We start from the raw sequence: 57,070 nt of genomic DNA on the forward strand, positions 1-57,070 counted from the left end.
TGAGTGACATATAGGGGTATAAGGCATTTCTGGAGGCAGAGTGGCACATAGGGGGTCAAAAGGCATATCATGGGGCACAGTGGCATATAGGGTTAAAAGGCATATCATGGGGCACAGTGGCATTTAGAGGGTTAAAAGGCATTTCATGGGCACAGTGGCATATAGGGGGTATAAGGCATTTCTGGGGCAGATGTGCATAACTGGGGGGGCAGGTTGGAAAATAGAAGGAAATAAAACCAAAATATTTTTCTCAATCATAGCTTTTATTAAAAAAATAGTTTACATGAATTAACATTTACTGGTAAAACTTTTTTCCTATAGGGTCGTCTTATATTCAGGCTTTTTCTTTTTTTCCTAAATTAATATTCCAATTTGGGGGGTCGTCTTATAATCAGGGTCGTCTTATAATCGAGCAAATACGGTAATAAAGGCCATGTTAAAGGGGAGGGTAAAAGAGTGTTGGGAGTACAGTGGAAGGAAAAGTGACAGCAATCTGAAGAAAGAGGAGCTGTATGTCTTATGAAAGCTGTTAAGAAAGCTGTTCAATGTAGTAATGTGACATGGGTAAAAATTATAGCAACCATATCAAGCATTTTAACCGCTGGTGAAAATACACAGGTTCTTAACAGTCATCCTGGAGGCATTAAGGGGGGGATGAAAGACAAGCACTGCTACTTCCTTATTCTCTGGAAATTTGGTGTGCTCTACATAGGTCCCAACTAGCATACAAATATGTTGCAGGCTCAGTTTCAGAGATAAAAATAGTATTCAATAATATTTGTTGCATTTTGCAGAGTGTCTACAATGTGCACAAAAGTCGGGTATGTTGAGCACAGCTCCTAGACCTCTCACTCTGTTTGAAAACATGTATCTTGGGAGGGTGGAGCCCCCCATCTGCTTTCTAAATTATATTCCCATCAACTGGCACAGATATCAGTTTCTAAACCATTCTACTTAAGCCTCTGGGAGAGAGGGGTGTGCCTTTTCGCTAGAGGATTGGGAGAAAATTCTTTTAATAACACACAAGGGCGCAATATGTAGTAGAGTCCAGGAAACTGCTTTTAAGGTCATTTCCCGTTGTTAAAGGGTTCCTGTGGACCTTAATAGATTCCTACCTCACATCTGACCCATTTGTTGGAGATGTGATTCGCAGCCGGGCTCACTGCTTCACATTTGGTGGTCCTGTCCAGTCATACGACCCTTCTGGGACCTCCATTTTACTTCATCACAATGATATGCCCTACAAAACATGTAAGAAATCAATCACTTTCCACCTAATTAATGCAGCTTTTACGATCAGTGCAAGATCCTGGAAGTCCGCTGATCCCCCATGCATGGCGGCTTGGTTCAACTGTGTTGAATTTATTTATTATATGGAAGCTCTCACATGGTCTGCCAGGGGTATGGGCCATACAAATGAGCTTAGGTGGTTCCATTGGAGGTCCTATGTCGCTAACTTAGAAAAACATCCTGACACCTCTTTCCCTTGAAAATTCCTTTTCGTGCCATCAGGTCGATGTATGCAGTTTATTTGTTTTCATTTTGAGACTGTTAGTCTATTTATTCTTTCATTTACTCTAAGGTACCTACTTACACATGTAGCTTCCTTTAGCTGCGTACGATCTTTCCACCAGCCATCTGACATATTCTGTATAACATTTGTTTGGGTACCACTGTTTACACGTTTTTATCGCTGTAATCCATCTCTGTGATGTCACACTTTTGTAAAGCCTGTACTTGTCAGCCACTAAAACATGCAGAATAACATTGTACGTTTTGTGACATTATTGATTGTATCAACTCCTCTGTACACTTTGTGAAGTTTTTTCTACTGTGACTTGTTTTTACCTTTGTACATGGGATTCTGTATTGTATTCAACAATGTGCAATAAACAGAGAATTGATTACAATGTGCACAAAATAACTGAGACCAGCCAGAAATTTGATATGGAGATCACACAAACGTCACATGTAATTGATATTTGTTTTACAGAATACACATATCAACTATTAACTGCTACCTTGAAGAACCACATGGCTATTATTAGTCATCTGAACTCTCAAGACAAGGAAAAAAACTCTCAAGGATGTTATTATTATTATTTATAATAATAATATATTTTATTTATATAGCGCCAACAATTTACGCAGCACTTAATACAATACATATATTCAAGGGGTATGACAAGACGAGAATTGATAAACACACACTTACAATCTAGAGGAAATGGGGTGACAAACATAAGGCACAGAGAAAGGGTAAGAGGTAGTGTGGTGGTTGTATCAGTGACAGGGAAGTTCTAGCAGCTAAGATGGTATGCTTCTCTGAAGAAGTGAGTTTTGAGATGTTTCTTGAATGTTGGGAGGGAGAAGTACCGTGGAAGTACCGTATTTGCTCGATTATAAGACGACCCTGATTATAAGACGACCCCCCAAAATATGAATATTAACTTAGGAAAAAAAGAAAAAGCCTGAATATAAGACGACCCTAAAGGAAAAAAGTTTTACCAGTAAATGTTAATTCATTTAAACTATTTTTTTTAATAAAAGCTATGATTGAGAAAAATATTTTTTTTGTTTTTATTTCCTTGTATTTTCCAACCTGTCCCCCAGTTACGCACATCTGCCCCCAGGCTTGCCACACCAATATGGCACTGTGGCCCATGATATGCCTTTTAACCCTCTATATGCCACTGTGCCCCATGGTATGCCTTTTGACCAACTATGTGCCACTCTGCCTCCAGAAATGCCTTATACCCCTATATCCCATTCTGGCATTTATGGGGTTAAAATGCATATTATGGGGCAGAGTGGCATATAGGGAGGTATAAGGCAATTCTGGAGGCAGAGTGCTCTATTAAATGCCCCTTAACACCACTCTGCCTCCTAAAATGCCTTATACCTCCCTATATGCCACTCTGCCCCATAATATGCCTTTTAACCCCCTAAGTGCCAGAGTGGCATATAGGGGTATAAGGCATTCCAGAAATGCCCTGTGCCCCCATTGAACACACACACACACACACACTTACCGGTGCTTCCAATTTCCTGCTGTATTGCCGGGGCAGCGGGTTGACGTCTCCTTCCGCTGCAGCCGGAAGGAGGTGGAGTTGGCAGCGGGGGTTTGTCTGCGTCCGTCGCGCATATCTTCCCCGGCTGTCAGAGATCAGAGTTCCCCGCACCGGTGCGGCACCGGTAGACATCAACCCGCTGCCCCGGCAATACAGCAGGAAGCACCGGTAAGTGTGTGTGGGGGTGTTAAATGGGGGGGAGACAGGAGGATCCAGGTCCCCTGCAGCGGTGCGGGGGATCTGGATCTTTGTCTCATAATCAGACCTCTATTTGAGGTCTGATTAGAAGACGACCCCGATTAGAAGACGAGGGGTATTTTTCAGAGCATTTGCTCTGAAAAAAACCTTGTCTTATAATCGAGCAAATACGGTAGTTTCTAAAGATATGGGGCAGCTCGAGTGAAATCTTGTAGACGGGAAAAGGAAGATGTGATAAGTGAGGAGGAGAGCCTTTGCTCATGGGAAGAACGTAAGGATTGAGTAGGAGAGTATTTGCTTATGAGGGCAGAAATGTATGGAGGAATAGTATTATGGAGGGCCTTATATGTTAGTACCAGGATTTTATATTTAATTTTAAAGGTAATAGGGAGCCAGTGGAGGATTTCACAGGGTGGGGAAGCAGAAGAGGAGCGACGTGCAAGGAAGAGAAGCCTAGCAGCAGCATTTAGGACAGACTGCAGAGGAGAGAGTCGAGACAGTGGAATGCCACTGCAAGAGTGTTGCAGTAGTCAAGACGGGAAATGATAAGTGAATGAACTAAAGTTTTTGTAGATTCTTGGGTGAGGAATGGGCGGATGCGAGGGATGTTTTTTAGGTGCAAGCGGCAGGATCTGGCGAGGGACTGAATGTGAGGGATGAAGGAGAGGTTAGAGTCAAGAATGACCCCAAGGCATTGGGCCTGGTTAGTAGGAGAGATATTCGTGTTGTTAATAGTGATAGAGAATTCAGGTAGTGGAGTGGCGATGGAGGGAGGGAAGATAATGAGTTCAGTTTTAGAAAGATTAAGTTTCAGGTAACGTTGTGACATCCATGAAGAAATAGCAGACAAGCCATTGGTAATACAGGACATGAGAGATGGAGAGAGATCAGGAGAAGACAGGTAGATTTGGGTATCATCTGCATATAGATGATACTGGAGGCCAAATGAGTTGATTAGTTTGCCAATAGATGAAGTATAAAGAAAGAACAGTAGAGGGCCAAGGACTGAACCTTGGGGGATGCCAAACGAAAGTGGAAGGGGTGATGATGTCTTGCCAGAGAAGCTGACAGAGAAGGAACGGTTAGACAGATATGAGGAGATCCAGGAGAGAGCTGTATCTCGAATGCCTGTAGAAGCAAGTGAGTCAAGAAGAACTGAGAGATCCAATAGTATTAGAATGGAGAAATGACCTTATGCTTTGACAGAGAGCAAGTCATTGGAGACTTTTGTTAGAGGTGTTTCAGTAGAGTGAAGGGGATTGAAACCAGACTGTAGAGGGCCAAGAAGGGAATTAGAGAAAAGGAAGTTAGTAAGGCGATTGTACACAATCCGTTCAAGCAACTTAGAGGTGAAAGGAAGCAGAGAGATAGGGAGGTAGTTAGTCAGACACATGGGATGTCTGACTAACTACAGGAAGGATTTTTTAGAATGGGTGTGATTATCTAAGAAAATGGATAGATGACACCGTGCAAGTTGCATGTGTTGTAGCTGAAATTAGAATAATTTAAAATGACAACAATTAGAAAGCAGCCGCAATGTTTGTCTAAAAAAATAAGCAACAGCCATTGCCATAACAGCCAGCCTAAAAGGTGAAACCAGTGTGAAGACATTTCCGGGAGTGGAACTGCAGTCGTTAGAAAGATGTTCAAAAAAAATCATACACACGCAAGTGTTCAAGGCAGGGATGATCAAGTGACTAGATTTGCAAAGTCTCCAAAGTCAGCAAATAATTAAAGTTCTTGAAATTCTGGTTCCTGACACAGGACAAAAATATTTTTTATTGTTACAGGCACCAGTAAATGTATGGTTAAAGATTCAACTATGTCAAACAAGTACTTTTTCTTTCCAAATTAAATTGCAAACTTAAGAAAGGGCTTAGTAACATAGTAAGCCATGGAACTTTTGGCTGCACAATTTTGCTTGCTTGCAATGGACCTCCTTAAGACTTGTTTTGTTGGGTTGTGGAGAATATCTGGCCTTATGCATTCCAACTAGGAGAATTTTTATCAATTAGGAATTTCTCATGCAAATGTAACTTTTGATCATGTATGGTGGTAAGGCATAATTGTTTTGTGTTTAATAATATGGACCAATAGGTCCAGAACGTGGTGAACCTTTATTTTCTGCCCAGTTAAAAAAGGAGAGGGACTGTTACAGGAACCGGTAAATGTATTGTTAAAGATTCCACTATGCCAAATAAGTACTTTTCCTTTATGTAAGTTATTTATGGCATAAGATTAGAATGTTTTTAGATTATTCTGCAAAAACAATTTAGCAGTTTAGCCTTGGCAGTAATTTTACTCTCCTTGCTTTTTTCTGACTGTTAACCATTTTTGAGGTAGTGATACAGAGGTCTAGTTATAATACTATATATATATATATGGGGAATTTTGTTTACAATGGTGGGGCAGGGCGAGAGACTGATGCTAGACTTCATAACGAGAATGACTGGTATGTTTATTTTATGCATATAAGCTTTATTTATTTAATTTGTGATTTATGTATATTTTCGTGAGTTTTAATAAACAACTTTAATTGAATTCTCAATCATTTATTATAATAGGTATCACAGCCTGCTTGTGCCATCTCTGCCCCTGAAACAGCTTGTCTGTGCCATCTCTGCCCCTTTAGCACCCTGTCTGTGTCACCTCTACCCCTGAAGCAGCCTGCCAATGCTACCTCTGCCCCTGAAGCAGCCTGCCTGTCCCACCTCTGCCCCTAAAGTAGCCTGCCTGTGCCCCTTAACAGCCTGCCTGTGTCAATGCTGCCCCTTTAGCAACCTGTCACCTATGCCCCTTTAGCAAACTGTCTGTGCCACCTTTGCCCCCTTAACAGCCTGCCAGTCCCATTTCTGCCCCTAAACACTCATTCATTCACCCATTCACTCTCCCGCACCCCCTTACCTCTCTTGCAGATTTCACTGGTCCGGGGGCCAGCAGAGCATCACAGGAGCTGCGCAGACGTCTATGCGGGCTGACGGCTGCCTAACGCGGGTCTGCAGCTTACTGCTGTGATGCCCGCACACTGTGTGAGGAAACTCCCTTTTTTTGCCCAGAGGAAGCAGGAACCTGGGTGGGAAAGGAGACTTTCCTTGCACAGTGTACGATCTCCACAGCGGTAAGCTGCGGGAGCGCGTTAGGCGGCTGTCGTGCCGCAAAGACATATGTTCCGCCTACCCCGGCCAACGGGGCACCCTGCTGACGAGTGGCACCCGTGGTATGCTAATGCATTGGAGGAAAGATGTAAGCCCATCACACTATACTGAGTGCATACTCAGTGTTCTGAATTCTTGTCCGTATCAAATGCTACAGGCTTACAAAGTATGTTAAAAATATTGTGTAATGTCAAGGTGCGGCGCCCTATTTCTCTTGCACTTTCCAGAGTACTAGGTGCAAAGTGACATTCTTGTGATGTTGAGCGCCCTGCTCAACATCACAAGAGTACTAGCTGTAAAACCAGATTCTTGTGATGTTGAGCACCCTGCTCAACATCACAAGGGTACTTGCTGCATGCACACGAATGCATCACAAGAATGTGGTTTTGCAGCTAGTTCCCTGGAAAGTGCAAGAGAAATAAGGCGCCACACCTTGACATTACACAATATTTTTAACATACTGTAGCATTTGATAAGTGGTTACAGCAACCTCAAAGATACAGACAGATGCAGTGTAATTAGTTAAGGGACAGTAGCCTATGAACTTGGATGTGATTAGAAGTAAATGTTCATCTTTGGCCCTTTAGGCCCCTAAACAATAATTTTACTGTATGCTCAAACCTGGAGATGAAACTGATGTAGAGATAATGGCATTTGTCTTCATGGTATTGACCAAAAGATTGGTATGTCTGTTCTCATAATTAGAGTTCTTATCCACACCAAGGGCAAGTGATGTTAAATGTAAACTAAAAACTGTGCAATATCAATTAGTGTCACCCTTACTTTATTTACTTTATTTACTTACTTGCATTGAACAGAGTACTTAACTTTGTTTTTACCAAAAAAAAGGTATTTGCTATTGCTCTTCATTCCACCCTAGTCCCACTACTCCCCATATGTTCTAATAATCTCCTAACATCCAGGATGAATGGAACCGTTGAAGGATGGTTTCTCTTTTCTTAATTTTTTTCAATCAAAAATATAAAACTTGCAGTATTTTGTTCCAGCAGCACCTGATTCAATGTCACGTGTGTTATTGTAGATGTTAAAAAAAATACAAGCAGGTCTTCTTATAGTTACATAGTAAATAAGGTTGAAAAAAGACCTAAGTCCATCAAGTTCAACCCTTCTACCTAACCTTCCTACTCATGATCCAAAATAAGGCAGAAATTAGGCTAGTTCAAATTCTGCCATCAGGGGGAAAAAATCCTTCTTGACTCCAAAAGGCAATCGGATTTCTCCTTGGATAAAGAAGCTCTAAAATATTAATGATGTTCTATTTATAACTCTGTATGTCATGCCTTTCTAAAATAATATCCAGATGCTTTTTTAAGGCATCTAATGTATTTGAAAACACCACCTTCCTTGGCAGTGAATTCCATACCTTAACTGTCCTTACTGTAAAGAATGCCTTCCTTTGTTGTCTATGAAATCTCCGCTCTTCCATTCTCAGAGGATGAGCTCTTGTTCTTTGTATATTTCTGTTAATGAACAGGTCACCGAAGAGCTCTTTATATTGGTCCTGCATATTTGTGTATAATGTTATCATAACCTCCCCAAACACCGTTTTTCTAGTGTATATAATTTTAACTTTTTTAGTCTCTCTTCAATTTTGTAGCCCTCCTTTTGTTATAAAATAATTTAGTTTTCCAAATGTGAAAAAGGCATTCTAGTTTTCTCCTTTTCCATTTAAACCATGTGAAATGTAGCAGCAGTGATGGTTGAATGCCTGTTTTACATATCCTTTTTTCTTCCCTTTTCTAGTGTTCTCCATTTTCCTTCATGAAATGTAGTAGCATTGATGGGTGAATGCCTCCACTTACATATCCCTTTTCATCCATATTTCCTACTTTATTTGTTTTCTTTTCTTAATCAAAAATAACGCTTGTGGTTTTAATTCCAGTGGCACATGATGAAATGTTAGATAAGGTACTGATGACTTAAGCTCCCATGCCATTTTTGTTTAATGTATCTTTAGGTTGTTGGGGCTGTGGATAGTGAGCAACTAGACAACAAATATGTTTTGGCCAAAATAGTTTTGCAACATTATTTCTTTTACCAAATAGAATACCAGGGTTTTACTAAATATGAAGCATGAGTAGCTGTAGGTCTTAATGAAATAAAAAAAAATCACCCAAATGCTGGGGCTAGTGTACATAAAATAAATTTTTAGATGGGTATTGAGGTGCACTTACCAGCAGTGCTCAACAAAAAAGTAATGTTAGTAAGACCTCCAAGGAAATTATTTTCGTTTCCAATGATGCAGATCTTTTTCTAGTTTTCTCCTTTTTATGAAATGTAGCAGCATTGATGTGTACTGGTACTGCTCAGATTTAGGGGGAAGCTAGTTCAGAAGTGACCTTGCTGCTCCCGATGATAAGAAATCCAGCCAAGAGGCCCATATGCCAGTGTATGCTTCCAAATGGTCAGAGGCCTTGAGAACCAGTTCCTGCATCACCCTGATTTCCTCCACCCTGGACACCCAAGTGCGGAGGTTAGGAACCTCACAGCACCTCCAATACACCTGGATCAAACATCTTGCAGCATTGAGTGTTTGGCGAGGAATGTGCCCAACTACTCCTTACACCTCCAGCAGGTTGGATCGCTCCCTGATGTGAGCCAGAGTCCTATACCACATTGTAAGTACTTTGTATGCATTTTCGGGTGCAGCTTGGTCAAGAGGGAGATGGCCTCCATACCCTCACATCTCCATTTCATGCTGGAGTCCCAAAGAACCCACGTAGCCGTCCTCCATCCCCGGAGTGATATCTAAGTTACCTGCTATAGAGGTCAAGGAAGGATGAAAGTGCTGCACCAACCTTCCTACTTCGCCATACCCTAACAAAGGGTTGGTGCAGATCAATTTCCCAATGGCCTGTAGCCGAAGCCTCTAGTACTCAAGGGGAATGGTGTCATGGTGTTATGCCTACGTGACCAGATGACAAATCTCAACATGAGCTGGAGAGCGAATAGGTTCCTATTAGCAGGAGTCAAACTACACGAAAAATCCAGGCGAGGAAGAATCCAGGAGCAAGGTCGGGTCACGAGGCAAAGGGGCCAAGGCAGGCTGCAAGTAACGCTGGTCAAAGTCACAAAACAAGGTCTAGTACACGAAGGGTCAAATAGAGAAACGTTTGGGTATAGGAATAAACTTCAACTGATACCTGAGCAAAGGTTTCTGGGAGAGCAGGACTTTTATTCATTTGAATTTCGTGCCAAAATTACGTCAGCGGAGGAAGCGCATTGCCATAGCAACGCCTGTACACGTCTCCTGCCCTGCCGGCGTCTGTTGGCAGAGGGGAGGAGGCGCCTCTCCGTGGCAACCTGTGGGCGCGTCCTACTCTCCACTGGACTCCGTCGGCAGCAGTGGGGGCGCATTGCCATAAAGACCCTGCTCGCTTCTGTGTCAGCGAGCAGGGGAGGAGAGGAGACGCTGCGATGCGTCTGCCCGCTGTGGGAGCCTTAGAGCAGGTGAGTACGAGGTTCATGACACATGGATTGCTCCCAGGCGATACACAGCTTGACGCATAATAATAATACTTATGGAAATTGGGCAGAGCTAGGCCTCCCTTGACCTTCAGGCTAGTTATCTGGGCATACAGGATCCTAGGACTCCAAACAAACCGAATCATCTAGGCGCGTAAAGTCCTAAACAAACCCTGGAGAACAGAAATTGGTATGGTTTGAAAGAGGTACATCACCGTTGGTAATATGTTAATTTTAACAACTTTACTTTCCCATGCCATGAATGCTGTGAGGGAGGGCCCATCGATGCATTTCAATTTTGCAATTGGTGCAGCATGGATAAATTCCTCCACCGAGGTCCATGATCAAGTTGAGCCAAAGTGTGCCAAGCCTCATACATCAAAGAGTTTGGAACATGAAGTCCCAAGCCATCCTGTCAAAGGTCTTCTCCATATCCATGGACAGGAGAAGGATCCCCTGAACAGTCACTCGGGTCATATGACAATGTTTAAGGCTCCTCCCTGCCCGGGATAACCCTGTTTGGTCCGGATGTACTACGCGTCCTAGCAACTGTTGATGCCTAGCCGCAAGGACCTTTGCAAATAGTTTTAAGAACATGCATCAAAGACTCTGAAACCCTGTCGAAGCCCTTCTCCACATCCGTGGACAGGAGAAGGATCCTCTGACCAGTCAGCTGGTTCATAAGGACAATGTTTAGGGCACCTCCCTGCCCACGATAAACCTTGTTTGGTCCAGATGTACCAGATGCCCTAACAAAAGACCTCTGCAAATAGTTTTAAGTCAGTTTTCAAAAGTGAGATGTCCAGTAATACCTCAGAGGAAGGCCACCTGGGCACGAAGTCCTTCCTGCCTTCATAGATTTAATTGCAGCCGAAACCTCCTCAGCTCCTCAGGTTGGTTGGGGAAAAGTGAAACTCTGACATGTGTCCTCAGATAGTCTCGAATCAAGTTACCTCTTGCCCCCCCCCACTGAGTCCTCCCCCGTAGGGTATACAGGGACCTCTAGTACTGACAAAAATGGTTAGAAATGTCAGCAGGAAAGCAAGAGACTGTACCGTCAGCATTTTTTTATTTACTAATGTAAAGCAACTGTTGTTTGGTCCGAAGTGTGCAAGCTATCAGTTTCCTGCATTTGTTGCCATGTTCGTGTTTTATGTTGCAATTAATCAGAGTCACTAATTCTAGATATGTGTGGTTGTTGCAAGATTCTTTGTGAGTGGCCTCAAGGGTCGCTATGTGCTGGGAGAGCTCTAAGAGCTCCTGGGAGCATTGCTTCTTCAAAAAAAGAAGCTCTGCTGATTTAAGTATCCTGAACTACACATTTATGAGCCTGAGGATCGGCCGACCTCACAGCTGAGCTTTTAGGCTGCCATCTCCTGGGTAGGCATGCTTCCCCTCTTCTTCCTTTTTTGGTATAAATTTGCAGTCTTATTCCAGTGACACATGAGGAAAAATTGGTATTGTGGATCAAAAAAGTAGGGCCTTCTTTGAAATTGATTTGTTTTCCAATAATGCAAATCTTTTTCAAGTATTTTTAATTCTTAATGTGTTTGTGCGCCCTGCCCTTGAACAAAGGGCTCCAAATGAACCTTGGAGCTCCAAGCTATCCCTGCCTTGAGGCCAGATGACTTAGATTTTCCCTTCTCACAGGTAGTCTCTTGATCTTAGCCAAGTGAATCGTTTTAGAGTATGAGAGACAAATTTCAAGTTATATCTGCTAGAAGGTCCCATCCTACATAATATGTTTTATCAGTTGTAGAGATTGGAAATATTATTCAACACTGAACATCAAAAGTTGCATTTTACATCAAGTCGGCGGTGCTCGCCAAATGTGGAACCTGAAGCGGATGCATAAAGATCTTACAAAAGGTATAACCTGCTGTTATTGGCTCATTCAAAGTATGTCACCTGACCAGAATGCCTGCAGCAGCTCTCCTAAAAGTTCCGGACTGTCATAGGTTTCAGAAGCATGTAACTCTAATTCTACAACACCTTTGGAGCAACAATGTATGCACATAAGAATGCAAATATATGCCCAAACTAATATTTATAAGAAATAAACAGTATGATCTGTACATGGAGTGTGTTTTAATTTAAGAATGCAAAACGCTAAATTACACTTGGTTTTCACTTTCTTACAGCTGCACTATATGCCCACAAAATTACATTCAATTCTAAAATGTATGAAAGACTAGAAATTAATATCAACAATACAGACTACAAAAGTGATCTCCCTTTTAGCAATACAGATCATTAGTTACTTATTCATTGTTTTAAAATATTCTAGTTCACATTCTAGGATTTATGCATTTTGGGAATATTATTCATACAGATAATTTTATGTTGAAGATTTTTATTGTTACAGTCAAAATAGTAATAATGTGTTGGATTATTGCTAATAATGTAAGATATTGTGTAAAATCTATGTTAGCTTTCATGAGATATATGGTTTGTTGCCTGTTCTTTAATTCCAATTAATCTATTATATCTAACTTGAAGTGTTACAGTGAAGAATACTCCATTGGTATGCTAACAAATTGTTTTTATATTATGTTTACATGTTTAGATATTCTTTTATAATATACTGATTTGTGGAAACGACACTGTATTTTTTACACCAGGGTATCTATTCACAAAGCATACAATATCAAGTGAACTGTAAGTAAGGCAAAAATGTCCGTTAATAAAAAATTTGACTTTGCTACTTCAACCTTAATTTTTAAATTCAATAGCTGTGCCCTGAAAAACCTCATAAATTCTCTATTTTGTGAATAAACCCACAATTTTGTGACATGTTGATTTATTCTTTTAATTACTTCCCCACCTTCCACAAATGTCTCGGCAACTTTCATTGTTGCCTTACTTTTGAATTATTCTTAATCTACATTCAAATTAAAATGTAGCAAGGTGTCTTTGTAAATTTCTACTGTTGCAAGTGACACATGGTGCAGAATCAAGTGTATCCTGTAAGTAGGATCCATATATATACTAATCTAATTCATTATGAGTTTGGAGATCTCATATGTTTGACTAGTGTAGCATTGCCGTGTTACAACCATTTTTCTTTGTATTGCATTGCATGTGTTTTATTTTTCCATTTAACACAGCAACACACATCACCCTCAGCCACTCAGATACTATATTCTGCATCACGAGGACCATGGACTCTAGGACCAGACAGTGGTGGGCAGAAGGGGTTTTGGACTAGGCAACTCCTGAGGTGGAAGTCTGGTGACCCAAATCCATCGGTAGGGTGAGAGGAAGACATATCTATAGCCTAGATATCCAGATAGGTGAAGGCACTGCCACATGTATGCCAATCTCCCCCTAGCCAAGCCATGGAGGAGATTAGCAAGGGTAAGTATGACCAAGATAGGGGTCAATAGAAATAAGCTTATTGTCACTTCAGGTTCCATGATACCCCCTTCCATGGCACCACATGAACAATGAAGCTTTCAAGTGGAACTGTCTCTATTATAGTGGTTACCATAACTAAACAATTTGTGACTAAAGGTGGCAAATTCCTGATGTTATATATCCTTCTCTACATCACGTTTAGAAGTGCCACCCAAAGCAACTGGCTGCAGCCAAAGAAGACACTTACTTAACAAACACTGAGAAATAACTTGATGGAGAAAACTAATCAGCGGCATGTGAACAGGATTTTCTGATGCCTGATGAACACTCATGAGTGGAAATCCTGTCTGTGTTTGTCCCACCTGGTGCTCTATTTAGCAGATAGCACCCCTCCTGGATGCAGCCAGGCCTTTTTCTAATATTTCCTCCACGATGTCCTTACATCTTATTTATAGAGCACTAGCAAAGTTCATAAATACATTACAAAATAAAATATAACCAAATTACCAATAATATTACAATCAATTAAAAGGTTGAAAAGGGGTGCAAATATGTAGAAAAAGAAACTACCACTATAAACCACCAATTTGTGTGATTGCATTTATCTTGATTTGTCTTTTTTTTTTTTAACCTAAACCAACATGTCACAATTTAACTGTCAGTGCAGACACAACCATGCAAAACATCATAAAGCTCTAATAGTTCTAACTCGGGCCTGCAGCTTACCGCCGTGGCGCCCGTACACTGTGCATGGTGGCACAGACAGGCTGCTTCAGAGGTAGCACAGGTGGGCTGCTTCAGGGGCAGAGGTGGCACAGGCAGGGTGTTTCAGGGGCAGAGGTGGCACAGACAGGTTGCCAAGATATTTTTGTGTGGGGGGTTCCAAATACAGGATCTGCCCTTGGAGTCAGATAGTCGAGGTACGCCCCTGCATGATACACTAATTCCCTATAGGTTCCAATAGTAACTAAAATGAAATAATTTGCTCAAAAGCTTCTGTAAACTTAAGTGGATGTTAGACTTGTTCAAATGGAGCAAAAACGATTTGGACAATTTTTGTTTTCCATTTTTGGCAAATGTCTGGCAGGAAAGCCCTGAAATGACGACTCCTAAATACCTTTTTGTCACTCCTGCAGGGATCCTATTCTTTAATGGAAACGGCCTATGGAAAATGTTTAAAAGCGTAGGGTGCAGTCACACATGCTAAATGATATCGGTCAGAGTCCAGTCCTTTCTTTTTCTTCCTTTTGAATGTTCTGATATTATGATTATGAACTATTGAAAATCCTTCTATTACCGGTATATGTGTCATTATAAAATGCATTGTAGTTTAGTCTATCATGTGTTTATCCTTTTTTCCCAACACAGGGAGTAGATGGTGCTTAGCAGGACCTCTCTACAAAACATTTAGGATTGCTTCACTACACTCCATCCTCCATACATGTTTTCTATTAAAATATAATTTTTTTTAACAGTTTCCATGTTGACCTGGTCTATAGGGACACTAACCTGCAAGGATATTTTAGTACCAAGACTCTCTATATTCAAGGCTTTTGTATTTTATTTCATTACAGCACTAGCATGAGCCGTTGGACAGATTTATCCGGAGTTGGTTTAAAGACATTTTTGTATATTTCAAGCTGCTGTGATGTCGTCTTTGCTGAAAGGAACTATTTTGTAGTTACAGGCAGCATAAAAAAATTGTGAAATGCTGAAATAGTATGCTGAATGCCACACCTTTACCACAAATAATTATTTAATGGTGTAAAATGTAATTATTATCAGGGTAAGGCTGGCACCATCTGGTCCTGGGGCAGGTAATGCTTAGTGCCCATGGCCACTTTGCCCCATTATTAACTAATGTGCACACTAACACACATGCTTATACATACTCACACTAAAACATTCTCACTCTATCTCACTGGGTTGTGAAAGGGTGTGATAGAGTAAGGTGTGGGACCTTACTCTATCACACCCTTTCACAACCCACTCCTCATCCTATCACACATTCTATCACACATTGTATCTCATACTTCGCTCTATCACACCCTTACCTTGTCTGGTGCGTTACTATCAGGGGGTCATGTAATGGCTCCCACTGCCACCATTGTGAGCAGAAGTATCTGAATCAGCCTGGGGGCAGCCTGTCCCTCTAAAATTTTTGCCAGGAATCACGTGGTACAAAAGCAGGCGCTGATAGATCATTGTCATATAAACCAAAAAGGCGTCTTCAAATTTACTATTGTTTTTTTTAGGCGATTAAGCAAATAAAAAAAGAATAAAATGACAGATATGGTTTATATGCAAAAGCAGCTTTCAGCAACAGATTTTTATATGCTCATTATTACATCAAGCAAAATGCCTTGCCGTCTTTCATGTTTCAGGTAAAGTAAATGAGGGATTTACCTAGAAGAACACAGCAGTTCGTCCATAACAAATGTCCTTCCAGGACATTATTCAAAGGTTGTTGACGGTAACCGTTTGTGCCTGCTAACAGTGCATAATAGTAACAAACAGTGAGAGGTTATCCTCAAACAGTGCCTTTAAAAGTCCAACCATTGTGTTAGCTGGTTAAGTAAAGACACCTGTGTTGCCATTGGAACATTTGTTAACACGAGCATACTTTTAATGTGTCCACTGGGTAGAAAATTGATTTAAGAAGTCAAGCATGGGTGAATCTATTATGCTCAAACGCCATTTTCAAAACCATGTTTATTAGTGTTTTTATTACTGTTAAGTAAGTTGTTCGTATTAGCAAACAGGAAGACTACAAGTTTACAACCGAACGTCTCCTTGATTCAAGATTCAATTGTCATTGTAATATTGAATGTGTTTTGTTGAGAAAAACAGTAAAGAGTGTGAAAATAGTTGAAGGGCAGAATAAACATTGCACACTATTAAAAACACATCACTTTGTAGGGTGAGATTCACAGGCACAAGCCAGCAAGAGTTATCTCCAAGCAGTTAGTTGACACATTTTGTGTACACAAAAGAGTGAATCACATAAAAAAAAGAATGGTAACATTTTCAAAGTTTAAAAAATATGGGGCAATAAAACATTTTACGATAGTGGTTTATGTGCCACAAAATGGAACATGTAAATAGTCCAATAGCGCAGACAATTATGACCATTATGAATACCAAACATACGAACATAGCGGCGGCAAAATGTATACAAAGACACACAACACAAAGAATCTTTCTGTTCGTCTTCGCCTTCGTTCACTAATCTCCCTGGTCCCTTTCTCATCTAGCCTACCTAATCTATGCAGCATCGCAGGGGTTAACGGGAGCGGAAATCTGTGGGTTCACCATCAGGAGTTAAAGGGCCACGCAAGCAACTCTATTGGTCGCCAGCAGGGGCCTCCTCTGGCATCAACCAGTGGTCTCCCCCGGCCAAGTTGAGTTACCAGGTTTTTAAAAGTCTGTACGAGCGACGCTATTGGTTGAGGGCTTGTTTGCCATCAACTAATTCAGACCTTGAACTCTTGGAGTGGAGAGACCAATGGTCTCCTCAGGCCAAGTTCCACGTCAGGAGTTCCACGTCACCCCCTATATGGTACTCTGCCATATAGGGGGTTAAAATATGCCTTATACCCGCCTATATGCCACTCTGCCTCCAGAAATGCCTTATACCCCCTATATGTCACTCTGCCTCCAGAAATGCCTTATACTCCTATATGCCACTCTGCCATATAGGGGGTTAAAAGGTATGTCATGGGACAGAGTGGCATATGGGGGCTTAAAAGGCATTTCTAGAGGCAGAGTGGCATATAGGGGGTAAAAAGGCATTTCTGCAGGCGGGGTTGCATAAGGAGGGTTGAAAGACATATCATGGGGCACTCTGCCTCCAGAAAAGCCTTATGCCCCCCATATAACACTAACCCCCCCCCGACTTACCACTGCTTCCTGATGTCTGGTGGGGGCAGCGGGTGGAGGCCGTTCGTGAAATTAAAGGAGCGGGCGTGCACGCACCGCACCGCCCTGCCCAATGGTCGTGCCTCAGCACTTCGTCCCACGTCTTAAAAGGGGTGGGGCGAAGAGCTGCGGCACGGCCATTGGGCTGTGCGGTGTGTGCACTCCAGCCCCTTTAATTTCATTAGACGCTGACAGCCGGAAGAGGCTTTCAATCCCGTTCGCAGCCGCTCAGGGGCTGTTCTGAATGCCGGCCAACATTCAAAACAGCCGAGCAGCTGCGAACAGGATTGAAAGTCTCCTTCAGCCAGCCCGGCCCTGGCCTCACCCTGTCACGGACTGGGTCCAAACAGATGACTGAAAGGACCCAGCGCGCCCAAAGATCGTATGCAGGAGTCACGATGCAGTAGTGGAGTCTGGGCAGGGCCTGGTTGCAGGGTGACCACACTCGCCCAGGTGATGATCACCTAGGGAAATGCAGCCAAACACCAGCGCCCTGATATGGCAGCGGATGTAGACCAGAATGAAGGTAAATCCTGCAGGCACCCTGGAACAGGTATGGGACATAGCACAAGACTCATGTGCGGGATGCTGCAGGCTGGGAGAGTGGAAGCTAAGCAGAGAATATGGCTGAAACATAACATAAGCAAGGGATAGGGAGACCAGGCAAGAAACATAAGAGACAGACAAACATGAATACAGGAACTAGCCTAGAACTATATGATGACAATTGGAGATTCCGTCACATCATATGGCCATAGTATGCTTAGCCCACCACTACGCCAAAGTACTCCAATGACGGTGGGTCCTAACGCTAATCCCTGCAGACAGTGGTACGAAACAAACCAAACATGTAATCCAAACACATAGCACCGAGACATACCTTAGACTGAAGACTGAGACAAACGGAACACACGGGTGGGGCACAACTTATAAAGGAAACAGAGCTGAAGCAAAGAGCTGAAGCAGAAGCAAGGAATGGAAGATCAGAACAGAGCAAAAGGAAATCCAGGAATGGATCGAAACAAAACAGGGAAACTGAAGCAAGACAGGTATGCAGCTCGGCAGCCTGGGTAGGATCATGACACACCCTTCCTCTGCCCCTGCAAAGCGGGACAGAGGAAGGGATAGACGGGACGGCGGGACAGAGATCCAAAATCGGGACTGTCCCGCCTAAATCGGGACAGTTGGGGGGCGCATGATTCATATACTCATTCACAGATACTCATGCATTCCCTCAATCACGCATTCTCGTTCATACACCATCCCCCACCCCCTTACCTGAACTGCAGATTTCCCGGTGCTGCTCACGGACTTCTGCAGGGGGCGCTGGTTCCCTCTGCGTTGCTCGCACGCTGTGCAAACAACAACTCTTCTGCCGGGCAGGGGAAGCATAAACGAGTCACAAGCAGAGGAGGGTCACGACGTAAATTCACATGACTCTGCTGGGTTCCTGCTTCCCCTGGGCAGAACAAGAGACGTTGCTCGCTTTTGCCCCACATTGAAGACAGCCCTAGCGGATGACTATTTTCGGCCGTTTTTTTATTCAGACATTTTTACGATAATCCAATTTTCGGCCGATATGTTTCGGCCACCAATATTTTGGTGTATCCCTAATGATCAGTAGGGAATATTTACAAAGAAAATCACAAAACCAGCCTAAGAAACTAAGTGTGAGCAGGTATTCCGGAGAACAGGAGCATTTCATAACAAGGGGTTATGCGTCCCTTCAAACTTTGAAGCTATACAAAGGGAATCTTACACAACATGTAGGCGTGCATGTTCTGACACATGCCTGACTATACATAATTAAAGGATACGTTAGCAGCAGAGCAAATATCAGTATGGCTTCCTGAACTGTGAGGCATAGAGGGTGCTCTGCACAACAGGGGTCTAATTTATGGCATTCTCCACAGTGGTCTAAAATACTGCATATCCCTGTGTGCTGCTAAAGAAAAAGCTAATCTGGATTACCAATGAATTTAGAATATTGTGCTGCATTGGGGCAGATATGTCAGAAGGTATTCTCAAAACACTGGTATAGGTTGTTTAATATTATATTTACGTTAACTGTAGCTTTTGTTTCTTAGTTTTGCGTCATCGCAGGACTTGATCTATCAACCCATCTTTGCCTTAAATACGGTAGGTCCCTACCTACTAGAATTTCCATGATTTTGGATCATTCTCACAGAACCCTGCTTTTGTTCCTTATTAAAGACATTTACTTGTCTTTGTTAAGTCTATTGTTTCCTCTAGGTGTGTGTAATACTACATACATAACTGCTTGGGCATATAGCTTGGTAGTCCCCCAATCCTCACACCCCTTTTACCCAAATAAAGTGTATGGCACATGGTACATATTAGTAGCTAATGATATTCACCACAGCTTCTATTAATACCCAACCAGCATTAACGGTAAACCAAACCATAACCAGCCCACCGGCTGCTGGCATTTACCAGCAGGAAGATAATTTCCCACAGACTCCAAGAGTGCCATTAGCAAGCCAAGCCCAATCAGGACAAACTTCAGGATACTTAGACAACGATGTGCTGCACAGGGGCAAATTCTTACAGCTGCGACTATAATAACAGACAAAGAACGCAGAGATAAAAGCAGTACTATAGCAAAAATTAGTTATTGTGTGCTTTACTTGCAGTTCCACATACAGCCACTAGTAACGAGTAACAGGGCCTTTAAGAAGTAATTTACTCATTGACTGTCTCATTTCTGTGTTCCCTTTCTGTGTTTTAGGCATTTTGTTTCTATTCTGTTTTAGAATAGACTGAATAACCAACAAGGGACATTTTTCTTCCAGGTTGGCTTTGGGCTGCTTTATTACCCCCTAGGCTGAATGTCGCCTGTGAGAGGGTACGCTTGTGCAAGCTTGCACACCACCATCCTATTTCTCTACTTCAACATGGTACCCTGCTGGTATTTGTGCAATTACATGGTTCCCTTCTGCCTCATGTCCCCAAAAGGCTAATCACATTCTTTGAGACAATGCCAACTTGATCCATTGTCTCTTGTGGATATCTATGTGTTTTTAGAGTCATACATATGATTACATTAACGTAAACCTCAAGTGATTTCTGCCCATAGACTGGCAGGACTGAGAGAAGTACTGGGAGTAATTATACAGATGGCATGGAACATAATGTGCCCATTATTCTGCTCTCATTAGGACAGTGGCTGATGCGAACTTGGTATTGTTAAAGAAATCAAATAATTCCAGCATCTTGCCTGTATTCTATAAAACAAATTTTTTTTGCTGAGAACAAGATATATTCCTTTTACACTTACATTGGCACAAAGAGAGAGGACTGCACCTAACCGACTGTTCTGCAAGATAAGGAGACAAATTTGACGTCATCAAAGCTTTAACTACTGACTTTGTGAATTGGGTGTTACCGTGTCCAGACTATAAGAAGCCTGTTTTATCTGAATGGAGACGCTCTTAGTTTACATGAAAGTGTACGCACGCTTCATGTCACTTACAGTAATGTTATCTGAATAAAAAACTCAGACTTGACTCTCAATTTGAACCCGCTGCTTCATATTGTATTTCCACAACAGTATAAGAGCTACAATGCACTGATTAGTCCCAGTGTTATGAAGGGCAATAGTAAATGGTCTTATATTAAATGAAAAACAATTCTATATTTAATTAAAAATCTCCATAGTTTACTGTAATGGGATATGGTGTATAAATGTGATTAAAAGAGCAGTAAATGTTAAAAAAAAAGCTCATTCGGATTATAAATACCTTTCTTATTAGATCAGAGGCTATCACAGAATGAACATTAAATACTTTATAGATTTATAGGTTTTTTTTGGCAAACAAATAAGAGTTGCCCCAGAAACCTCCTGAAAGAAAGAGATCTCTTAACCCAAATAAGTATTACCTTGCATCAGATAACCTTGGATTCTGTAACATTAATTCTAAACATTTTTTTATTTAACTTTAAATAAAGGGGAGCCTTTAGGTTTGATTACACAGTCTGTTTACCTACAGTATATGTGAATATATATATATATATATAAATATATATAATATATATGTAATATATATATATATTATATATATATATATGTCTGTGTGTGTGTGTGTGTGTGTGTTGAAATAGTTGGTGGGATGGGGCAGGCACACTATGTGTGTGTTCGTTGAAAGAGTTAAGAGAGGTATTTGGCTCCTTCTATTTGACTTGATTTTACTTATCATGAGAGAAGGAGGAGTCACACACTGGACTGTAATAGGGAGAACAGACACTCTCCAGATAGGCTAGGAGAAAACACAAGGAGTGAGAGGGAGGGGGCATGGAGAGATGGGGGCATAGAGAGAGAGGGGGGGAGAGAGGATGGCTGGGGGTTATTTTGACTGCAGGAGCAGCAAGGTAGAGGACGAGACCGATCCAGAAACACTGAGATAGACACCGACCCGGGACGTGAGACTCTTGTGTCCTACTGACCCATAGAGACTTCTGATTCCAAAGATAAAGCTACTGAGAGCAGCTGCAATGGATTATAGAGGATGCTATGGAGAGATGTCACTTGGAAGAGAACCATTGATACAGTGATGTTTTACCAGAAAAGGCCGAGATCGCAGTATAATTGAGAGCTTGTTCAGGGGCAAAGCGAGCGCATGCTATAGAAGGTACCTGGGCACCAGGATAGCTGTACAGCAAAGGCACACAGAACGAGGGGAGGGACACAGCCAAAAAGATACATAGAGAGCCGCAAGGAGGAACGCGTATCCAGTCTCAGCTATAGAGCGGCTTCCTCGGCTGTGTAAAGGGCACATAGGAGATTGATTGAGATAGAGGACCGCTTTGCTAGAGCGATCCACAGAGGGGGCTCATAGTCTGCAGGAGAGGGGAGAGCCCTGCTGCAGCAGCACCCGAAGCCTGATAAAGAGCCTTTCTTTGTTTATTCGCTGCAGCAGCTGATAGCACAGCCCGGACTGCGGCTTTACAGCGAGGGCTGTATGTGAGAGGCTTGCGGGGCACGGCGCTGACGATAGAGGGGCCCTGGCTCATTACTGCCTCTCAGGGATATGGGAACAGAGGCCGGGGGTCTCCCCAGGATGAGGCGGGGGCTGTTGGAGTGGAGCCCGGGCTGTGTTGTGTGTTAAGTGGATCTTAGGCTGTCTCACCGCCGACCCTAAAACTGCAATCACACTAAGGATCCGACGCCTGGGACTCAATCTCTGCAATGGGTGAGTAGGGGGTTCCTTATGGGGGCTAAGGGGGTGGATCTGTGGATATGAATGCAAGGGAGGGGTGGAAGATATGCTACATTCCCACCTCCACAAACACTCTACACCCACCACCGGATCGACATTAGGGTTTCTCGTAGTTCGATCATCGGAGGTTCTCAATGTCTCTTCCATCCATGATTTCATGGAAATACATCTGTCGCTCCCATTAAATGCTACATCGAAAGTGATTATAGCCCATTCTTTCATAGCCCATTCTAGCACTGGGCTGAATGATACATATATCCATGATAAAGACAATATTCCATACTAAGCATGTATGTACAGAGAGTATGATTTACTGTGTTTGTTATGTGTGTGTATCTCACCTGTGTAAATGTTTTGTCAGGTCTAGTAGTGTCTTGTAGCCTGGTCTTCTCTAATCCTAAACAGAATCACTCCTCTCTGAACACAATTATAGGTTCTGGATGTGTTCCCTGCAGCACAGTGTAATACACTGAAATATATATATATATAATCATCTGCACATTATCTTGCATATGGTCTTGTATTTGTCTATCATGCGCAATAAATTACTGCAGGAGAATTCAGCCCCTCCTTCTTATGGGCCACAGGAATCCTGATCTTGGATGACCTTGTGACACAGGTTCAATAAGGCATTATTACATTAACCCTTCCGCTGCTGAAAACTCACATCAGTTTCCGCAGCAATGAAATGGCTAGCTCATTTAAAAGGCTTTGGGTTATTACACATGTAAGTTACGGGCATCCCGTTCATCAGATTGATGTTTTTAGATCCGAGAGCCCGCAAGGCTTCCTGCAGTGAGATTTCATGTGACGTAAACGTTTAACCACAGATCCCCAATGAAACAAGGGGTTAACACAGCTGCATTTCACTACTTCAGCAATAGAGGCTTGATGGGGCCTTGTGAATGGCACATGTAACACCCGCCAGTAGCTAGATTGCAAATGGTAGGAGTAGCTTAGGTTAGTCACCAGCACCTGTTAATGTCCATTGGTGGGGTTGAGATCAGAAGTTCTAGAAACATGTTATTTAGATAAGCTCAGTGGCATGTTGGCTGCTTCTTCAGTAACGATTAAGATATTGGCAAAATTAAGACATAATGTACCTTTTAACTGGAATTTGAGGGTTTCAGAACACCCAGCCTCCTAACATGATTTGTGCATGTTTGATATGTCATTTAGGATGTGACGGGGTAAAAAGATCAGAAGGGACAGAACTACCATCTGTGGTGTTAAAAATATACCAGGACATGCACAGTCTTTATAAGAGCCGCCTTATGATTTCTATTCTAGATGTAGCGGAAACAGTCTTGCCGCTTGTTACCCAAAGCATTACAGGCCTTATAAAAGCGAAACTTTCTCATGAACCGGATGAGTGTTCTACCACTCATGGGTAACTCACACTGGTTAGACTATAAGTTGAGTGGTGCCGAAATACTGATTTTTCTTATGGAGCAAAAATACAAGTTGCATCTGTATACGACCTCACGCACATGACTTGAAATTAAGAAGTATCACTCGACTCATTTAGTAAAATGGCATACTGGAGTTAAACAGTAACTGTAATCGTGACGGGTTCTAAAGTCCCTCCGCTGATAACTGAGTAATATGAGTTCAGTCGACTCTGTCAGCGGCCTTCCACTTTACTCCATTCAGCCCCCATACTTCCTCTCTGCTTCTTTCCACCAGCAAAGTTTGTTTTTGTTTTCAGAATTTTCTCAGTCTTCTCTAACCAATGTTTTCTCTTCTCTGGCCAATTCCTACTATAAAAAATATTTTTTCTGCCTGTAAATCGTATCTCATATTCTCATAATTACCTCATCATTTGTATTTTCTGGTTTACTGTTCTGGTTTACTGTTCTCTATAACTTGTTGGTCTATATTTAGATGTCACCCAACTCCCTTTTTCAAAATTAATCACCAGGTGCTTCAGTGAAAGACAGGGGTGGTGGTAGGTTTGGGGGGTCCCAGGTAAGTCATTGTACGCAGACCATTGTACGCTTATGTAAATATTTTTTGTTTATAATAAATTATACTAAATTTACATTAATCAGTAGGTTGCTCTAGCACAGGTTTCTCCTATTAATCTTCGAGTGTAGGCTTATGGTATGGGGCCCAAAACGGTTCCTTAACTTGTTAACTAGTAGCTTAATTAGGGGTTTTTTGCCATCTTTTGGATCAAGAATAGGCACTTGATGGACTTAGGTCTTTTTTTAACCTTATGAACTATGTACTATGTAACTATATGTTCATACTCTAGCGCCACCTCTGGTGAAGAAGCAGATTGTCAGAATCATACATCAAGTGTCTAGACCAGGGTTGGGCAACATGAGATCATTCTGTTGGACTGCAACTCTGGTCACATTCATCCATCTTCTCTCCAGCTGAATATGGTTACAATTATAAAAAAAATATTTGGCCAACATAGAAAAAGACTTGAAGTAGTTTACATTTTCTGGATCTCAGAGGTCTCTCCTGAAGAAGAGACCTCTGAAGTCCTAAAGGCTTTATATAACTTTATACCTTTACGACTTTAAATGCAGCAGGGGATGAATTGTGGCATTATAGGGTTCATTTATATTTGAATAATTTATCCTAATTCCAAAGTATTTTTTTTTCCTTTCTTTTTTTAGTGTAGATCTGTTGTATGTTAATGTTATTATTTTTGTATGGACTTAGCATTCAAAAAATGAAATACCTAATTATGTGTTAAAATAAAAATAAAAAAAGTCCTAGTTTACACACCCTTTGATTTTGTAACTCACCTTTTATTTAAACAAACAGCCACTAAGGAAGTAAACACAGGTTGCGACGTGAACATCTATTGCTTCACATCGTTCATTCACTTAAAATATGCTTTGTCTTGAGGTGTTTCTACACAAATCCTGAATCCCAGACAAACACATTATGTTGTTCCACATTCGTACACACCCTGTTTAGGGACAGCCACTTACTTGCCAAATGCTGTTTATCAGACCATGAGAGATCATGTATCCTTTATTCCATTAACTCTTTCATGTAATCAGATCCCTATACACATGCTAGGCAATCTGGAACACCTATTTTTATATGCCATATTTTTCTCTGAAGCGCATCAGACTTTGCCGCACCGCTATATAAAACTAAGCTTCAGTCCAGCATTGAAACAAGGACACCTGCTCAACAGATATGTTTTTAAGGTCCTCATCTTTACATGACCATATCATTTTAAATAGTACCAAACATGTATGACCTACAAACCATTAAATGTTGCTAACACACACATTGTGTGACCCAAGGTAGATGTTACTATGCACATGTGTGACACTTTATATATAGACCTTCTCATTCTTCTGGTTAAGGGGTGCAAGATACTGCATCCTACCAGCAGAATATTGACTTGGTGGCAATTATATTTGGGACATGCTTCCTGGAACATAATCTTTAGCTATAGAGAGAAGTAGAGGTACATGATAAATACAAATAAATAATAAACAGTTGCATATACCAACTAATCACCTATACCTTTTTTTAGCACAGTATAGATAAATAAATAGGAAAACATCCTATGAACATATATTTTGCACATTCAATACAGTGTTGTATACAGTAATGGAGTGTAACATTGACTATTTCTGTTTATATTGGATGTGCGCACCTGGATTTTGCCATTTTAGGTAGTTGTTTAGGTGACATACCCTATTTTAAAACCACACGGTTCATGGCAGCACTAATGAAGTCTCTTATATGATAATGAAGTCCCTCGTTAATCAATTTCCCTGTAGACTTTCATTAGTCAGATGGCCCCTCTGGGTGAACTGAGACATCTATTGTTTACCACAAGACAGTGTGATTAAGATTTAGTGTGTTTGTCTAGTAGACCGTGCAAAAATTCATATATATATATATAACAAATCTACAACTGTCAAAACGAATTGCTTGGGTTGAGTTCTCGGACCAATGTTGTGATGAGCAAAGTGCTTACATAGCAACCAAAATGACACAGTGCATGAAAAGAATGGTTAGAAATGATGGTGATAGGAGGTGGAATTTAAGCAGGTCACGTAAGTTGGACATGTGTGAAGCTGAGAAGTGTCCGAGATGTTTCTTAAACAAAAGTGTTGGCAGCACAGCCATTTAAAACTGATTTTACATAGCCTAGTGTTTCATTCATATATACATCTGTAAACTTAAGGGTGTAGATACCTTGTGCCCGTATGATTTACATCATATCTCAGCTAGATAAGAAAAACCTACTGCTAACATTTTAAAGGGACACTAGCATATATCGGTTGATGCATATCTTCATGAATATAGCTGCTTTAACCCCTTAATGACAAAGCCTGTACATGTACAGGCTCAAAATGCATTGTTTTCAATGGGTTTAGGGACAGCCCATTGTCCTTAAGGGGTTAAACTTTGTCTCATCATTGAAACATTTATCAGCATTCATAAAACTATATATACTTTGATGTCTCATTTTTTTTATGTTTTGTTAACTTTGTTAACCCATTCATTTCTTGGTGTTATCATAGTACATTGTTAATAAACCATAAATGAGTCAAAGATCCCACCATCTGTGCAACCCACAAACAATTTTCTTATAGTGAGTCTTTCTAGGAAATGCATACCGCCACATCCATACTTCAATAACATAGCATTTGGATCTGTTTTGTATTCTGATGTATCCCTGAATACTGCGTACAAAGAAAAACGCATGGCCATTTGTTCCTTGTTATGCATTCAGTAATTACATGTTCATCACCTACTTGCATTTGCTGTATTTCATTCCCTGACATGCTTTCCATTTGTTTCACTTACTCAGGCAAAACCAATCCTAGTACTGGTTCCTGGTCATCAGTTTTCATTACCACGTTGATGAATACCGCTAGTACTACATGCACTTCTCCAGCATTTGAAAGCTGCAGAGATAGCATATGAAACTTGAAGACCCGCCATGTAAAAATAAATCTTTGAGTGAGTTTTGTTTCAAAGTGAAATGAATCTTATGTTATCTGTAGTGTTGATGGTTGGCCTTGTATGTAATAATGTGTCATCTCCTACATTACAGGTAACAGTATTATTTTTGGGGGGAGGGGGGACACTTAAGCACTTGATGTTTGGTAAATGGGGACTCTGAGCATCATCTGGGCTTAGCCAGCTGTTTTTTTCCCTGTATGGAGCCCAGGAAGTGTGTTAGAACTTCTTAATCGCACTGACAGTATGATTCCAATGACAGTACGATCCCTCGGGGATCATGGGAAGAAAGGAAGATTTGCACTAGATTCGCAGGCTGTGTCACTGGTGCTTGTCAGAGCTTGAAAGTCACAATAGCACAACAAAGACTTTCAGTGCTGGACACTGTTATCGCTCTTTATCTCAAATGCGACAGTTCCTCTTTTAATTATATATATATATATTTAGAATAGATGAGTGTTTCTGTGAAATGATAGATGCAGTAACAAGTGACCTTCATTTACAGTAATTCCAGGGACTTTTGTTGTGCCTGAAACTTTGTAGCCTATCCCCGAGTTCCACATTTCTGCGCACAATGCCTGGGTTTATTTCCCACAATGCCGCATGAACACATACTCTATTCATATGATTGTTCATGTGCACTACATTCAGTAAAAGTCTATCGGTGATGGTGACTCTCGGCATTGCCAGTTACATTTGTACTGTGATGCAATACTTCGTGTGACTTGAAAACTGAACTGAAACACTTCAAACCATTGCAGGATATCCTAAAAGAGCCTTGCCTTCCTAAAACAACTAATCATGCTGTATCCATGGTTGAGCAAGGAGTTACTATGTCCTAAATGCAGGTTTATGTTTGCTGCCCACACTTTTAACATATATACACACATCAAATCATATTCCTTATCTAGAATTTCCCATACAAGTTTCTTGCAAATTTGAGTTGTTCCACATATCTTGAAAATGTCTTTTTATTTTGGATTTTAGTTACCCGTTTTTCGGTTTTCTATTGCTGGCTAGGGCAACTTGTGCCCTGGAGTAATCCTTTTCTCATATTCCTAAATCAGACATCTCATCTTGGGGCTTTATATATATACCTTTTCTCACTCTTTTAACTAGAGGGTTAGTCATGTTCTTTGTTTAATATTATATATATATATATATATATATATATAATCTAAAGTCCACTCAGCCTGTCACCTACCATGAATTGTCTGAAAGAAACACTATTCTTTACCGCTGGTAACTCACTCCCCTTTGCTGCAGGTACCATGTTGAAGGCATGGCTTAACAGCTCAGGTCAAGCCTGATCCTAGCCATGTTATGGAAAAACCCCTGGGAGCATGTGAAACCCCCAGCAGCTGCACGACATGCTCAGCGACAGCTGTCAGGGGCAGCCACTGGGTAATAAGCACTTTTTCTTAGCTTAACTGACCCCCGTTTATTCAATTATTAACAATTATTAACAATAATTAACAATATTAACAATTATTAACAATAATTAACCCAGTAACCAGGGTCATCCCACTTGGACCAAATGTAAACACATAGTCAAGCTAGATGTATGCCCATGTATCAAAATCATTAAGTAGCATGTCTGACAATATAATTTGCAGTAAAGCAGAATAAAATACTTCTATTTTTTCTGTGTAGGAAAAATATGTGACTAATATCTTGTTGTGCAACATGAACAAACACATTATTATTTTTCTATGAATTCATAAACCGACGCTTTATGTTTATGGGGCAATATCTTGGCGTGGCTTGTAGATTCCCTAAAGATGAGTAACTCACTTGTTGTTGAGAGGTCTTATTCTAATCATCAATTGTTCAGTGGTTTCTGCGGCTAGCATTCATAACAATCAGTCCTAGAGTTCAAACCTACTAGTTTGGTGAAGTGCTTTGAGTGTTAAGGGAGTGTTACTCACTGAGCGCTCCTTAATGTGTACGCTTAATATGAGGAAGGTATGTGTATATCCCAGAAATAATGCACATGGATGTGTTCACTTATATATAATCAATAATGGTTTTATCTGTATTTAATTAGGATGCAACATGAGTTGATTGTGTATTTGTAGAAAATTGCAACAGGGAGATATTATTTCTTTATATTACCATATTTGCTCGATTAGAAGACGACCCTGATTATAAGACGACCCCTCAAATCTGAATATTAATTTAGGAAAAAAAGAAAAAGCCTGAATATAAGACGACCCTATAGGAAAAAAGTTTTACCAGTAAATGTTAATTCATCTAAACTATTTATTTTTTAATAAAAGCTATGATTGAGAAAAATATTTTGGTTTTATTTCCTTCTATTTTCCAACCTGCCCCCTAGTTATGCACATCTACCCCAGAAATGCCTTATACCCCCTATATGCCACTGTGCCCCATGATATGCTTTTTAACCCTCTAAATGCCACTGTGCCCCATGATATGCCTTTTAACCTTGTATGCCACTGTGCCCCATGATATGCCTTTTGACCCCCTATGTGCCACTCTGCCTCCAGAAATGCCTTATACCCGTATATGCCACTCTGGCATTTAGAGGGTTAAAATGCATATTATGGGGAAGAGTTTATAGGGAGGTTTAAGGCATTCAGGAGGCAGAGTGGCGTATAGAGGGTTAAAAAGGCATTTCTGGAGGCAGAGTGGCATTAAGGGGGTTAAAAGGCATTTCACAGAGCACTCTGCCTCCAGAAATGCCTTATGCCACCCTTTTAACACTCCCCCGCCCCCCCCCAAACTTACTGGTGCTTCTGACTTCCCTGTCATGTAGCCGGGGCAGTGTGTAGATCCCACGCACTTACGCTGCAGCCGGAAGGAGGCGTGGCTAGCAGCGGGGGTTGTCTGCGTCCATCGTGCAGACCTTCCCCGACTGTCAGAGATCAGAGTTCCTCACACCGGTGCGGCACCGGTGCGGGGAACTCTGATCTCTGACAGCCGGGGAAGGTCTGCACGCTGCCCCAGCTACACACCGGGGACTCAGAAGTACCGGTAAGTGGGGCGGGGGGGGGAGACAGCTGCGGGGGATCTGGATCTTAGTCGTCTCATAGTCAGACCTATTTGAGGTCTGATTATAAGACGACCCCGATTATAAGACGAGGGGTATTTTTCAGAGCATTTGCTCGGAAAAAAACCTTGTCTTATAAGCGAGCAAATACGGTATATTATTATTATTGCACCCATCATGTATGGCTAGTTACTTTATGATAGCTGTAGTTCTCTAACATTTAAAGAGTTTGATGTATATATATAAATACCTTCTCACCCTTTTGGGTGGTGTGTGTCTTCCTCAACCTCGAGTTCTCTACCAGAGGCCTTGGAGTTTGAGGGTTCCTAGCACTGTACTCTTCTGGACAGAGTCGTTCCTGAAGTCTATTGGAGCCACTCTCCAGCTTAGGAGTCACAGCCCCAAATACTCCTATGACCATTGGGACCACTTTGGCCTTCACTTTCCACATCTTCTCTAGTCCTACTTTCAGGCCCTTGTATTTCTCCAGCTTCTCATACTTCTTTCTGATGTTGCTGTCACTTGGCACCACTACATCTATCACCACCGCTGTCTTTTTGTCCACAGTGTCGGGTTGATTTGCCAGTACCTGCTTGTCCGTCTGGATCTAGCTCTGCTATTCTCCACAGCCTATTTCCCATTTGGACTTTGTAGGGTTTAGCCCATGCCGTGCAGATATTCGTACTCAATTGTGCCGTTCAATGTATGCTGTTCCTGCAAGTATCTTACACCCGGCCGCTATGTGTGTGTAATAATGGTGTATTGTAAGTCAGCATTGATTATACAGTATGATGGATAAGAAAACAAATGACATCATTATTTGACTATAATTTAAAATATATAGAACATTCTGACCAACCTTTCACCATCACCTCAGCAATCAAGGCAGTGTATCATTAATGAACTGCATTGTTGTGTTGATATGTGGTAACCTGAGCTGGTTTAACTGTTTCCGTCTTGCTAATATTAGGTTGCTGGGTTTGGAACATCCCCAGAGACCAGACAAAGTGATGTTTATGAGCTAGGTAATTATTGATTGTGTTATGCCGAGTGTAATTACTCATAATACGTAGAGCCCTTGAGGTGATAAAAATGGTTTGTACATTGTTGGTTTAGCACTCATTGAGTTGCGCATGTACCTTATAATACAAATACTAGTCTTATTTAGGATGATTGAAGGTCTCGACACCCCTGCTTTACATAGGTCAATAAGGCGTCAAACAGTGGTGTAAGGTAGGAGTATTAAATATGCAGAAGGGATGTAAATTATGCAAAACATTATCTCGCTTGTAAATATACACAAAGCCGCAGGGGCCACTCAGCCTTTACACAGATAAAGCTTGTCTGTCACTATCTGTATGTAGAAGATATCAAAATAGACAAAAGAGGGATAAGGTTACTCAATACAAATAACCATATAATAGTTTAGGGTGTTATAGTGGGTAGAAATGTATACCCTGTCAAATTGTCAACAAAATAATTTACAATTCTGGCTACTCATTGCACCAAAAATGGCATATACCTCATTATGAGGAATAAAATAATTCAGAATCCTAGGTACTAATGTTATCACATAAAGCCAGCATTTCATGTTTTGAAATTAAGGGCAAAAGACCCCCCCCTCCACAGTAAATAGACAAACAGAACAGAAGCTTGAAGTCTTTTTTGTACTAGGCACATACCTGTATGTGTAAGGTTTTTTTAAATTCCGGCCATAATGGAAGATTTAAAATACACCCAGTTAGGGCTACAATAACAAATAAAGGGGTCTCGCTCTGAAAATTCTATCCTGTTTCAGATCTGCATGGCTGTGTCTTTGAATATGGCACAACTATTTGCCAATGAGAGTATAAAAAAACATAAAAATTGAATATGTTCGTAATAAACCATAATTACATACATCGTTCACATTAGATTTGTACGCACGTAAGGGGGCCCTGCACCATAGGGGTTTATGTGACACATCTAGTACAGCTTTAAGATCCAGGTATTTTATTTTTAGCTTAATGTAATTTTCTGCCCTCATTAATTTTAGTTACATCTGGACTTGATAAGGCATACTGTAATCCCTAACTTTCCTTTCTACCCTGGCACTCTAACCTTCTTCTGTGGCTTTGCTTTTGCATTCTTTTTTCTTTTTGCCCCCGTGCCATAGTGATTTTCTGGTTCTCTGTACTTTATGCCCCCCCCCATTACACGTTGTGATTTTTACATTCTGCTTTTCAACATGCCCAAGATATTTAATGGCTCTCTAACATGTTGCAGAAATAAAATAGAATTATGTGACTTAAAAAAGAAATCTATTTTATTCTGAAAGGGATACTTTTTATATGGCAACAACCTTCCAGCGCGTGATTAACTGTCACATCACAATTAAGCATTCCCTAAAAAATATGAATGAGAAAAAAAATGTTACATGATCTATGGGAAGGGTTTGGACATTCAAACAATGTTTTCTTTCTGTTACCTCTTTTTGTTAAGTAAACAAAAACAGAGGGCCGCCGGCTTGGAAATCTGTGCCCCTGCTTCTTTTTCCACTTCATAACTATGAAGACCTGATGCCATTGAATAACAAGTTGTTTAAACCTTACCTTTGCCGGTTATGGTATAGCTACAGGAAGCAGATCTGCTTATTCATTGTCATTTACAAGGTATTTACAGTAAAATACTCCAGTTTCATTAAAGTAGGCAGGTATGCTAGGATTAATTTTTTTTACGTTTGTTCGTATGGATTTAAAATCGCAGAAACAAACAGGCAGGCACATGAAAAGTCCTCTGTGGCAGACATACCGTGTGACTGTCTAAAAATGTTTCATGGACTTGTTTTGTATGACTTCCAGCACAAGAGGTTGTGGTAACTCGGCACCAACGCTGCGCAAGATTTTGCGTAACACAGTAGTCTCTCAGTACACGCAATGAGCCCGGAGTTTCTGCCAGACAGAATTAATAAGACAACGAGGGTGTATTATTGATGATTCATGTTTGCTCTAAATACATCAATTTAAATGGATTTCAGCTGTGAAACAGTAAAATATTAGTCTGTGGTCTTGATTGTGAAACCACACATTCTTGTAGATTTCAAGTTTTGAAATTTAGCTGTTTGTGAAATCCCTCAATTCCACAATCAAATATTTCATATTGTTATTTACATATGTAAAATGTTTTTACAAAATACAACTTTTCTGGATCTGTTTTTTTTAGCATAATCTACTACTCCCCTCCTCAATCTTTATGTTCTTCCTATGGTCTAAGGCTCTCCTCTTCACTTATCACCTCTTCTTTTTCACTCGTGCTGCTCCATACCTCTGGGACCTACTTCCACCAAACCTTAAGCTTTCACCCTCCCAAGCATACCACCTTAGTTGCCAGGATTTTCCCGTCACTGATACAACCCCACACTACCTCTCACCTTTCTCTGTTACTTATGTTTGTCCTCCCCCATTCATTCAAGATCGTAAGCTTGGGAGCAGGGCTCTCTACCTAATGTATCGGTTTGCTTAGTCTGTCAATTCTCGTCTTGTCATCCCCATGCTGTGAGGTCAGGCCAGAGATTCCTAAAGGAACATTTATTTACTTTGGAGGCTTTTTTAGCCGTTAGATCATGTTTGGATAATTACAGGGACCTTCATGTCTTAGAGGATCTGGTTAGAGGCATGGCTGGCTGGCAGGGCTTTACCAAGGCGTTTTGTGATATTCATACCTGGGAACTTCTCGACTCCAGCTACCCGGAGCCTTCCCTTGCGGGACGCGGCCAGGACCGCACACTGTTTACACCCACCGCACACTGTGGGCCAGTTTAGGTCGGTGGGTGGTCCGGCTGATGGCAGCGGGAAACACCCCCATTTAAATGAAAAAATGGGTGGGGAGCGGGGCGTGTCAAGACCTCGCTCCCCGACCTGGATAGCTAGAGGAGCAGCGCTCACCCGGCAATCTCCGGGTCAAACCTGGTGAGTTCCCAGGTATGGTAATATTGTGACTTCCTGATTGCTATTTATGTGAATAACACATTTTCTGCTGTTTGTATTCACATTATTGTTATTTTTAGTGTTGTAAAACAGTGTGATATACCCAGCAACATTCTGAGCTCCTAGAAAAGAAGGACATCAGGGGAGGAAAAAGGACAGAGGGATTTGGGTGACTGTCCTTTCTAAATAGGGACACACAAGAGGTATGCTCGAAGAGATTCTTGAATAGTGTTTGCAAGATATTGTATAACAGTGAGTTAGGACAGCAGAGGAAAATGTATGTAATGGACAATTACTGGCCAGAACAATTGGATGGACATGGCAGGAAGAAGATTAATTTGTTCCTATAATGCAGTGTTTCTCCTGCGTTTTCCATCTTGCCCTTGAGAATGTAGAGGTATTATAAAGTGTATAGGTGTGGAGGAGACTGGAGGAGCTGGCATGGCGTGTTGCATCTGGTGCAGTGTGTATGACGTGTTGCCAAATGTCAGACTATGCTCTACAGTGTTAGATTTCAGGACGTACTGCATGAGACACAGCTCTTCATTAACAACATGTACACCAAACTAGCTACAAAAATGCATTATTACCAATAGGGTGCATGTGTTTCTTAACATGGCCCAGATGTATGTATTTTATTAACAGTAATATTATTCAAATAATTAACAAAAAGGATAATGGATGTTTATACTTACTGCTAAATTTAGATTTGAGATCAATGCCTTACTTTTATTGGGTAATGGGTTCCCCTCTACTCTTTATGAACGGCTTTGTTAAATAAAATATTTGAACATTGATGCTGAACACCTCTATGGGTGTCTCTTTGGGGAGTAGGACATGCAGTCAAATCTCCGATCCGCATTGAACTATTGAGAATAATGGATTTCTCACTGTTGAAGATTAGCCCACATCTGAATCATGGGAAATACTATTATGTGTCCTGGGAAAAAGGCACAAAGCAACCAAGTTTACAAGATTCTAAAATGTCTTCATACCGTCCCTAAAGCTGTCCTGATTGTACATGCGCTCTGCAATAATCTTTCAAAGACCACCATTGGGAGCAATAAGAGGAATATTCGTTATACACAAGTTAAAATGATCAGAAGCGCACTCCTCACTGGCGTAACTACAGGGGTCTTATTCCTGTCTCCTTGTACCTGTATAAAATTGTTTAGAAAGGGCCCTTCCGACCTGGACCGCACAGTGTGTGAGCATGGATGGTTACTTGTGTGTGTGAGGACGGATGTATAAGTGGGGTGAGATGGAGTGTGTTAAAGTTGGGGGGCCTAGGTGAATTTTTGCACCAGGGCCCTGTGGTTTCTAGTTACGCCCCCCCCTCTGGCACTCCTCCTTAAAATTACCTTTTGTACTAGTTACTGCAGTAATATCAAATTTTAAATCCCCCCCTGTGGCCGTTAGCAACCAGAAATACACTGGATTGTTGCATACATGCTTGGATGTATTCATGTCTTGCAAAGAAAGTACTTCAGATCTGATGTCTATTTAGTTTAGGAAATAGCAGTTAATAATGGAAGATGCAACATTAGACCTTATGGTGAGTATTGATTTTTAGTGATTTAAGAAAAACTGTAACTCACAAACATGGATTGCGTGTCTGATAGAGGTAATTACGGCATATTATACACAATGTGTAAAAAAATAAACCCTCTGTGTTATGCATAAATATGCGTGTCTTGTATGAAAAGTAGTTATATATATGTTTAAGTGTTATGTATTTTTATACACCTTTATCTCTATGCCCTCTGATGCTGATAACAGCTAAAACGTGTTAGCTAAATATCGTTTCCCTTATATATTTGTGGCTATGACAGCATATAGCTATAACTCTAATGGACTCCCTGTAATAGAATGATATGAGTCTTTTGAACATAAGTTGTCATGTACCCAGATCGAGTGAGCCCTTCCCATAAGTGAATAACAATATACGGTACATTTGCTGCCAACCACATCTAAAGCTTAGCTCAACCCAATTCAAAATGTAGCACCCAGAGGAGTAGCGACAATCCAATCACCTATAACAAATTATAGTAAAATATATTGTATTAAGCCATGGGTATACTTTCCCATTGGCTGCACCAGGGCTCCTCTGAGATTTATTTGCATCAGAAGATTCGTTTCGTTGCATACTTAATATTGTTTAGGTGTATTAAATGCTGGCATAATCGGATATTTAGGGTAGTCACATTTTAGAGTCAATCACGCAACATCTGTTTATTTGCCCGAGGAGACATCTATTTTAAATGTCTGTATTTGTATTATAGAGAAAAATTCAAACATAAGCATTCCAAGTAACTGATTTATTTTTAACGATATCCTCCTAGAGCTGTCCCATTTTTTTACCTAGAGAGAAGACAGTAATCAATCTATGTTGCGTATAAAAAAAACATAAAAATGGATGGTACATAAGAACCATTCAGCCAATCTAGTCTGCCCATTTTTCCTGCTGTAAAGACTCAGACCTCAAACAGTCCTCTATCTTGTCTTAAAATCGGGATAGCTTTATGCATATCCTGCGCATGTTTAAATTCCCTTAATGTATTAGCCTCTACCACTTTTGATGGGAGGCTATTACATTTATCTGCCCCCCCTCTCAGTAAAGTAAAACTTTCTTACATTACATTGAAAACCATAGACCCTCTAGACATCTCTCCTTGTATGAACTAAACTTCCCTTGTGTACTTTGCTAAATCCCTTTAAGTATTTAAATGTTTCTATCACATCACCTCTTTCTCTTCTTTTGTCCGGTCTCTGAGTGGCTGTTGCCATAAACAGACTTTGCACTTGATACGAAGGTCGTGTAAATATTACTTTATCCTGAGAAGGAAGTACGATCAGCATGACATTGAAAAGAATTTCAACAAAATCAGACATATGAAATAATAAAATGTTGTACGTGTCGAAGCTGAACAACCCTATTGTATACTGGACTTCATGCCTTTTATTGTACTTATCTACTTTCCTGTTCCTTACCATTTTAGATTATTAAGTATTATGTTGCTGCCACACCCAGCGCCCAGACATGATTGTGCAGATTGCTTTATGAAGTCACTTTAAAGCCGAACTGCCACTTTTCTCAAATCCTACATACACTGAATACAACCATGAAATAGTGTTTACAAATAACAAATATACAGCTATGGAAAATCCAGAGCAATGGCATGGAACATAAGCACCTGGGCAAAGCGACATGAAAAGCACCCCCAGATGGGACATGCGTATTGCCAGAGGAACAAGGGGATGCAGGGGATTTGCCGCAGGGTAGATTAAGAGGGTCCCTCTTCTTCAGATCGATCACATGCGCCATATTAAAAGGCAACAAGCGTTCACCAATGCAGGGTAACGGATCACTGATCACTCTTTTTAAAAAAATGTACAAATATTAAAAATATATCTAAAAAAAAAATATATATATATATATATATATAAAAATGTAATAACATAAAATAATAAAGACTATAGTGATGTTGCCATAAGAGGAACCATCCAGTTCCAAGAAAATGTTAAAAAAAATGTGAAAATAAAATAAAAAATTAGGTGCCCAAACACCTCATGCCCCTCATGCTAGAAATATACATTAAAAAAGTACATAATAATTATGTAGACTGTAAGGAAGCATTTACACCCTTATAAAATAGCAATATGCTACTTGTATTTGTTGCCCCCCCTCAAAAAAAAATAATATTAGAATCTATTTAGTAGTTTTTGTGGATGAGTAAAATATATTTTTTTTAAAAATCTGAAAATGTTACATTTTTTTTATAATAAATTATATGATATGATCAAATTAAAGGTATCTAAAGAAAGCCCTTTTTTGTCCTGGAAAAAAACAATATATTTTTTTTTCTTTTTTTGTGTGGAAGTACAAATACTGCAGAAATGTGAAAATGGCCATTGTCACGAAGGGTACAAAGTTAAAAAACAGTCCACTGACAAAGGGGTTAAAGAGGAGAATGTTTATTTTTTAATGGGATTTCCCCTTTTAGTTCAGTCTTCTTAGACCTTCAATAATCAGATGGCCTAGGAGAGGATTAAGACCCATTCATTTAATTGAATACCTTGATATGGTAAGGCTTAATAAGGCTTTGTCAGTTTTACCTAGCAGACTGAGATTAGAGCCGTTTAAAAAAATAAAGCGAGCCTATAAAATACACAGTAAAACATTTTACGATAAATGAACATTGTTAAGAAACAATAACTGAGAAACAAGTAGAGATTAGATTTGCCTAAAAAAAACAGTGAGCAAAAAAAGCAAACACTGGATGTCCTGTAAAGTTAGAAGCTGATGGAAAATTGAAACATCAATTATGGCAAGTAGCCCCGGCCTGAAACAGCCACATACCATGGTGTTTGACTGTTGGCGCGATGTTCTTATTGTGGAATGCTATGTTAGCTTTATCCTAGATATAATGGGGCAATGCTTTCCAAAAAGTCTCACTTTGGACTCAGAATATGCTCCTAAAAGTTCTTGGGGGTCAGCAAAATGGTTTTTTTGGCTAATGTAAAACAAGCTATTGTGTCCCTTTTGGTCAGCAGGGTCCCTTTTGGCCGGCCACTCCATGGAAGATTAATCGCTGTACACTAGAGTCCAATGACTTTGTAACCTTTCCCGGACTGATATTTGTCAGCGGCTTTGTTTCTCATCCGTTCTTTAATGTCTTTAGATTGGGCGTGATGTGCTGCTTTTTTTTTTTAGACCTTTTAGCCTACTTTATATTGCAAGACAGGTTCTGTTTAAATTATATTTAGATTCAATGTGTGTATGTCAAAATAGGCAGATAATTAACTACATAGTGGCCAGGTTATATCTGGTTTCCATAGCTCCCTAGACCTTGAGGTAATATATATACGCAGGTTAATCATTTTTTTTTTTACTAGAGTCTCTCCTCTTTGCGGTATAATATACGGCATTCATTGTCTTTCTTGTAAAGAAAATGCCACAGTCTGTGTAGCTGTAGTTTGGCCTAAAATGTAGAGGACGTTTTTAAGCCAGATCAAACTGTTCTGCATGTGAAATGAATTCATTCAATGAGAGTAAATTTAGCAGCAGATGCAAAGCGAGGAAGAGGCGATTAACAGATAACAAATAAAATAAATAAAACATAACTTGAGGGAAGGATGACATCATTGAAAGACACTGTGACATCAACAGGAAGAAAAAAGACAGCAACCAAGGAACCTTTCGATACATAAACAACTAACTCTTTTGTGTCTTTTCTAAACCTCATTAGAAGGCAATATTGTTAATTTGAATATCTTTTATATAAACGCTTAAACTTCTGTAGGTTTAGTCTTTTATACATTAGGTGTTTTTCAATACTTAACCAAAAAAAAAGAGGGACATGGTATTTTCCATCTAAAGAGGGCGAAAAAAGTCACAGAAGAGAGAGAACAGGTGGATGTCAAGGGATTTAGGGATCGTGAAAGCATATATCAGAATGCCAGAGACATTATTTATTCTGAACACATTCTTTTCATTCCATATTTTGTAGGTCAGGAGATGCATTTTTAACCCCTTAAGGACAATGGGCGGTCCCTAAACCCATTAAAAACAATGCATTTTGAGGCCGTACATGTACGGGCTTTGTCATTAAGGGGTTAAAAAAATGTATTCTTATCATTATAAATATGGACTGTTGCTTAGCAAACAATCGAAATAAGTCTAAATCAATTTCTTTTATTTTATAATACAAACTTACCGGATATTTATCTCTGTAATCATTTTCCGTGTAATTAATTTAAAATGAAGTAACAAAACAAAAAATCTTTACGAAGATTGAGAGAAAATGACATTCTTCATAATGTTCCCTCTTTAAGAGGAAACATCCTTCTTTAGGAACTAGAAGTCTGACCTATCTCACGCCCAGTGTCCTTGATCGGTTCAAGGACGAGTGTTGGGGTGGAAGAATGCTTTGGAGAAAAGTGGGTTCCTCGTGTCACGTAAGCAACATCTGGAGTATTTAGTTATATTTAACACAATAAAGACACTCACATTCTCACATAACTTCTCAAAAACTATTACCGTATTGGCTCGAATATAGGCCGCACTTTTTTCCCCCACTTTAAGTTTTTAAAGTGGGGGTGCGGCCTATATTCGGGGTCTAGCGCCCGACGCCCGGGACATGCAGTCCCGGGCGCCGGGCAGGCAGCGGGGTTAGGATACAGATCCCCCGCAGCGGTGCAGGGGACCTGCATCCTACTGTCTGATACGCTCAGACAGCCTCCCCTGCCAGCACTTCCCACGGGGGGGAGTACCGGCACGGGAGGTTATCTAAGCGTTTTACCTCTGCCCACCCCCGACTTACCGGAGCAGACTCCCGGGTGTCTTGCGGGGCCGGCGGGAGACATTTACGCAATACGCGCATGCAACTTCCGGTACCGGTACCGGAAGTTGCATACGCGTATTGCGTAGATGTCCCTCGCCGGCGCCGCAAGACACCCGGGAGTCTGCTCCGGTAAGTCGAGGAGGGGGGGCAGAGGAGGACAGCGGCAGCGTATCGCGGGGAGGGAGGACAGCGGCAGCGTATCGCGGGGAGGGAGGACAGCGGCAGCGTATCGCGGGGAGGGAGGACAGCGGCAGCGTATCGCGGGGAGGGAGGACAGCGGCAGCGGATCTCGGGGAGGGAGGGCAGCGGATCTCGGGGAGGGAGGGCAGCGGATCGCGGGGAGGGAGGACAGCGGCAGCATATCTCGGGGAGGGAGGACAGCGGCAGCATATCTCGGGGAGGGAGGACAGCGGCAGCATATCTCGGGGAGGGAGGACAGTGGCAGCATATCTCGGGGGGGGGACAGAGTGGCAGCATGTTTTTTTTGGTGCTTTTTTAAAGAAAAAAACTTTTTCTTTAAAAAAGCACCAAACTTTTAGGGTGCGGCCTATATACGGGGGCGGCCTATATCCGAGCCAATACGGTATATTGATTACAAAATTAGAAACAAAGGCAAATGCATTTTACTCTTACTTGGGGTGACTACATTTCCTCCCTAGTATTTTATGCCACTCCTGTTTCACATGGGAGCCAAGAATTAAGCATCTGAATGTACTAATTCCTATTTAGCAATTGAAATACGCAAACATATGCTCTTCGCTTGAGCAATCATCTCTCATTGGGTAATAAATATGATTATTAAGTGGAGCCTTTGGTGCTTCAAAGAGTAGTCTGTGATCTTAGTGTTTCAATTTATTGCGGGATGATTATGACTGCAGCAGCCAATGGGCAACTAAGCACCAAAACAAAAAGAATTCTGACAATGGGTGGGAGAGGAAGCATATTGCATGAAATAATCACAATGTCAAGGATTTTCAAGATCCTTTGAATGCGAATCTAAACATAGCATGTTCAGGCACGCTTCACCATAAGTCATGCAGAAACCATTAGAGAATCAGCAGGCATATACCCAATAGCCAGCGCCATTGATCCAGCACAGAAGTCATCTTCTAAATGCCTGCAAAGCTGGCAAGGATTAAAATGAACAACAGCTGTGACAGAGAGCAAGCAAGCATAAGCATTCACATCCTTGCACCCAAACAACACATGAAAGAAGGTATTAAAAATGAGACCTTATTTATTTTATTATTTAAAAGGCAGTTATTTGGTTTGGAATTGTTGGTAGGTGTCTGCGTGACCAAAAAAAAATGTCATGTTGCTTAGGTAAATGTCTCCGCTTTAAGAGGATTTGCACTGATTCTGTGTTTCTGAAATCCTTCTTTCTATTAAAACATAATGGATTTTAACTCAACCTTGTTGGAACGAGTGTGTCCAGGACGTGATCAAAAACTGTGACATCTGAGGCTGTGCCCCATGTATGCTGTACTGACTGTATGCTCCTGATCGTCACCCTGCCTTCTGAGCACTCTTCAGTTGACTCATAAATGCCAATTTTAAGCCTTGCCTTCCATTGTTCTCAAACATAGCTATACTTCCCTTTGTATGTGTCATGTGTTCTGTGTATCCATGTTTGGAGGACCTAAACAATGCAGGCGTTTCTTTACATCCATCATGGTTTCAGAAGGAAGCTTGGATTTTATGTGCATTACGTATCCCATACATCAGATGTCTCCATCAGAAGAAGACACCTATGAGGTTTTGCCCAATAAGAGATGTAGACCCGATGTGTAAATCTACAGATGGGCTACAGAGCATCAGTGTAAAGGTAATGAAATAATGTGAAGTGGGCACCTGTGCTGGATCTCCAGACGTTATATGCGTTTTTAATGCATAGGATAGCTGGGTGGTCCCTTTAAATTTACATTGTGTCTCCCTTCCAAAGTCATTTGGGGTTTCTGCAATATCCCCATATGTGTTTGCCTTCCCACCACCTATTTTCAGTGCATGATATACTTACTGTCAGTCGGCTCCAACACTTGTTTGTAGAGAGCTCTGGGCAGGGATCTTATGAGTCCCCTCTACAAGCAAACAATCAGGGTGACATTATTCACAGAACTTTCTTATATTAACCGGCTTCTAAATGATGTCATACGCTTTCTAATAATAACAAAGCAATAGAAAAAAAGGGCACACTACTCACCATGTTTTCTTTTTTATTATTATTATACTACACAACTTCAGTGTCAAAATATCTGAATGAATTGAATGGCAAATTCACCATAATTACTTATGATAAAAGTAGTGATAATTATTGTGTCCGTCTACATAAAACCCAACATTTCAGATAGCCTTGTTGCCAGGTGCGGTTTTAAAGAAACTTTTTATTTGGCTTGTTGATAACTTTTAATAACTTTATAGGGCTGTAGAATATTGTGATATCACCCATTCCAAGCAAATATTCTGAGCTCCTAGAAAAGAGGGGTATAAGAAGAAGAAATGAGGGTCCCTTTAAGAGTTACCATTCTGTGGTATGTCTCTGTATACCGTGTATACTCTGTGTGATAAACACTAACACCACAGTATATTTTAAACTCAGGGCCGGCCCAAGACTTAATGCTACCTGGGGCGAAGTTTAAAATGCCGCCCCCCCCGCCGACGCCGGGGGGCGGCATTTTAAACTTCTCCAACACCATTATCTACCCTAACCCCCCCCCGGTACTTACCCTTTAACAGTCCTGCGGCGAGTCTCCCTGCTCTGCCACGGTGCCGGCTTGTAATGCTGAGCGCCGTAAATTGACGTCACTTCCGGCGCTCAGCATTACAAGCCGGCACCGTGGCAGAGCACCGCTTAAAAAAAAAGCGCTTGGGGCGGCAAAGTGCCGCCCCTTCAAAAGTGCCGCCTGGGGCAATTGCCCCAGTCGGCTCCATTGTAGGGCTGGACCTGTTTAAACTAAAGCTTACATTAGTTGCTTTTTTTTCCCTGGAATTTCCCCCTACTGTCTGAAGGGTCTGTTTCACTATCCGATGCAAGATCAACCCTCTCACCAATATAGCTGTTCTTGAAAAAACAATTTGATTACATTTTAGATAGAAATTTTAGTTTGTACTTCTTTATGAAAAAAGTGCAGAACCCACAAAGGCATTCTGTATCCAGATCCATGTGTTTCGGTGTTTTTCCCTTCATTATTTTTAGCCTTAAAATGGGCAAACTTTGTAATACGCTTTTTTAACTATTAAAAGTGGGTACAGAATCTAAAAGCAACGTACTTTGGTTCTTTATCTGGATGCCTTTCCTAAAATGAGTATAATTTTTAAAAAAGCTTAATTAAATGAACTTTAATATATTCCATATTTTGTTTATACATTAATTTTAAAGTGATACTAGTTTTGGATCAATCTGTGTAACTTGGTCAATTTTATGTATTACTTCTATGGCTGATCTTGGTTTAAATGTGCAAAAAATCATACATGATTAATGTCATATTATCTAATACCTAACCTATTTTGATCAGCTTGGTTGTTATAAGCGTCGGAACCTTTAAACCTTTAGTTTATCTGGTTGCCTTTTGAACCCTTTTGAGGCTATACAACGTTTTACTTGCCAAAGTCCTTATCCATTGTAAAATGTAAGGATATTTTTTTTCCTCCTGTCTGTCATTACGTTTTAAGCAACTAAAAACAAACTAGTTTGCTGTCATACTTCTGAAAATGAACAAAACTGCCCTGATGACAGAAATTCTCGTGTGTGGAACAGTACATTTAGAAAGAATTTTCTAGAGGAAAAAAAACATATTGCACGGCATTTTGGAGTCAAACTGGGAGCTAGATATACAGCAGATACGTCTTAGGTATGTATAATCCACACATTTGAATTGCTATATTCTTGTTTAAAAGATGTATGTACAGCAAAACAAGGGTAAGTGTACATTAGTGTATGGTTTAGAATGAACAGGAAAAGTGTATCTAAACTAGACTTTATCTTACTTAGTTACTCAAAACACTTGGATGGGTAGAAGGTTGCAGTACACAACTGAGGTGCAAGTCTAGGCATGGGGGGAAAACAATTATTCATGGTGCAAATGTTTTTTCAGGACACCATTCTATGTTATGTTCTGTAAATATATTTGCATATACATTGAAAGAACCCTCTGTATTGGATCAAGTTTGGCATGGCCAGTTTTTTTATTTTTTTTTTATTTTTTATTATTTGTGGAATGCCAGATAGATACAAGTCATCATTAATCTCTCCTTTTGCCACATGAATGAATGTATTTTTCTTGTACTTGCATCATCATGAAGTCTATTTCAAAAGACTGTAACAGGAAACAAAGAATGAGAACTATATTGTGACAGAGTGGTCAGTGATTCAACTCCCAGGGCACGTAGTCAAGTAACATGCTACTCTTTCCTACATGTTTAGTAAATGTAGCTTTGTAGTTTCTTTACTGAGAGGCTGATAGAGAGGTGGTAGAGTCTAAACCGTGAGGGAATTGTGATACATTGTTGAAAAGGTGGACCCCAGAAGACAAGCACATATTTCATATGGGGTGCCACTTTTACCCTCTATCCTCTTACAAGAATGTTTTAAATATATAAAAATGATGCACTGAATGTAATGAAATGCTTCCCTCACACTGCTTACTTACTTTTATGCTGCACAATTGCTTTATAGAGCTGCAACCCTTCCAGTGCCAGATTGCATTAAAATGAAATCTGACACAGTAAAACACTGCCCAGCATTAAAGGAAACGCTTCCCTTGTATTGCAGGGCAGATGTCATATGTTTGGTCAACACCACTGATCTGGAAGTCAAAGGTGCTTACAGGTCAGTTGCTGTCAGTTAGCTTTGCAGCTTGATGGCTTTCAGAGTCATTCATATTTGTAATAACTGTAACAGGAACCAGAAGTCTAGCTGGACTTTTCTGGCTGCTGCTACCATCATCCTCACACAACTCTTAGATCTAGCCACACCGAACACTATAACTATTCACTAACAGTACTCCATTACATTATCTCCTAACCCTTTACCTTTAGATATATTCACTAGGGTGCTTTGTTAATCATTTATGTGCAAGCTGGTTTTATACACAATTTTTTGTGAAAAAAAGGCTGCAAACCTCCAAATCTTGTGTTCCCATTTGTCTTATTGTTGCAGTTGGTCACCTAGAAAGGCCAGCAGAACATCTTAAAAGATAACAAAAATAGGAAACTTTATAGTTTATAGACTGTAATGAAGAGAAAGAGTGTTAAACACTGTGTGGAGCTTATTACTCTATATGATACATTGTGGTAGATGTAGAAGTCATAACTTCTAAAGGCTCCCTCCTTAAACAACTGATGTCAAAGTGAATATATGTTGTACTTGGTTTAATCATTACACTGTTGTCAATGACCTAATACCAGCACATGCTGCATCAGCTTATACGTAACCTATGTTCTGTTATTAAACTGAGTATTTTTGCATTTTTTTAAGTCTGGCAATAAAGCTACTCCGTGATCCGCTGTCTCCTAAATGCTTCTGTTATAGGAGATATTTGCTCGATTATAAAACGACCCTGATTATAAGACGACCCCCCAAATCTGAATATTAATTTAGGAAAAAAAAGAAAAAGCCTGAATATAAGACGACCCTATAGGAAAAAAGTTTTACCAGTAAATGTTAATTCATGTAAACAATTTTTTTTAATAAAAGCTATGATTGAGAAAAATATTTTGGTTTTATTTCCTTCTATTTTCCAACTTGCCCCCCCAGTTATGCACATCTGCCCCAGAAATGCCTTATACCCCCTATATGCCACTGTGCCCCATGAAATGCCTTTTAACCCTCTAAACTACCAAAATAGATCAACATCCTAGACAAATAGGTTGTTTTCTAAATCAGAACAAGTTACTTAATCTATTTTGGATATTTTTTCCAATTTGCAGAAATATATTTTTTTCTAAATGGTGAAAAATATATATATTTTTAAATGTGTTTAGAAAAATGTTTTTCATACAAAGTAATGTGTTACATATATGAATATATAAAGAAAAGCCCCATTTGTGTTATAATAATATATAATTTGTGTGGGTACAGGTATTCAGAAGGAATGAAATTACAGTGACACTGATACATGGTAAAAACATGTAAATTGTTCTTGCCCTGTAATGTAAAATAGTCCTGGTCCTGATGGGGTTAAGCAGTGATTCATCAACGTATAAGTAATCAGTTTTACTCACAGGTCCTAGCCATTAATCATTATGTGATAGGCCCTGTAGTCATATTACAGTTTAATTCAAATAACTGTACTTCCAATGTTTTTCCTTCAAGATGCACAATAAGATTAACATTATTACGTAAAGAAAGATAGTCTACGTGTCTAAATGTCTGAAACAGTGAATGCTGTTAAAACACAACTGTTACCGTGGAAATGTAATATTTTATAATACTGTGATAAAGCAGGACAAGGTTGTCCTTCAGTGCACGTTGCAGACCATGCTTTACAAGTTCTTCTAATAGCCCTGGAACAGAGAACATCCAAGAATGGTATCTTCCAACCTAAAAATACAAAACCTGAGCTTCAGAAAAGCATATTTTTCTGTTCAGGAAGGAAGTTGGGGATTAGAATTTGACAGCAGATAAAAACCATTTGCCCCATCTAGTCTGCGGTTCTATTTCTGCTGTAACGGCACCTTGTGTATTTGTTAGAAACATCATGTATAACTTATTTTTAGTGGTGCTAATTAAATGGGCCCTGTGGCAATGGTATGGTATGACCTAGGTTGATTAGACCTATGCCAAGACCAGGAGGAGTATTGTCTGTGATCAAATTAATATGGTTTTAAACGTCATTCTAAATTGCAAGCATTTGGATAAAATGTATACATGCATCAAACTGTGTTTATGTTGGAAGTCTTGGATTATAAGGCTTTTCGTCTCCAGTGACTGTTGGAAGTTCTTCAGGAAGTCCGAGTTGAGTCTTCTCTGGACCCAAACCTGGTCCTTTAAATGTTACAGATGTGTTTATTGGATGTGTCAAACCATATACAATGCTTTCTTTTACTGTCACAAATGTTCCAAACATTCTGTCCCAATTTAGAAGAGCCCCCCATAATTTACAATGCAGTATGGATTTCTGTCGTGATGGACTCTTTGATGACCTGGAGTACTGAGAATGTATTCCAACGGTCCTAGATTTATTAACCCGGTGTGTATCCAGAACCTGTAAAGGAGGTTGAATTGAAGATACAACAACAACAACAACAACAAGTATTTATATAGCGCTTTTCTCCCAATAGGACTCAAAGCACTTTACAGGTATATGAATACGAGAAAGAGTGAATTATCTGAAGGATTGGGAGAAAAGATGGGTTTTAAGTCTTTTTTTAAAGTCTCTAAAGATGGAGCCTCTCTGACAGTGGTAGAGAGTTCCAGAATGTGGGAGCAGCATGGCAGAATGCATTGGAGCCGGATTTTGTGCGCACTTTGGGTAATGAGAGAAGAGACATATGTGTGGATCGGAGGGGGCGAGCAGGGATGTAGGGTAAGCGGCAAACACTGATGGGGGAATAAATAATGGCATTGGCAAACAGAAAATACAAGATAAATATTTTTGAATATGTATATTGGGGCTGTGGTTAGGTTGTAATCTTCAGAGCTGTGATGTGTTTGATGGCCTGCCCCATATTATGTTAGCCTTGCGGGCCATGTGATGAAACCAGAAGTATCTAAAGTCTACACCAAGAACATGAACCACAAAACCCATGGAGATTCCATATGCAGATATAACTGGTGATCTCAATGGAAACAACACAGACGGGAATCTGGGCACCATTTTATTATTTACCACAAGGCAGTATGATTAAGAGTGGGGTTGTTTGTTTAGTAGCCTCACCTCTGCTGTAACAGAGTTTGGGGCATTTTCTCCTGTTTTGTCTACCTGATTTCAGTGGAAATACAACCTTAATGATAGCATTTTTATTTATCTATGCAAAAACAAATATTCGGCAGTTGAATTGCATGGTAGTTTCACTATCGCTCTTTCCCAATGTTTATATAAACATGCGATATTGCAGACCTGTGCCAAATCAAACAAAATGTCCAAATATTGCTCTTGAGCAAACAGTTTTTATGATACAATATAAAGTATGTAGCATGTAACAATATGGAGAATGTTCAAGAAAATATTTTTCGAAAGGACCATTTTTAATCGATTGGAGACTTGTAGATTACATTTTGGACATTTGAAATGGCATATGTCCATGTCAGAGCCTGGTGAGATTACACATGCAGAATGACCCTTTCAATTGTGCACGTACTCAAAGCATAATGAAGAAAGGCTTGGACCTTTATAAATATTTACAATCCCTGAATAACATTTTGTGTATTGTGGCCTAAACAACAGAAAGTGGACACTTTTGAAAAGTATATATTTCAAATGAATCCTGTTTATAAGCTTTTAAAGGGAACCTTCATTGCCGCTAGGAAGCTATATTTCAAAATCCTCTTGGACTTCCTGTTTCTGATGTGTACAGTTATCTAGACACTTTTTATACATGACAACAAGAGGCACAATTGCAACTTTTTATTCTCACTGAATCAGTAGTACAGGCAATTGTAAAGGCAGAGTGTCAGAGCAAAATAAAATATTTTATAAAATTGATCATATTTGTAATTTTTTTTCACGCGCTAACCATAAATATATAGGTAAAAACAACCACTGCAGAACAATCAAGATCATTTTTTTTAAATCCAATTAATTACAGCGGTATTAAGTGGCATATATGTTTCATCTGGGGGATTAAGGGGTTAAACAGTTTCCATGGTGCTTTGCTGTATTTTTTTTTTTTTTGGAAAGCTTGTCAGAAGGCTCACCTATCTGGTGTATACAGATTAACTTGTTTCAAAATGTTTTGAAGTAAATGGCTTGAATCACGTTCCGTATCTCTCTATTAAATGCTCCTCAAAGATTAATTGATTTCTTAATGCTTTCAGCATTGCCCTGTAATGCCTTATCCCTGCCCTTGGAAAAAGTTAAGTGGAGAACACACTGGGGGTTATGGAAAATGTATCCTGCAGGGTTACGTCAAAATCTATTTTATCTTTTTTAAGGCTATATATATATATATATATATATATATATATATATATATATATATGATTTATGATGATTTGAAGCACAGAACATGTAGCATTAAATGAATTTAGGCTAGTCGACTGGATATATATATGCTTTAAATGTATTTCCTTTTGATGGCTCAGCAACTGTTCTGTTGTTGCAAAATCCACTTGCAAAGCTGGGTTTTCTTACCATTGCTGTACTACTGACTCACCCAGTAAGTGGTTTGCAATTCCACTGCACACATGTAGATTACTCCGTTTAATCAATCCCACTTCCCCAGGTAGCTGGGCTCTGATGTGTTGAGGAATTATTGTGTTAATTTGCCCCCTTTCACCTGCATCATTTTTGAATATCATGTTTGTGGCTCAGGGAAACCGTGTCACACTTTTGGCCAGCGAGAGGTAATATTTTGTTTACGAGCTTCTGGTATTTGAGCAATTTGTAAAGTTTATGGAGGCCTGCCCAGTTCGTGTTTGCATGTGAAGATCTTTAACTTGTTGTGTAACTGTGATGTGTTTGTGTAGTTGAGCAATTTTACATAGTGGGGTTTATTCACCAAATAGTGAGTCATGGGCAAGTTGTGTACCCCAAGATGTACTGCATTTCATATATAATTGCTGTATTAGTTGGTGGTTCCTTCTTTATTTCATGTATTACTTATTCTTTATCTCAGTATATTGGTTCTCCAAGTGTGAATGAGAGAAAAAAATGTTCTTCCAAGGGGGACAGGGGAGCAACTACACTTCTTTTGGGCTTCTACTTTTATCTAGACATAAAATTGTCTATTCACTCAAGGGAGAGTTGTCAGATTAGTTCTACAGCCCTAGTGTACTGCTCCTGCAAGAATTGCTTGGCTGGCCCTGAATAATGTATAGTTAATTTTTTTTAGTCTCATCCCCCATTGACTTATACACTATACAGGGCTAATACACCTTACTAGAGAAACCTGACAGTTTTTGTCATTCATAATTCGTCAACCAAAATTGTCTTGCCAGTTCTCCCTTTAATGAATAATCCCAACTGTTTCACAAATATCCAATAAATATTGAACCTACAATAGTGTGTTAAGGTTCTTAAGAGCTTCAGGAAAGGGCTTTTAAACTATGAAGCTCTTTTTTGGTGTGCGGTGGATAGGCATAGCCCGTGAACATTTTGCTTTGGGGCTGACATATTTTTGGCATGGACACGGATTGTTCCAAGGTTGAATATTGCCAGCCCTACCCAATTTATGTAGATTTTAGTTGCTAGTGTTTTACAATAGCTGGAAACTGTAGTTCCCATGATCTTTAGCTAACTTTACAGATGGTTTAGGTTAGACTGTTTTATGAATATAATGTCAGGGGATATTTCCATGCATATAAAAGAACAGTAAATGCTTGAAAATGTTTACAGTGGTTTTACACTATGTATGGTATTAGGACAGTGACAATGGCCAGATTTTTCTCATCAGACAACACATTACGTATCTTTGGTACTGATTTAGTTTAAAATAGAGTTTGTCTGTAGAATGTTACACTTGTCTGTTCAGTAATTGCAGCGCCATACTGTTGGTAATCTGTGAAACAGACAGAGGATATTTTTACCCCAAATGAACATGAACTAAGCAAGGAGCTTTAGGTCCTCCTCTAAATATTGAATATAACTGTTTTATTATTCATTATTTGAAAATTACATTTCAATCAATCTCAGTACATGATTTCATGTATGTTAATACTCTTTGTTTTTTGTTTGTTTTTTATGAACAGGATGAAGATGAGGTGGCACAAGATGTTCCTGCTGCTTTGCATGGCTGGACTGTGTGTAATCTCAGTTCTCCACTTCTTGAAGGCCCTGTCCTATGTCTCACTGTCTCGGGAATTGGTGTCTTTAAGCCCCAACCTTATCTCTGGCTTCTTCTGGGAGTCTCGCCCTTTGATACCACAGCTTGTGCTGAGGGATGAGGATGGTACTCAGATCCTGCGTACTCCTGCCTATTATCGTCCACCTCATCATAACCATCACCTGCCAAATCCACTTCCTTCAGGACAAGGTGAACACCATAACATAGATGACATACATTTGACCGAGTTTGTATTGGAAGAAGACACAACAGAGTATTTTGTGCGCACCAAATCTGGTGGTGTATGTTTTAAACCAGGTACAAAATCCCTGGACCGCTCACCTTCAGAAAAACCAGAACGCACTTCTCCACGAAGGACAGGCGTTGTACGAGGTCAACAGATGCAACAAACACAGTGGCGCAGGAAGTGGGTTGAATGCGTATGTTTGCCAGGCTGGCACGGGCCCAGCTGTGGGGTGCCAACTGTTGTCCAACATTCCAACCTACCCACTAAGGACAGGTTGACACCTCGTCAGAAACCACGGCGTGTAATCAATGCTATCAATATCAACCATGAGTTTGATCTCCTGGAGGCACGATTCCACGAGCTGGCAGGAGTTGTTGACGTCTTCCTAGTGTGTGAATCAAATTTTACTGCATATGGGGAATCAAGGCCACTTTTATTTCGTCAGATGCTTCTTAATGGCACTTTTGATTACATCAAATCTAAGGTGGTCTATGTTTTCTTAAACCACTTTCCAGAGGGAGGTAAACAAGATGGGTGGATTGCAGATGACTACCTACGAACATTCCTCACCAGAAATGGAGTTGGACGTTTACGAAATCTTCGAGATGATGATCTCTTCATCATTGATGATGCGGATGAAATACCAAGCAGAGAGGGGGTTTTATTCCTCAAGTTGTATGATGGTTGGACGGAGCCCTTTGCTTTCCATATGCGCAAGTCACTATATGGCTTTTTTTGGAAGCAGCCAGGGACACTGGAGGTGATATCCGGCTGCACTATTGGAATGCTTCGAACAGTGTATGGCACTGATGGCATTCGTTTGCGCAGGCGGGAGTACTACACTATGCCCAACTTCCGTCAGTATGAGAATAAAACTGGCCACATCCTGGTGCAGTGGTCATTGGGAAGCCCATTACACTTTGCTGGCTGGCACTGCTCTTGGTGTTTTACACCCGAGGGAATATACTTTAAATTAATCTCAGCACAAAATGGTGATTTTCCAAGGTGGGGAGACTATGAAGACAAAAGGGATCTAAATTACATTCGGTGGCTTATAAAGACTGGGGGTTGGTTTGATGGGACCAAGCAAGAGTATCCACCTGCAGACCCCCACGAGCATATGTATGCACCTAAATATATCCAGGAAAACACTCAACGCTATAGCTACTTACTTAAAAATCCTTATAGCAGCTGAGTTGGTTGGAACTTTGCAACTGCTGGTAACGGTACGATTATCTTCACCCACTGGGTTTTTTTTTCTGTCTTTTTTGTTTCATCATCACTGCAAAGGAAATTTGCCACTAACTGGAGATTAAGGTGACTCGGCAGGTTATGTAAAGTTGTTGAGCTGCACTGATTTCCTGCCAGTTTTCTATGTTAAAGTAGTTACTGGTGGTGTTTTTCATCGTGCACCAAAGGGGAGGTATTTCAGCAGTAATATTAAAAACCAAACAATGACTTTCTTAGTACAGTAACTGTCGCTGTAGTAAGCACCATGGCATGTTCTTGTGCCTTGGCCATTAACTTATTTGCCTCCAATGCATTGCAGAAGCTCATCAATGGGATGATTAATGATCATGCTGCAGGTTAGAGCAATATTGAATATGAATATGCAAATTTGCTTTAACATCAGCTGTAGAATAACATATTACTAAACAAATATATGATTATTCTAACGTATACCTGGTTACCCTTGAGTAGAATGAATAAGTAAATTCACAAAAATACTGTGTCTTTTCAAGCACACACAAACGTATAGACTAGCATGATCAGTTGGGGCAGAGTTGCTCTGCTTCTTTAACCCTTTGAGTGTTAGAGATCGGAGCAATATTCATTAAATGAACAATAGTGCCTAAAAGTAGCTTGGAGTTTGTAATTAAAGGCCAAAGTTAATGCATAGTGAATACCTATGTCATACAGTTACAGCTATGAAAATGTCCAGTGTGCCCTATGGCCAGTTAGATTCACTCCTAGGTGTCACAAGTGAGAATTTTTTTTACAGAATGTTTTCCACAGTGCTCTATTATCAGTTTCCACGCAGGACTTCTCTCCTTAGAGCGAAAACTCCACAGATAGAATTTACCATCTGATTTAAAAAAAGTGTGTTTGTTGCATATAAGGCTGTGGCTATAGCATGAGATCTGCATTCTTCCTAATAAATGATTTAGTCTGCTGAGATTTGAACTCACTTAATACCTCCATTGTCATTAATGCTGAAACTTTGGTCTGGAATACAAGACCAAATTACCATTGGCATTGCATTTACGTTTTGCCACCTGCAACAGTGCATTGCCGTTCTCAAGGTATTCACTTAAAAGATAAGCAGAGGTGTAATGAAGATGTATTGCACTTTTCTTGGAATTTTTTATTCTTCTTTTAATACCTTAATTAACATACTGTAGTAGTTTCTCTGAATGGAAGGAGAATGTAAAATAATAGGGTACATCTATAAAGCCACATATGTTTACACTGGTATCAGGTGGTTATTTATAAAGATTTTAAGGCAGAGATGTTAGGTAATAAGGGTGAAGATTGTTGGAGGCTCCCATGTTGGATTTGTGATGTAGTCTTGAACACATTTGTAAAACTTTCAGCAGTGGGTTTTTACACAGGTACCACCAGTATAGAAGTGGTGCAGTTACTAAAGGCTCACCATATGTCTATGTCTTTGAATATACCGTATTTGCTCGTTTATAAGACAAGGTTTTTTTCAGAGCAAATGCTCTGAAAAATACCCCTCGTCTTATAATCGGGGTCGTCTTCTAATCAGACCTCAAATAGAGGTCTGATTAGTAGACTAAGATCCAGATCCCCCGCACCGCTGCAGGGGACCTGGATCCTCCTGTCGTCGCCCCCCCCCCTCCCCACACACTTACCGGTGCTTCCGGAGGTGAAGTTGGCAGCGGGGGTTTGTATGCGTCCGTCGCAAATACCTTCCCCGACTGTCAGAGATTAGAGTTCCAGAGTTCCTGATCTCTGACAGCCGGGGAAGGTATTTGCGACGGACGCATACAAACCCCCGGTGCCAACTCCACCTCCTTCCGGCTGCCGCGGAATGAGACGTCAACCCGCTGCCCCGGCAATGCAGCAGGAAATTGGAAGCACCGGTAAGTGTGTGTGTGTGTGTGTGTGTGTGTGTGTGTGTGTGTGTGTGTAATGCCTTACACCCCTATATGCCACTCTGACACTTAGGGGGTTAAAAGGCATATTATGGGTCAGAGTGGCATATAGGGAGGTATAAGGCATTTCAGGAGGCAGAGTGGCGTTAAGGGGGCATTTAATAGAGCACTCTGCCTCCTGAAATGCCTTATACCTCCCTATATGCCACTCTGCCCCATAATATGCCTTTTAACCCCCTAAATGCCAGAGTGGCATATAGGGGTATAAGGCATTTCTGGAGGCAGAGTGCTCTATATAATGCCTTTTAACTCCCTTAATGCCACTCTGCCTCCTGGAATGCCTTATACCTCCCTATATGCCACTCTGCCCCATAATATGCATTTTAACCCCCTAAATGCCAGAATGGGATATAGGGGTATAAGGCATTTCTGGAGGCAGAGTGGCACATAGGGGGTCAAAAGGCATACCATGGGGCACAATGGCATATAGAGGGTTAAAAGGCATATCATGGGCCACAGTGCCATATTGGTGCGGCAAGCCTGGGGGCAGATGTGCGTAACTGGGGGACAGGTTGGAAAATACAAGAAATAAAAAAAATATATATATATTTTTCTCAATCATAGCTTTTATTAAAAAAAATAGTTTACATGAATTAACATTTACTGGTAAAACTTTTTTCCTTTAGGGTCGTCTTATATTCAGGCTTTTTCTTTTTTTCCTAAGTTAATATTCAGATTTTGGGGGGTCGTCTTATAATCAGGGTCGTCTTATAATCGAGCAAATACGGTACCTTGTTGACCTGTTTAGTTACCAGGCCAAATTTGGGTTGTTGCTAAATAAAATCTCTCCAAATGGCCATGGGCAAAAACTGGGAATTTAAATAGATTGCAGTGCACTCGGTGGATATGGCCAAAACAAATAGCAAAATGTGTTAGTTCTCTTATAGAGCTCTAAAAAGGGGTGGGAAGTAGCAGTTTACCTGTGGGGAAGAAACTCTAGCGGGAGAAACTCTATTGCCGTGCTGGAGTTTCCACCAAAGTATGTCACAGGTGAGCAGACTTTGCCTGTTCCTAACCACTTTAGCGGAGGTTACCAGGTGAAGACTGCTTTTTGCTTCAACATGTAGATGATATACGTCACAGATCCAAAATGGTTGCCTCTTTATAAGTAAACCTGCTTTTGAAACGGCAAAATGTAGCTTTTGGGTGTTTAGGAGCTTTCTGAAAAAATATCAAAATAATAGAGGTCTCCAAGGTACTCTGTAAATGTGGATTATATGAAATGATTGTTGGATTCCCTGCATGGGGGTTAAGAGGGTCTGTGGGCTAGGAAGCTACGTGATGATGATACATCCAGGGAAGGTAGATATGGGCATTACTGAAAGTTTCCTAGATTCTTTCTCCAGTGAAGACGTTTTAATATTTATTGACTACTAAATGTAATCTTGTATTACAAAGTTGCCACATAAGAAACAGATTAACCAACATGAGCAATTTTATGCTGCCAAATTCTCTGTGCATATTCCCAATTGAGAATAATTTGTTTACCGACTGTTACCAATTTGAGGTTGTTCCCATAGTTCATAACAGATCACTTGCTACTGTTTTCTTGGTGGATAAGAAAGTTGAAAAAAAGATATCCTTTAGAGACCTTGTAGAGAAAATATTCCTTAGTAAGGGGGAAGTCAATTTTGCTGTTTTTATTTTCATGACTGTTCCATAACGTATAGGCGCTATCCCGGTCTCCACTTTCTCTCCACACTGGTTCTGTATGTTTCTTTATGCCGGTTAACCGTCTTTGCAAGCAATCGTGGTGGTACCGGATGGGAGCAGACAGGATTAAATCCTATACCATAACACTGGGAGAGAGGAGTCAGAGAATGGGGGTAAATACATGCACAGTATGTATAGTGGTGCTGTCTGTCTGGTGGCGAAGAACATCTTACGGGCAAAACACTATTATCCCACAATGTCGGGATGAGAGAAATGTGTCGTCATGTGGCATTTATATGTTAAAACCAGAATATTATGGAATTATTTGGGGCTTTGAATCTGTGCTACTTAGTTGTTTAAACCACTTGCTGACA

The 57,070-nt window shown here is 40.4% G+C and overlaps 1 protein-coding gene across 1 annotated transcript; it reads left to right on the top strand.

The window, feature by feature from the left end:
* Window positions 1–21,538: 21,538 nt before the first annotated feature.
* Window positions 21,539–54,040, top strand: MGAT3 (beta-1,4-mannosyl-glycoprotein 4-beta-N-acetylglucosaminyltransferase). The gene is made up of 2 exons (XM_053469501.1): window positions 21,539–22,395; window positions 51,544–54,040. The coding sequence occupies exon 2, from the start codon at window positions 51,545–51,547 to the stop codon at window positions 53,057–53,059; it is 1,515 nt and encodes a 504-aa protein (XP_053325476.1). The 5' UTR covers window positions 21,539–22,395; window position 51,544; the 3' UTR covers window positions 53,060–54,040.
* Window positions 54,041–57,070: the final 3,030 nt, after the last annotated feature.

Source organism: Spea bombifrons, chromosome 6 (genome assembly GCF_027358695.1).
Source record: "Spea bombifrons isolate aSpeBom1 chromosome 6, aSpeBom1.2.pri, whole genome shotgun sequence".
Lineage (NCBI taxonomy): Eukaryota > Metazoa > Chordata > Amphibia > Anura > Pelobatidae > Spea > Spea bombifrons.

Excerpts from the sequence above, each read along its gene's own strand:
- MGAT3 (XM_053469501.1), top strand. The coding sequence starts at position 51,545 with ATGAAGATGAGGTGGCACAAGATGTTCCTGCTGCTTTGCATGGCTGGA.